Source organism: Netta rufina (assembly GCF_964035555.1).
Source record: "Netta rufina genome assembly, chromosome: 9".
NCBI lineage: Eukaryota > Metazoa > Chordata > Aves > Anseriformes > Anatidae > Netta > Netta rufina.
This window is the reverse complement of record NC_140132.1, coordinates 19,944,282-20,016,370: the sequence shown is the minus strand read 5'-3', so window position 1 is coordinate 20,016,370 and position 72,089 is coordinate 19,944,282.

The following is a 72,089-nucleotide window of genomic DNA, read 5'->3' as shown; positions in this document are numbered from 1 at the left end:
GATATTATTTATACGAGGGCTATACTTTAATATCCGGAGGACAGCAATTGTTGAAAACCACCTTCTAATTAGGTTTTGCTAATGATAGTGTCAAAAAGGTTTAGAAAAAAATTATCAATAGGTACTTCCAGAAGTCCTTTATTTTTCTTATATTATTGGTATCAACTGCTTTCCTGTAGATAGCTGCCATATCTGCATCTAGAAGACATTCAACATTATTTTCTGGTAGATTACACCTAAAATGAATGAACTATGTGGCAGGGCCAAAGCACACCCTGCAGTTTATTAGACAACTTGCTACAGCGATGAAAGTCCTTGTGAAGTAAATAAAGGTTGTGTAGCTTTTTTTTTTTTTTTAAACCTCCTCCCCCTCACACCCTACTGAGATGTGACTTAATCCTAGATCTTCAGCCCCATCTTTCACTGATGTGCTTAACACTCAGTTAGTTAAAGCACACCCTGGCATGGTTCATGCTTTCTTTTATAGTCCCTTAGCTTTGAGGCAGGGTTTGCAGGTACTCAGCAGAGCCCAGGATCAACATAAGCCCGACCCGAAGGATGACTTCGCCTGGGCCTCCTGGCTGTCCCCTTTTTTTTTTTTGGCCAATTACCTGCATTTTCTGGAACAACCACAGCTTTCAGCTTTATTCTTGAGGACTTGTGATAACATATCAAACTCCACTGAGCCAGTCGTAATCTTCATTCACAACCTCCAGTGCGCACTGTGACAACATTAACTGTGAATTGCTGCAGTAGATTAAGCAGCATATTTCCACAAAACATTTCCAATACAAGACCAAATTTTATGAGCTGTGTGAGCATTCTGTGTAACATTCCTAGCAGGTACATAAAACACTCCAGGGTATATATAGAAAGAGACATTTGACTTTGTAGACCAGTGCTGTGTGTATTAGAAATAGCTCTCCATCTTTCACAGTGCTAGCTAGATGTGTGGCATAACATGAGACCAACAGACAGGAAAAAAAAAAAAAAAAAAGGACAGAAAAAACCTAAAGCACATGGTGGAAGAATGAACTGAGAATTATTTCCTCAGCTGAGCCAATATTTCCTACAACACGGCTTTCTGTGAGTCAGCCTTTTTGTGCCACTGAACTTAAAATAGCAAAAGTGAGATAACAGTAGGCTTGTTGGAAATAGAAATTTGCAAGGGATACAAAAAATAGAGAGTAACTTTGGGACCACAAGAGTGGCAAGGAGCATGGCAGTGATCTGCTGTTAATAAATGACTGTAGAAATATAACAAATAATCCTAAAAAGGGGATGTTTAGCTGAGATTTTAAGACATGGAAAATCCCAGGGATGTGGGAAATCCGCCGCTGGGAGGTTCAGCAGCTCCTCCATCCTCACTGCACCAAGGGCAGCAAGTTCAGCACCGTGACTCCTCTCTTCCTCCCTCTGACAAGCCAGGGTGGTTTCATCCCAGCCCCAGAACCTCCTTTAATTTTGCTTATGCTGCTGAGAAGCCCTGGGCCAGTGCTGGCGGAGAGGAACCTCAGGCAAATTCCTCTCTGATTTCACACAGTTCAGGACAGGGATTAATAAACGTATGTAGAGGAGGAGGGAGAATATTTCTAGAGGCAGAATGAAGCATGGGATGGGCCGGCAATTATGCAGATCCGTTGGCCGCATCCCAGCCCTTGGTGGTTCTTCAAGGGCTGCGCCTGCTATTTGAGGCCAGAAATTAGTTTAAAGCCTGGATGAGAAGCGTCTCCCACCAAACCCCTCAGCTTCCCCATTTGCTTACCTAATGGGCCGCGCACCCTGATGAAAGCGTTCCCACCGGGAGCAAAGATCACGCGCCCGCCTGCACCGCCAGGGATGAGCCGCGGGCACGCCAACGGGGGCCCTGCACCATGGCCTGTCCAAAAGTGAAGATCACTGTAAAAACAACAGCAACACCAGCACGATCCCTGCCCCAGCAGTGGGCTTTACAGAGGGATGAGAGCAGAGTCAGCCGGGGCCTCGGCTGTCACCCACAGGGACCTCGTGCCACGCACCCCGGCGTTCCCATGCGCGAGGGCTGCCTCCTGTTACCTGCTTAAAGTCTCCTCTGCCTGTGTCCCACTTGCTCCCAGTCTTTATGGCCAATTCCTTCCCTTCCCCTCCTGATCATTTGCTAGCCAAATTGATCAAGGGGCGCTTGCAAAGCAGCAGCGTCCCTGTGCAGGTCCGTGGCATTTGTCTTTTATTTTCCATTTCTTCCTATCAAACACGGGTGTGGGGCAGAGGCAGCTGCAGCGGCCGTGTACTGTAAGCAGAGCCGAGGCGTGGATGCTGCCCAGGTTTACACTGCAGGTTATTTTTAAAGCCAAGAGCAAAAGCTCTGTCTCTGGAGCTGCAGCTCAGCGCGCAGGCAGGCTCTGTGCGTGTCCTTCCCCTCCATTGTTCAGGAATTTTTATTTTAAAGCCTACGAGGACATAAACTTCATTTCCCACATCCTGTCATTAAGCAGCTGTATTCCGAACAATGAACGATGACAAACCAAAGCAACAGTTTTAACCGAGGCAGGATTACACTTGGCATTGCTATTTGTTACGTGGCTCGCCGGACAGCAAGACAAATGCGTTCTGCTGCTGCCCTGCCCTGCTGCCAGCTCCAGCCCTTCCCAATACATGAGCACAGCAGTGGAGGGAGCGCCGCAGCCAGCACAGCTTCCCTCACAGGGACAAAACCCAGAAATCAGCAAGGTCTGGACAAGGGAGGGCTGAGGGTCTGCAGCTTTGGGCTGGATGTTTGGTGTCTCTGGGCTGGCACCGACCTCTCCCTACCTGGTGCTGCAGCACAGAGCCAGAGCTTGCGGCTGTCCCGGCCCCGGAGGGGACAGCTCGCTGAAGAAGTGTAACCAAAATCCAAGTGATGAACCTGTGCCTGGTTAATTATCACACCGCACTTCCAGAGGTTGAAGCAATATCACGCTTTGCTCACGCGTCCTCTAAGTCCCGCTGCTAATGGTGATGCATTGCTGCTAACAGCGATGCCATTTAGAAGCCAGAGGGACAAAAATATTCACCGAGGATGCTGCCAACTTTACACAAATTGATGCGAACCTGTAATCGCATCGCTCTGCCCGCACGAACGTGGTACTTGTAAACCAAGAGGCTCAAATTGCTCGACCAGCCGGGGCAGGATGCTGCTGGGGACCGCAGCACCTGCACGAAGCAGGAGCCCGCAAAGCACTGGCAGCTCCCACCACCAGGGCAGCCCTCCTGCCTTCCCTCTCCTGCAGACCCACACCAATTCCAGCCCCCGCCGCCCTCCTGAGCAGCCAGCTCCTTCTGGATCATCTTTCCCCACAAACACAACGCACATTCAGCTCCGGTCGCATCCGTAGCCAATGTGAAGTCAATGGGATCATTCATGCTTACAGCCAGGCACACACCCGGGTTGTTTCTCTGAACACAGCCTGGGCTGGCGCTGCTGCACGCCTCTGGGCCCCGACCATTTTAACATTTGCACGTACTCCACCTCCCCAAGCTCCGCAGGACTGCTGTAAACACAAATAATGGCAACATTAAGGCCCTGTTCCAAGCCCAAGATTGCAAACGGTATTTCAGCTTGCTAGTGAGCACCTATTTATTCATCAAATGCACTAGAAAATCAATTAAAGGGGAAATTAAGGACCTAGCGACCTGCACCAGCATCCAAACCTGGTGTTACAGCCACAAGCATCAAATATAGTTCAGTGCTGGCATTTCATCTTGTCCTGGGAGCCACTGGAGATGGGAAGAGCTACGATGGGACAGCAAGGGGGGGGTCTCCCAAGGCTGGTATATGCATGGATACGCAGATTTAGGAAGCAGGAGCGAACTGCAGCAGACCTGGCTCATAGCCCTGCCCATCCTGCAGGTATAGCAGGGGACAGGGATTTTCCCTCCGATGTTACGGGAAGTTGTGACTCAGGGCAAGACAACAATTAGTGCCGAGCACAGCAAAGGTCAGGCAGCCTGGGATGGAGCCAGGAGGCTCACGCACCCCTCTCTGATGCAGAAAGCAGGCGGTGAGCCCGAGATAGCACCAGGAGGCTCGATCAGGCCAGCAGCACTGCAGGCAGACCCCAGGAGCTGGCGGGCCAGGCACCTTGCTGATGTGCACCAGACCCACGGGCTACACAGCATGCCCAGCGCTCCTTTCCATTCTGCTGGTGCTGCACTACAGCAAGGGCAGGTTTCTGATGGGATTTTTTTATCCCAAATCTCTTCTGAACAGCTGACGGCAGCCAGGCTTCCCCATTTGGGGATCTGCAGCCAGCTCTGTGCAATGTTTGAGAGCCGCTGGTGTTGTATTCACATCCATACATCTGTATGTGAACTGTGTCTGCGCGCTGCTCCATTTCATTAAACAAGCTGAACAATTCAGTAGCTGTTTTTATGCCTCCAGGCACTTGGGTCATCTTTGATTTTTACTCATCTCAGAGTTCACGCTTGCAGTTAATGGCTTTCCTCACGGGCAGGACCAGGAGAGCAAGCAAAAAGCAATCTGCTCTGCACCTTGCCACCGGCCACCTCGGCCCCAAAACCCCAACATCCACCCCAACATTTAGCTTGGTGTGACGACAGAGGCCAGGCCAGATGCTTCCTTCCCCTGCCCGAGGCGTTATGCTGCTCATCCTCTCCTTCCTACCAGCAGCAGTGCTCGCTCCCTCCACGCCCCAGCAAGGCCACCGACGTTCCAGCTCTTCGTGGAGCTGAGAAGATCCCAACCTTTGGTTTAGTTCGGCAGCCAAAACCTTGTCACACGCCAAATCCCCACCTGTTCCAACGAGGCCTGCGAGAGTTCTGCAAGCAAATAACGTATAGCTGAAAAAAAAAAAAATCTAATAAACGCTGTGCCCCCCCTCCACTTCACACAGGCACACAACGCATTATTCTAATTCTCCGCTAAGCTTTCTAACTCCTTGTTACATCACACAATACAATCAGCCATTTGGCCCTGAGTCAGTGTTTCCGTGAAGCAGAGTCAGTAGAAAAAGCTTTCAAGGCACTGGAATTGTTTTTGCTTCTGTAATGCTTTAAAAATGCTATATCTTGGGACCGAAGAATATTCAGTGAAAAGGCAGCGTTTCTGGACGCCTTTCAGTTCTCACATCAGAAATGCTGGCACTGAGAATAAAATTGTTCCCATATTTGAGCTTGGTACCAAAACATCAACACAAAGTTTTTGTTTGTGAGCGTTACAAAAACAGATGACTATAGGCTTGGCTACGTTAACCGTGGGTAAATGGAAACAGGCGGGCGGACCGTCCAGCTCCCCTTCCACGCTGTAGGAACAAGACACGTTGCTGTTTTACCAGCGGTCACATTTTGGGCCCATACCAAACAAGAGCAACTCAAACGGTTGCATGCAGAATGGTCAAAGTCCCGTTACATGTCAGCTGTTCTGCCTAAAGAACATTTACCCCAAACAGGTCCCAGAGCTACAAATGGAAGAAACCTCGAGCAGGGCTTAAAGCGGAGGCTGCCTCTCCTCAGAGCCAAATGGGATGCAAGAAAATCAAGCTTGCTCTCTGCTGTTTGCAGCAGTGGTGCATCCTGCTGGACCCTCAGTGCCCCTTCCCCAGCTGATGGGATCACTGAGCGGGCACCCAGCTCCCGGAGCCTCGCTGCTGCCTGTTCTGGGCTCAGCCCCCATGGTGCTGAGCAGCACAACCCGAGCCTCCCCGCGCAGTGAAAGCATTCGGATTCACGAATCACACTTTGTCCAAAGTCCAAGGACCAAAAGTTGCCTAACCCTGATGTTTTCCCTGATTTTAATGACCTACAAATCTGGGAAATCAGGAGGGGTCAGTGGAAAAGCGGAGCAAAGCACGTGGCCCCGGGCACTACCAGCGGCTGTGGGGGCTCTGCCAGCACTTTGGCTCGTGTCCCTCCGGGGCCACCTCTGCAGGGTGGCTGTGATGCTCTCAGGACTTACAGTGAAGAAAACCCCTCCCATGCAGGGGAGCTGTTGCTGTGCCAGTTAAAGCATCCAGGGATGCACTGGAGAACCACAAGGTACTTGCTTGAGAGCTGGTGCGCCTCGTGGCACACCAGGCATCGCTGCTCCATCACCCCTCAGCCACCACAAAGCGCTGTTTTGGTGCATTTTATCTGCTCTGTATTAAATTACACTACTCCTAATTTGACTGCAGAGGTGTTGCCCAAACCCCACTGATTTCAGAGGAGATCCTTCAGCTGGTCTAGGGATGCAGCGCAACTTCTCAGCAGGCACGTCCAGGGAAGGAGCAGTGGAGAAGATTTCAGACCAGTAGCAGGGAAAACAGCACGCAGGCATTTCAGAATATTTACGTCCATGCTTAGCCATCCTCTTTCCCTCATTTTTTTTTTTCTGTTTTTAGAGGCCATAATGAAGCAAGAGAGCAATTTTTGCATTGGTTACAAAGACTACATGACACCAGTTGTAACTGCTGGCAGGTTTAAATGTCATCTGAGAACAGGAGCGGGGAGAAAGGCTGCGGCGTGAATGTTAATGGGGAGCAGCCGGCAGGAGATTGCTGGTTTGGGGCACTCGCAGAGGGGGCACGGAGGCTCTCTGTGTTCTGCAGTGATGCACTCAGCCAGTGGGAACAATGTTTTCTGACAAAATGTGTTGTGGTTTTTTTTTTTTTTCTTCCAGCTAAAAATCTTATGAGACAGGCTTGCTTTCCTATGGAAACTTAGTGTTTTTGTCTAACAAAACCAGCTCCCAGGCCCTACCTCATCCCCAAAGTGGTTTGGTGACTGGAACATTTTGTTCCTCTTTGGGAGGACATCACAGGGTAGCAAGGGACAAAAGGACAGGCCAGCAAAGCCCTCCAGAGATCCCCTTGGGTAAATTTTCAAATCAAATCTATGAACTTCAAATTGAAAGCTTTTTTTTTTTTTTTCCCAAAAATCTTTACATTTCGACTTTTCAGACAAAACTCTACATCCCCCCGTCTAAGTCTGGTAGAAAGGAATGCTGAACATTTCTTTCTTCTGGGGGTAGAGGTGATCCATGTGGCATCTCAAAAAAAAAAAAAAAAAAAAGAATAAACCCCCATTTACATCTTAAAAAAAAAATCCCTAAGCTTTTTGGTTTTGTCTGGTTACTAGTAAGTTATATCTGCTGCTTACCTTCTTAGTACTAAGCAGGAAGTTGAACAGTTTTCTAAGAACTTGTTAAACCACCACTGAAAACTAGCATTAGAGGCCAACTACGGCATTCGAAAATCCGAAGAGCTTCTTTCCAGCTGTTTTATCAAGTAGCAGCATAGAGCTGTAAAATGCAATTATTGCACAGCTACTGAAGGAAAAGTCTATGGAAGACATAGAAAAGTCTGAAGCATGTTTTGGGCACCCAGAGGTGTGCAGAGCCTCCCTGTGAGAAAGGAAAAAGAAAAGCTGAAGTTTGCCCTGAGCTACATCAGAATTTCCCCGGATTGCCAGAAATGAAAACTGGAAGAGGCTGAAAAGTTACATTCCCCATGTTGGGTGGAAATGACTCCCATGGTGGGTCACACCGTGGCCATTGAGTGGAGTGCAGCAGCCTGCATCGCCTCTGCCTGCCCCAGAGCCTCCCTGCGGAGGCCGAGCCCACTCCTCGCCGCCGACCTCGCACCACAGCCCTCGCGGCTCCGATGGCTTCCAGCTGCCATGGCTGCTCTCCAGCCTGCAGAGGTTTTCTCAACCTCAGCTTGGCTGCTGGCCCGCTGCTTCCCCAGCGCCGCCTTCCATGCTCGCGGCCCCCTTAATCTCCTCGTGCAGCTCTCCCTCAGTTGCTGTGGCTCTCCCCAGGCTTAGCCCTTCTCTCCGAGCCTCTCCACCTCATCATTGACCCCAAACTCAACACCTAATCCCCCAGATAACAGTCGAGATCCCAGAACAGGCCGCTTAGCTCTGGGATGAACACGTATGGTGGGACTGATGATCTTGGGGGTCTTTTCCAACCTTAATGGTTCCATGATTCCATACGACCACCCCATTTCTGGCATTGGGCTCCCAGCTCATGGCTGTTGGCCAGTCTTGCCCTATGCCTTGTGTTGCTTTTCCTAGCTGTGCCTCAGCACCGTGGCCATCCCTATCTGCAACACCAGTTCAGCACCAGGGTGGGTGGTGTAGCCCAGGAGCAGAACAAGGGCTTTGTGAAAAACCTCATTGAGAGAGGAGCTGTATTTGCTTTGGTGGAGTTGTTTTGGAGCTACAGTAGAATAAATGAGACTAAGACCTAGTTTAGCTGTTAAAGCAAATGTATCCGACATTGTCTTCAATAGACTAATTCCAGATTTATATTACACTGAACGTAGAGCCAGTGAATAGACAGTGTGATGATAATTATAGAGAGCAATATATAAAAACAAATCACCGTATTAGAAGAAACAAATAGATCCTGGAGGAGTGCCATGTTTTTAAACTGGGCCACAGTGACTTTGGCTTGTCTCTGCCCATTACATCATCCTTATGTCCAGTCATTTGTTTTCCATATCTTAATCATATTGAGAAGCTCAGGCAGAAGAAAGAAAAAGCAATTACCTTTCTCTTTTTTAATGGAATGGTGGGTTTAAATAACAATAAAAATAATGCTGGGCCAAAGAAAAGCCACAGCAATATCAGGGGAAACACAGATTCAATCTGACAACCTCCACAGGCTTTCGGAGAGCTTTTTCTCCTGCACTGCAGACCTCTGTCCCTTACCTCCTCTCTCCCCTGGTTTCCCAAGTCCACACAAAGTGAGAAGTTAAAGGTAAACATCTGTGCCTGCTTGTTAATATTTCTTCTTTCCCCCCATACGCGGCTCTTACTGCTGACAGGGGCACTGTGCATATTTCACTCCCGGAGAGCAAGCAAGGATAAAGGGAGCGGTTTCCTGCTCCAACAAGCAGCCCCTGCCAGCACTGTAATGCTGGTTAAGCACAGCTCTCCATCAGCTCCAGCATGAATGAGAAGCCAGAACAGCCCTGGGACGCAGCAAGATCTTTTATGAACCAAGACAGCAAGCTGACCTCGGCCTCAAGTCATTCTCTCGGCACCCACACAGCCCAGATCCTACTGCAGAGTGTAGCCACAAGGACCCCGGTGTTTCTCCACCTTGCCCACACCTCAGTACACCCCGTGCCTCCTCTCCATCCTCCTGCTGGCCCCAGGCACCCCCTGGCACCTCGCTGCGCTGGGAAGTGAGGTCAGCCACATCAGCCTGCAGGACAAACACCCTGACAGATCTCACTGACGTTTTCCACCACTTCCTTGTGCTCCATTAGCTCTGTTAGACCGTATCACAAAGCGCTCGCTGTAATTAATGCATTGTGTACTTTCACACGCACAGTTTCTTATAATCCCTCTGCTCCTCTGTAAACACAGTCAAAATCGCAAGCCCAAGGCAGTGAATGGGCTCGGTGAAAACACACACTTGGCAATCAGAGCGTTTTGGTTTGTGTTTTCCTCTGTTCCTCCCACCTCTCTGAAGACAACAAAACGTGGTGGTCTCCCTTGTAAGGAGTGAGGCATGAGCAGAAGGGCACAAACCCAGGTCTTAACCCAGCTGAAACCCCTGACCTCAAAAATTCACCCATGAGGACTGGGGACTGAGGAAACCAGCCCCATGAGGAGAGAGGAGCTGCCCTACATAGATAGGGGGAAAAAAGAGGAAAGCTCTGAGAGCGAGGAAGGCCTTCCTGGCAGGAGAAGCTCCTTGCCATGAGGTCTGATGGAGAACAAGTCTCCAAGGGGAGCAGAAGCCCTGTCCCACCAGCGACTCCAGCATGAGGAGCAGTGCAGCCTGTGGCCTACCTCAGGCGGCTTCTTCAGCTTGGGCCTCCATGTGAGGAGAGCTCACAAAGCCTCACTCCATTCAGAGTCACAAGGAGCTTCCTCACACACAAAGCCATGGGTCTGCCAGACCCCATGCTCACAGGACACTTCCAGCTTGGAGGGGCACCTGGGTGCCCTCCGGCCTTGTGCCCCTCATGGTAACAAAGCGCTGCTCCCTGAGGGACATGATGGTTGTTATTCCTGGTGCTGCAGTTCAGACAGGCACCGCCGGTGTTTACCATGGGCTACGGCAGTGGTTTTAAGCAGTACTGGGACTTCGGAGCCATTACATTATTTTGAAATATGCACACTGTTGGCGGATGCTTAAAGCCCTGCTCGGCTACGCGGTGGCATAAAGTTAGTATTAATTTCAGCTCCGTGGAGGAAATTGAAAATGGTGCTCTCAAAATCATTATGCTGAGTGAAATTCAGCAATAGGGGAAAAGACAGCCTGGAGGGAAATAAGAGGAAATTTACTTCAGGTGGCTGAGAGACCCCACGGGACTTGTTCAGCCTGGGCCCGGGGACACTGAGGACAGCGGGAGCAGCACCGTGGGGTGCAGCAGGCTCGGGCAGAGGGGCCCCAAACTGCAGCACCTTTGTCCTCTGTAGCTGTGTGTACACGCATACACACACAGCACACAATACATATAGTATTTATATACATACAACACATTTATTTATATATAAATAAAATGTCCCACTTCAGCTGCCACCCCAAAACATTTCCCTTGCTGACTGTGCATGTCCCAGTCTCTTCAGAAGAGCAGTGCTGAACCCAGATGACCAGCTCCCTTCTGCAGATGCAACGGATTCAAAGTCTAGGCAAGCGAGCATCAGAAATAAGTGGGGCTTATTGAACCGAGATAAGTTCTTGGATCTCATCCACACAGAAAGGAAATACTCTGAATTCAGCAGAGAGTTGACTCAGACCTGCCCTTTCAACCTCACATCCTGACATTACAACCTACCTATATAAAAATCATCATAATAATAAAAAATCTCAAATCTCTGCAGGCTTCTTCGGGGCTTCAGCAAGCAGCTGAACCGAGCCCAGAGAAAGAGGAAAAGAAACAAAACCCGTGCATGAAGTGATGACAGAGGAAGCAGCTGTCCTGCTCCCCAAACCCCAAGCCCCCCAGCTGCACCCTAACAGCTGCAGGGAAGAGCCGGGGGCTTGGGGCTCCTTGCAGCTGGCCAGATGTGGGGCCAGCCCAAAGAGGGGTGCAGCAAGGGGTCTGCCACCACCGCCAGCCATGGGAAGAGCCTGCCATGCAAGCTCCCGGAGGAGAGCAGCAAGCAATCGGTGGATTTTCTTGCTCTCACCAAGGATTTGCAGGAAAGGATGGCTGGCTTGGTGTGGCTGGGATTAGTTTTCAGATGTATAAAACTGTGCTGGCAACACAGCTGCCCTTTATTTAATACAGACTGCGCGTACTCCCTGCTCCGGTCTGAGAGGAGAAAGCATTACCTCACCGACTGTATATAATTTCTCAGCTCTGACTTCAATAAAAAATCCTAACACCTGCAAACTTTTTAAACAAATCATGTATATTAGGGTAGAAACCCCCACACACGTCCTTGCGAACTAGCAGCCATGCATCTTGAAACAAAATCCTGCAGAAGACATCTGGTAGATGTTGGTGTCATTATTACACCACTCCCCTGCTGTGCGAATGGCAGCGAGCCCACGGACCTGCTCCACAAAGGCAACCCTGTAGCTGGGGCTTTCTTTGCCATGCTGAACTCCCTGGGAATCTGACGGATTGCTTTCACGAGCGCCTTAAAAATAATAATAAAGCTTCTGTTTGTAAACTTAGAACAGAACAATGGGAGCCAAACCGTGAGTCCTCTGTTCGCTTGCTGCTGCGGGTGCTGATACAGCTCACGTTCCTGGGGACGGGCTCTGGGAAGCTGCTTGTCCTGCCCACCTCAGCAATAAAACAGTTTGTACCTGAGCTCTGGAGCTGAACACTGGCTGGGCTGCGGGCAGTGTGTTTTCACCGCTTATCACCAGACCTGAGGCCCAGAATCACACATGGTGCTTAATTCAGATGTATGTAAACTGAGCTGCTGTAGCAGGTTGTAAGAAAAGGCTTGCTCATCTCAGAAAAAGTGGGTTTTCTCTCCCCCCAGAACTTCAGGACACAATTCCCTTCCCGACAGCGATGTGAAAGAATGAGGAGAAATGGTGCAAAACCCCTCCTCTGCAACGAGCCCTGCCGAGCAGAGGCACACGTGCAAACCTCATGAGCAACCTTTGTTCTGGTGACATTTCCAGCCCAATCACCAGGTCAAAGCGGGCACGGACAAGTTTAATTAAACATCCAGACTGTCTGGTATTGCCTTATTATCACCTGAACCTTCCCACTGCTTCTCGAGTGAGACCTGAGGCGCATAATCCTGACAGCGACTTAACAAGTTTATCTTGGTTGATTGACCCAGACTTTGGAGCCACGGGAAGAAGAACAAGGGCTTGAAGTTCAGCAGAGCTCGGTGCCAAGTATCGCTCCTAAATGACACCCCAGAGTGCAGCAGCAGCACTTTGACTTTTCTTACTCAACGTCCTGTCACAAGCAGCCTGTGCAAGCCATGCAAATGCTGCAATTAGTATCACAGATAAACCAAATCCATTAGTAGATGGAAGGGGAACTCAATCTGTTTTACAAATGGAAATGAAGTAGCAGCCTCAATTATAGGATTTTTAAAAACATGCAATTTAGCAAAATGTTGATTTCCTTTTCGTTTACTTCGTTCTTTGTCTTCTAGATACTTCAGCTCAAGTAGCAGCCAGTATATTAACCGACCAGATTTTGGCAATGTGTTTAATAATCAAGCTCAAATAAGTGCTCTTAGGAAATAATTTTATTTACAGTTCAGCTGGGGAAGAATATTAAAACTCCAGCATTTGGGGAAAATTATTATCACACAGTAATATATTTTGAAGGCATTTGGGCTGTAGAAGACCAGTACAAGTGAGTCAGAGCACAGCATCTGACCTTTCAGGGAATTCATCATCTCCTTGGGATGCAGACAGGGACTCAACATCCAGCTTTACCCAGCCAGGGTGGGCAGCCTCTGCCAGCACTAGTTTTAGTTCCTTCCTCCCCTCTCTCGCCTCCTGAGCTCCAGCAGGAAGGTTTGGGGGTTCCTGGCAAACAGCAGAGCTGCTCCGAAGCCACCAGACCCCCATCTCAGTACAGTTGCTAAACATGTGGACATGTTTTACCATTCTGCTGCAGGATTAGAGTTTAGGAGCGCTGCATGCAGTTATTTCAGCGTGTACATGCCTGCATTACAACTTTTTTTTTTTTTTTAAATTGGTCCAGCCCACGTTTCTGCTTAAATAATTGAAGGTGCTCAGCATTAAACATATTTTGTCACGCTTTCCCCGTGGCACCTTTCCCACTCCAAACTGTTTGGAATCTGAACAGAGACTATGCATTAACTAATTAGATTTCTCAAAACAAAGGTTAATTAGTGTGTTTATTTTGGATTATGTGTATATTGAATTATTAAACACTATATGGTAGTATTAAAAAAAAAGGGATAAAAGGAGGATGCATTCTTAAGTCTAAGGACCAGCTTCTCCAGCTGCACAGGCTGCTACTTTCTCCCTTTCTCCATGGATTAAATGTGATGCTTCTCTGATGACCTCTGCTCAGGGATTGCAGACTAGAAGCTGCCAATCTGAGAGGAAGGCCCAGCAACCCTACACAGCAGGTTGGGGCCATTTTATGACAGCGCACAGGGGAGCTACAGAGAACCTGTGTCTGGCCTAGGATAACGTTGAACCAAAGGCACTGAAAGAAGCAAGGTGGTAAAGATCACCCCGTGGCAGTGCCACGACACTGCCCCCATTCTGGTAATATGGAGCCACACAGAATACACTGAGAGACTTCTTGCAACACATCTGAGGTCAGAAAATGCAAGCTAACACCAGCAGGTAAATGCCCAAATTTGCCCAGAAAGGAGGGCACACAGGGCACTATCTTAAAACAAAGGAGTCCAAAATTCTTCCTAACAGCTTGTGCTTATTGTGTAGGGCAATAGTCCTTATAAGCTCGGACTAGAGCAATGGGAACAGCACCAGACTTAGCTACTTCAGACATTTCCAGCAGGCTTATCGTGGCAGTGTATAACATCCATTTTATCTGAGGAGCCTCAGGACTGCCGACATGAGACCTTTCCTTCACCACCAGGACATCTCTGTATTCAGCTTTATACTAATTTCCTATACAAATAACGTTGCAAAACACATCTCTCCTTTCAGAGCACTCTCTGTTGCTTCAGTGACCGATAACCAGCTTGACAGCCCAAACAGGAAAAGAAAACAAAACTCATGGGCAGCCGTCAGGTGAGGGGTTATCCCCAGGTTGCAAGGGGGCTGAAGAAGATGTTGCTCTGAGGATGGGCATCGGAGGCAAAAATGGTCTATGGCCTCCCTTCCTGCTTTATCACCTTGTGCTTACTGCACTTATGATTATGAGAAACCCGAGCTACACCTGACACCTTCGCAGGAGGCACAACTGCCCCCAGATGCTCGTTCTTACCCTGATGCCCTGCTCTGACCCCTGAGGTCAGGATTTGTCTCAGGTCTTGAGTTTCTGCCTTGACTGCCCCGTTATTTGCCATCAGATTTTTTTTTTCTGACCAGGCGGTCAAAATGAATAAACTCGTTTTACAGCCATTGTTTATGAAGGAATAAAAATAAAATTGTCTCTCTGGTTATGTTTTTTTCCTCAATTTAACATTTCTTCATATGCATTCTGTTATGGAAATATTCTTTCTGCAAATCTAATTAAATTACTTTATTGATGGGCCTTATACCAACACTGGTTTTAAAGAAGCAAGGCCAGAACTCCTTTTTTTTTAAACTCCAGTATTTTTTTCCTGCTGTAGAAGAGAAAATGTATCTTAGAATAATGGGTATCTCAGAAATCTGATCTTATTCCCTTTTCTTCCCTCCTGATGGTCTTATGCTTCACATTCATACCCTTTGGGAAAATTGCCTGGGAAACTTTTCTGATGATATGTTGAAGGTCATCTACAGTAAATGTGATACAAAGTGAACCCAGCTCTCAGGCTTTGCAAATCTTCATTATGTAAATTGCCGGAGCTGTGAAGATGGAAATGAAGCATACAGATGCTGTTATGCACGAGAAAGCGAAGGGGAAACTTCAGATTTCCCTTCACTGTATGGGTAGTTGGGTCTCTCCAGGCACTCTCCTCCCTGCTACACTGCTGGCACGAAAAGGTCTGGGATTCTCTCTGGGTGCTGTTTCAGAAATGACTGGCTCCGTGGTCCTCAACACAGGTCAAGGATTAGGGGCACATTTTTACATTCTTCACACATCAGGGGAGAATCCAAGGCCAGCTGCAGCCTGGATGGGAGGAGCAGCGGAGGGTGTCTGTGTCTGTGTCTGTGCAGGGACATCGCTCACCATGGGGAAATTTGGGGAGGCATATGTCTGGGGGCCACATCTTCCCCCCGCCCCGTGATGCCTGGCCAGTACCCTTATTTCTGGGATTAGTCGTGTTGATCACTGAGCCAAGACTGGGCGAGGAACAGATCTGTGTTGTGAATCGCAGTGCAGAGAAGCACACGTGGAGGAGATAAAGGTTTAATGCTCGATTTCATGCATCCCTGGGTATAGCACTTGGAGGCCAGATTTTGAAAGATGCTCGAGATCAAAGGATGGAGAGAACGAGCTTTATTTCTAGATATATTCCTGGGCATGTATTTCAACAGGAGATGGGCATCTTTGTGCTTTTTTTTTTTTTTTAATTTATTTTTTTAACATCAGACCTTAAATTGCACTGCAGTTCAGTTCCCCACCTGGAAAGAAAGGAGTGTGAATCTTCCTCTTTCCAGTTCTTCCTATGTCTTGCTAAGGTTTCAAGCACAATTCCGAGTAATAAATACCAGTAAGAGATACTCTGGGCCTGCCTTTGAGAAGTGATGAGTACTCAGCAGCTAATGGGAGCTACTGGTATTTGGCAGTGTTGAAACTCAGCTGCGGGGTCTCGAATTCAGTTCCTCAAAATTGAAGGAATGAAAAACTTGAGACTTCTTTTGGTATTTTTGGCTCGAAGGCTCTGCAGGGAAGCTCGGATGCAGATGATGGGTGGAAGGACAGGGCAGGGACAGATGCTCTGCAGTCAGGGGACTGGAACAACTTAGGGCTGATCAAATGGGAGAGAAGGGCTGAGCCTTCCCCTGTATCTCATCATAGATCTGCTCTGACCTGTAGCAAAAAGGGAAGGAAAAATAGGGGATGAGCAGTGAGACAACACTGAAAGGAAAATTCCAACACCCTGACCCTACGACAGCCTCACCGTTCAGGGTAACAGAGCAAAAAACAGAGGAAAATGATGAAACTGCCTTGAAATGGAAAAAAAAAAAAAAAGAAACAAACACGAAGATTTGTTGAGTCACACAACAGCGTTCACATCAAGACATTCTGCTAGCGACTGTGCTAAAAGCGGAGATGTAACACGTTCTGGCTCGGCTCTTTCTTTAACAGCAAGATTGATTTGCATTCACACATGGAAATCTGGTTTACAGTAAGGCTCCCCTGCCCCTCTCTTCCTTTCATTGTTTCTCTCATGTATCTTGGCTGGAAGATCTGCTGGAAAAAAAAAAAAAAAAAAAAAAAAACACCACGCAGACCCAAGGCCCGCCGTTCCCCTCCATGCACACGTTGGATCTGCTTTCTTCAAGGCTGGCTGGAGAAGCACGAAGGTTTTGTCCGTGGCCCCTGAGCTGCTGCTGGGCCAGGGCAGCATTGCCGTGCTCGGTGGGGAGTGTGCCCGTGTCCGTGTCCTCCGCCCAGCATGGGTTTCGCAACGCCTGTAGGAAACATCTTGCGCCGGCCTTGATTTATGCAGAAATGTTAGCTAATCTCTTTTATGTAATCCCTGATAGCTGTTCCTGAAGGCGAAGTCCCCAAAATGGAAGGAATGAATTAAAAGAGACAGATGTGGTTTGGCTGACTCCTTGTTCTGATTACAGCCTCAGAAATAACCTACTTCGCGTGTGCTGATTTATGCAGGGGCTCTAACTCACTGCACGCCCACCCGGGCAGGCACACACGGGTTATTTTCTCTTCAGCTCGCTTTCACAATCTGAGCTCACTCATGCCAAAGCCTCTGTAATTGTTCCAGGTTGATTCTGCTGAAATGACATCAAAGTCTGGTCAAAAGTCACTTAGGTCTGGGTTTTCGTTTACCCCGGGTCCCCTTGCTTGGCACCACTGCGGGCTTTGGGAGCTGAGGGCACGCCAGAGCGGGCTGCCTCTGGTCACCCAGAAGGGCTCAGAGAAAGCAAAACGCCTGAAGTATTTCTGCAGCCCCTTCAGATTTATACCCCACAGAGGGTGGGTTAAAAGCCAACCTGGAACTCAGCGACCCCTTGGGCTGCTGGCACCAGGAGCAGCGATGCCACCAGCTTGCTCGGGTGGCTCTGAGGCAGCGGCCAGGTCCCTTCCTCCAGCACAGAGCCAGGGCTCCCCTGCCCTTACCGACAGCAGGGGTGGCCGCAGCAGTCCCGGGGGCCTCGTGGAGTATTAGCCCACGTTACACAAACCGAGCGCTGGCTCTGTAGAAAGGGGAGGATTTATAGTTGGCAAACATTTCCAAGGCGCCGATATTTTCCCTGTTACTTACCCATGGCTTGTGAACACAAACCTCACACAGCTGGTACCGCCGCTAATGATCCCATTACAATATGTATCGAGCTGATAGCCGGTGATATCTCACTGCGGTACTCATCCATGTCGGAAAGGATTTGTCCATGAAAACATCTCCTCTCGCACCGTCGTAGGACGCGGCATTCATTCCCACTTTCCCTATCATCTGATGCTGCCTAATCCTACTCGGTGACATCAATCACAGGGGGAAAATAAGACAATTAACTGGCAATTAATTAAATTATAAACTGTACGGAAGAGCAGAATATTTGTAAACCTTAATAGCCTTATTAACATGCCCATTACAAGCTAGCTGTGCGCTCTTAGGGCCACGGATGACTTTGTACGCACATGGCATCGCCCGGGCTTTAATCCCAGGCTAAGAGTTGCCCACCTGGAAGGAGCCTGCCCAGCCTGTCCCTGCTCTGCTCAGGCTGGAAAGGCAGGGAGGTGACCTAAAAAAAATAGTATTTTCTGCATAAAACCGGCTCCTGCAACGCAAGGGCAGAGGGACTGGGCTCAAAGCTCCCGCAGAGGCCCAGCAGATAAGCAGGCACGCGCGTGTTTGCAGGCAGTGTTTGCTTTCTTCAGGAAGGCTCCTGAGTCACTCCGTGTCCTGCTGGTGACAGGCTCCTGAAAGGAGGAAGCTGCGTGCTGAGCGCTGCCAGCCCGCCTGGGCCGGTGTTTTAATGCCTCCAGTAACAACGCCTGGCCTCTGCTCACAGGTCAGAGAATCATGACAGGATGAAAAACAAAACAACAAAGCAACCCGGGGGTGAGAGCATAAAGCTGTAGCCAGCCCTAATTGAGGTCCTGAGACCGATGGCATTGCCGTGGTCATTTTGCCACAGCATCAGGGTGCAGGGCTTGAGTCCCCTGTGAGCTACCTTCACAGCCGAATATTTGCTTTCCATCACACTATTGCTGTAATATTTTTGTCTTGGAAAGGTGACTGAATCTAACATTCAGTTAACCCTTGACTTTTTCCAAGCCTCTTTGTTCCAAAGGAAGTATCTTGTGAAGCGAAGTGGGAGAACAACCTACTAAAGCAGGGAGATCCGAGAGCAGAAATGGATTGAGCTATAAATCAGGTTTGCCTCCGAAGGCAGGCCTCACCTAACGAGGCTCTGCCATCCCCCCTTCTAAAAATCTGCTGCATCCCAGACCTCAGCTGTGTTAACTCTGGTTCCAGTCCAGCGTTATTTCTGTACCATGTGAACTGGGATGACACGCACCCAGCCCGCCCGTTTATTTGCGGAGCGTGGACTGCTGCCCGATGGCCAAGAGCTAATAAAAGCCGCGCTCTGCCTCCTGTGCCAGCCGCTGCCGTGTACCGCAGGCAGGACGGACCTCTGGGCACACCGTGCTCGCTGCGAGCAGCCCGGGGTCACAAACCAAGCAGCAGCTGAAGATTTCCATTCTTAATTTTGATGGAGCCGCATCGCCACGCTGTTTTCTCTCCCAGCTCGGCTCTATATTTAGCCGGGGATCCTGTCCTCGGCGTATTCTGTCGGGAAGGCTGCTTGCTAACGCTGCCTGCGCGCTGCCTTCCCTTCTCACTGCCAGGCTGCTCCTGGGAGGCAGGAGGCAGGCAGATGGGACAGAAGCTGAGAGGTTTCTTTCACAGCTACAGGGGAGGAGGAGGAAGCCGAGCACTTCCATGCCCACCCCAGGAGCTGCGGTCCCAGGGGACGGCTGGCACTCGATGCAGCGGTCGGTGTTTGGTGCCGTGCGTGGCGGGGATGTTACAGTGCCAAGAATCCCACCCAGACGGGACATCGGGCGCTTCAAAAATAGCCCACGGTGAAGCTCCAGGAAACCGTGACGATCAGGGGCCAGACCCAGCCTTGCTCACCCCAGCTTACGTCTGGGGTAACGCTGACCTCGGTGGCGTCGTGCGGGGCTGGCAGTGAGAGCAGAATCTGGCCCGAGCCACTTGGCCTCCTGCTGCACCCCATGTTGTAACCATCCCTGATGTTGACACATTCAGCTTGCCACTCGTTTGTGGGACTAATTACGCATTCACATTTGTCTGCGCTCGCTCGGCTCCTAGCAACTGCAGTCACAGTCCTAATTAAAATAATAGACTGAGATTGGTAACATTACTGATTTAACAGGAAATTAGAAGAGTTACGTTCGCAGAGCTTAGGTAATTGACACCAACAGCACTTTTCTTGTAATGTGCATTCTGTGATTGATTTCATTCCCCAGTCAGACCTAAAAGCAGCTTGGGAGCACATCCTACCATCAGATTACAGTGCCGAGGAATTAAATGACTATTACACCACTGCCTGCTCCAGAGCTGGCAGCTGTGGGCTTGAGCATGGCTTTGAGCTTCCAAACCAAACATTAGACCTAAAATTGTAAGCCTAATGTAAAACAAAACATGTTCAGCACAACGTGTTCGGTTCCCCTTTTAAGAGCTTCCCTGCAACTGCTCAGCTGGCAGCGCTCCTTCCTGGGAGAGGGCGGCCATCGGCACAGGGGCAGCTCGTGTGGTTTTGGTTGTATTAAGCACCGAGTCCCTCAAAGCAGGACGTGGCCTCGAGTTCTGCGAGTTCCCCAAGGCAGATGAAAGGCTCCCTGAGCGCCGCTGGCTGTGGCAATGGTCCTGGTCTGGTCCTGCAGCGGTGGAGCTGAGGGCAGGAGCTGATCAGGAATGCCCAAGGTGTGTAGAATTTCATCGTTGTTCTGAAGAGAGGAGACCCTGCTGTGCTCAGCCCAACCTGCAGCTCGCTCCGCACGAAAAAGTTATGTGCATGGACAACACTGCAAGGCAGCAAAACGCTTACAGAAAGGAAAGAAAAGGAAAGGAAAGCAGAAACGTTGTTGTTTCAAAAATGGGGTGGACTGGTTCAGTATCAGCAGTTGTAACAGAGGCCGATATCTTGATGTAACATCTCTTCCTGGAGGTTGGGGCCACCGGGGCAGAAGGGTTTCTGGTCTGACCTCCAGTGTCACATATCCTTAATTCCTTCCAGTTACAGCGCTGTGCTGCCCAGTGAGTTCCCTATATTGTGTTGTGTTGGGTAGTCAGTTCCTTTCAGAAAGCCCTTATTTGAAGACACCAAAGTGGAGACCCACCTCTGCCTTGCTAGCTTCATCCAACTGCCAGGTGTTTCCAAAAGAGGTTCTGGTCAGCTCCATCGTTCTCTGCTACCTCCAGGAGCTCTGAGTGTGCTCTGGTCATGCTGTTACTGTGGCCGTATGGTCACTACTAAGCAGCATTTACAAACTGACATTCAACACGTCCAACGCTGCCTTATAGCTTATATACACCAAGATGTATCACCCATGTCTGCGTACCTGTAGATACAGACACTGCTTTTCAAAGGGTGCACAACTGCTGACTGCATCTGAAAAATGCATTGTCTGTAAATTATTGTGAAAACTGTGTATGAAATGCCAAAATTGCATCAACTTGGAAGTATATTAGTTACTTAATAGTCGTATCCTCCCATGGGCTCCTTTCTATTTGTGGACTCAGAAATGTGCTGGGAAGAACAAAGTACACGTAGTCTGAACTTTCTTATCTGATATTAATCCCAGCACAACAGGGCTATAAAATGTTTTCATGAACATATATGTCTTCCACAGAGAGCCTTGTGGAATAATACTGCTGAGAGAGTTGCAGTGTAGGAAATACCCATCCACAGTTTATAAATCCTATCCATCTCAGCACGTCTCAGGGAGTACTACCAGGGCCCTGGAGAGCTAGTGCAAATGCTACTTTTGCAGCTTGCGTGGCTAATTGTTTATAAAAGTCTTTCTTTCCTTCTGCTGCACCTGTGAGCGATTATATCCAGGAGACATTTGTGGTGTCCATCTCGCTTGGCTCCAGCAGCTCCCAGAGGCATGGCACCTGGGATGCTCCAGGAAAGCCCCTAAATCCCTGTCGGACACGGACAAGAGGACTAGGCCACACTGCAGATATTTCTCCCCGTGCTTTATCCCGTGAGAGCCAGCTTTCAGGTGGTAAATGACAGTCTGGGCTTTAATCACTCCGTGTGTGCACTGAAATGAATACTAGGGCATTTGCTTCTGGAGTGTGTCAGTATCCCACAATTTAAACCTCCCTGCTATTAGCAGCTATTTGATCCCATAAATATTGGCCAAATGCTCAGAATGGATACCTGCTGTTCACAATGATAGCATCGAGCTAGCCTTAAAATTAAGTGCCATCATCTCTCATAGTCCTCCGTCGAACCACGTTGCCTCTGCTACACCCCACCGACAGGATAAATTGCTCTCGGCACAGGTGATTCCCACCACCGTCATGGCAGGCACCCTGCGTGCAAGCCTGCCTCACATGAAACCTGCTGTCTGAGTGACAAGATGGGGTTTGTATCCCTCAGGTCTGGGTAGGAGAAGCCTCAGCTCCAGACTCCACAGCTCCTGGCACTCAGCAGCCCCTCTGGGATGTCCCCAGTTCACTTGGTGATAGTGACGGACTGCTACAGGCACCGGCTGCTTCTTGCCCAGTCCTTTGCTATGGGCCAAGCTGAGCAGGGGGAATAGGGCCCAGGACACCATTTCTGTGCCTCTCTCCCAAATGAGACACACAACTGCCCATCCTAGGGAGCTCCCAACCTAGCTACGAGCTGGCGATGCACAGGACGATGCAGATGGGAAATCGCAACGCTGCTGAGTAAAGCATGTGGCACCCCACAGCCTCACCACTGCAACACATCGTCAGCCTCATGGCAAAGCAGGGCTGTAAACACGTGAAAAGGCTTAAAATGGCTTGTCTGAGCATGGAAGAAGTAGGTGACAGATTCTGTTTGATCCTTAATGAGAGCCAGCACTGGGCAGAGCGCGGCGGGTCAGGGAACTGAAAACAAGGCACCATGTTTGCCATGACGAAGCATGTGAACTGGTGGAAGTATGCCAGGGACGGTGTGGGCAACAAAATGGGCAATGAAGACGATCTTTGTGCGTGTCCCTCGTGGAGAGGGGCAGAGGGGGCCCATACGGGGCATGGTGAGAGGAAAGGGGCACTGCTGCAAGGGGGGAGCTGTGTGGGAATACAAAAAGTACCCAGTGGCAGGGATGCTCCCCAGAAAAAATGTGCATTTTAGACAAAGTGTGAAGGTTTGTGGCAGTGTAAGGACGTTTATAATTTGTACAGCTGGCTGCCAGGCAGAATTCCTTTATTTATGCTTTATCAGCACCAGACAAGGAAAGCAGGGCACAAGGAGCCGAGGCGTGAGGTGCGCCCCTCACGCCCTACAGGGGAACATGGCAGGGCGGCAGGCACCAGGATGCCACTGGGGCCGCGTACAAGCCCCTAGAGGCTTCCCCACACGGCAGCGCTCCCCTTGCCCTGCCTCCAGCCCCCGCCGGGCTGTACGGACCCCCAGGGCCGCCCTCAGCGTGCAGCATCCCCGGCACCCCTCAGCCGGGCCGGGCCCCTCTGAAAATGGCCGCCCCCTCCCCGCCGGGCGGCCGCGCGCAGGCGGCTCCCGGCCGCCATTTCGCGACGCCTCCCGCGGGCGGCCGGGAGGGCGGGGCCGCACCCCAAGCCACGCCCCCCCCTCCTCCTCCTCCTCCTCAAGCCACGCCCCTTTCCCTCCCCCTCCCTCCGCTTCCATTTGCGCCTGGCCGGGCGCCGCGCGCGCCCCCCCCCCCCTCCCGCCGGGTGCTCAGTCATTGAGAGGCAATAACACGGTGACGTCACCGCGGCGCGCGGGCAGCGCCCGGCTGCTGCCGGCGGCTCCGTGAGGGGAGGGGGCGGGGAGGGGGGGGGGGGGGAGGCCGTGAGGGGGAGGCCGCGGCCCTAGGGCTGGGCCTCCCCCAGGGCCTCCCCCAGCCCTTTGGGCCTCCACCCCACTGCCTCCACCCCACTGCCTCCACCCCATCCCTAAAATCCCCTCACAAGGCGTGGAGGCTCGCCTGGTGCTTCCCTCCTTCGCCTCTGGTCACCCTAAGTTATCCTCAAGCATCCCCAAAATAAGGAGCTCCAGGGTTGTCGCTGCTCTGAAATAAATAATTTTCCCTAAATACATCAAATCTGTGTTGGTGTTGGTGTTGTGTGCGCTGCCCGAGCCCGTGAGAGGGACGCATGAAGGCATCACCCGGCCGTGCCTTCGTTCCCGCTCCGAAGATAGAGAATATTATAAATTTAATGGGTCTGCTTCATAATTCATAGCTTGCTTGTGGAAAAAAAAAAAAATCATAATAGGTTGGTGTAATATGTCAGGCATCTATAATTCATGGCGCTGAGATCACACGGCCGCCATGCAGCGGGAGCCCGCCCGGCAGAGCGCGGTGTTTGTAATTAATCTGGGGAAAGAGAAACAAAGGCAGTAAGCGGGAGGGGACAACAAGAAGGCCAGATCCCCCTGATGGAATAACGCTCAGCCAGAAATCGTGCATATTTTTTGGCTAAAATCAACAAAGTCGGCCAAGGGATGGGATAAGCTGTACATCTATCAGCGGGCGGTTCGTGTGTCTTCAGGCAGCCGGGCGGCCTCGGGCCCTGTTGCCCTTTTTTTGGGCTACGAGGTGCCGAAAAGAGCCGGGGGCCTGCGTTTAGGGCATTGTTGGCCAACGTGTCTGAGACTTTTTGGCTTAACCAAAAAAAAACAAAATAAAAATTAACAATGGTGCCAGGCTCCTCACACAAACTGATGTGCCGCAATTCAGTCACTTTAATCGGATACAAACGAGGCACAGGGTGCGGAGGCATCACGGAGAGGCAGGGGTGACCCCAGGAGGAAGCCCCGGCCTTGCTCCCAGTGGGCTGTGACGGAGGCCTTGCAGGGCTGCTGGAGGCCGGGGCCATTCGTGGTTTTGTTTGCTCATTTGCGACTCCCTCCAAAATAATTGGTTTTCCTTTGCTGCTCGCTTGTTTGTTTGTTTGGCTGCTTGCATTCTTTGGATTCAATTTCCCCTGCAATATGGCCTTAATTTGCATTGCGAAGATCCGCTTTTATTTATGCGTTTATGTTGTTCATTCGTTTTAAAAAAAAAAAAAAGATTTTAGTTGCCCCTGGGCTGCTGGCCCTGCAGAAGGACGAGGGCCCGGTGGGGATGCGGAGGGGTTTGGGGGCACAGCACTGCAGCTCAGCTCCCCAAGGCCTGCACAACCCCCGGGTTCTTGCAGTGAAATGCACGGAATTGGGGAGCCCTGGGGTGCCCCTAATTGTAGGATTTCTGATCTAACCCAAGGCGGGTTTGGGCTCTGGAGTCTCAGTGATGCCCTCTGGTGACCTGTGCCATGGGCAGCACGCAAGTCCTCCTCCTCCGGGGCTGCGCCTGCTGGAGGAGTTGCATCAGAGAGCAGCTCATCCTGCTCTAGGGGTCCTTAGGGGAAAATAAGCAGAAACTGGGATTTTTATCAGCTTCTGCAGCTTCTCAGACTCACGGCCTGCTAACCACCCTCTGCGGTGCCCCCAGCTGAACCCTGGCATTTTTCCTCATTTGGGAAATTGTTAGGGGAACGTCTGAGCATCACTGCCTCATGCCAGCATGGGAGGAGGAGGAGGGCCCTGGGACCCTCAGCTAAGATACCCTGATGGATCGGTCCGGTTATTGCCCAGCACAACACACTGGAATTAATTTTGACTTTCACTGGCTCTAATAGTCATCCAAAAAGCGTGTGATGGTGTTAATCCGCCCCAAAGGAGCATCGCGGGGCCCGACACATTGTTGTGGGTGCAACGCTGAGAGCTGCTGGCACAAAAGGCTTTGTGCAAGTGCAGATTTTTTCCCCTACGTTTTATTGGTTTTGCCTAGGAGCCTCATGTGGCAGAGAAGAAGAGAAGCAGTACCTAACCCGTGTCTAACAGCCGCACTGGGGCAGCGTTAAACTTTGCTCTTATTTTTCTGCAGTATTTGCATGTTGATATTCTGCAAGGAAAATAACCCAGAAGTCCCTGTTAGAAGCCTAGGGATGGGCAGACAGGTAGAAGAAGAGGACTGTGTCGTGACATTTTTTTTGTCTAGGGTCCATAACACAACACGAACATGGACAGAATTACCCAAAGGGTCACTTGCAAGCTTGTCCTGGACTTAATGACTGCATAGATCAGACCTAACTTGGTGCATGGCAAGCAGCAGATGTGCTGGTCCAATCCAAACCCAACTACATTTGCATCTATCCTCCAGCCTTGCCTCATAAACCCTTGAGAAAAACCCAAACCCTCTGCTGCTCCCCTCTGGCTGGGCTGCCTGGCACTGCTGCTCCCATGGGCCTCCCATTTATCCCAGTTCTTCCCATCCCGGTGGTGGGAATGCTGCATCACAACAGCTCGGCATGGCGATGTGACGTGGAGGTTGTGGTGGGAACAGTGATAGCTGTGGGCACTACAGCAGAAAATTCCCTTGGCAGCATCCAGGAGAGGGGAGAGACAACAGAATTGCAAAAAGACTTTTAAATTTTCACAATCCCTTTGAGAAAAAAAAAAAAAAGAAATAGGCAGGCAAAGAAAGCCAATGCTGGTGTATAAATAACCAGCAAATGGCAGGGTGTTCACCCTTCCCACACTGTGGGTTACCTAACGCGTTTCATTGCTCGCTGCAGCTCGTGGTGAACAGTGTGTGCCTGAGCCGCCTGCCAGCCCAGGGACTCGTGAGCTTGTGTCCATGCTCCAAAATGCAACCGGAGCAGAGCCTCCTCCTTGTCCTGCATCCCAAGGGGCTGCAGCAGCCCGCTGCGTGAGGCTATCCCAGCCCCATCCAAGAGAACTGGATGTGTGCCTGAGGGATGTTACGGAAACACACACAAAAATGGCACGAGCATCCAACCTTGCCAGAAATGAGTGCTTGCCTCCCGTCTCCCCAGTGAGGCCGTGTTACACTCTTCATGGTGGGTGAGCAAGGCCCAAGACGGGCACCCCACCCGCGTGGGGACACAGTGGCAGACAGCAAGCGGCAGTGACCAGAGCGTGAGCCATGTCCGCTCATACCCACTGCTCATTTCGGGTTGGCCTCTGCGCTCCCACCAGCTGCCAGACTTTCAATATCAAGTCTTTCAATAGGAATGGGATGAAGGCAGGCACTTGTTTTTGTACCTGTCCCTTTCCTGCTCTGGATTCATACCCAAACGTCTTGGTTTAACCTTGTCTTCATGGTGTGCTGAAATCAGAAGGCTGATGCGAACAGCCTGAAACACCCGGGATTTTCAGCTCCGATCTGAACTGGAAGCTGCTCTCCCAGGCTTTGCAGCGCTCGCTATTTTTAGCTGCATGTCAGAGAGTTGAAGCAGCACGTGGGGAGATGTTATGACTCTTAAAATTACTGTAGGAATATTCCAGGGAATGGTACCAATTCATCAAAAGTGAGTTTGTCGCACGAGATAACTCTGCGACCTTTGGTGTTGTGTTGCGTTTATGGGTCACTGGCTATGAACGTTGCTGCAATTTCTTTAGCAATAACCCGGTGATTACGGAAAGGGAAGTAGCTATTAATATGGTAAAAGGCACACCTACGCGAGGATGTTTACTTGTGGAGGCTGAGGGGGAGGGGAGGCACCCTTCAAGATGTTTTCTGTAGCTCTTCGGTGTCATCCTAAAAATAAAGACCCGTTCTCCCTTCCCCCAAGAGCAGACAGAGCATTGCAGTGGGGAAGCAGTGCCCTGGCATTTGAAGAGAAGGACGAGGTGACAGGCAGCAGGTGAAAGGAGGCCTTGAGGTGGCTGTGAAGCCAAGACCAACACTCACGGAGGCTGCAGGATGACCTCTTGTTAACACCCAGATACAACATGTCTGAGCCGTGCCGCAGCATCCTGTGAGAAGCGGTGGATGGTTTTGTGACCGGCAGCATCTTCTGCAGCACCAACAGGGCTGCCTGTCTCTGCAGCAAGGCTCTCATCATCCCATACCTATGGGCAGCGAGGGAAGGCCGTGGGTATCCAGCCACAGCCAGTTCAGCTGTCAACGCTTTGCCAAGCTTCATTTCTGCAGGGAAGTCTCCTGCTCTGTATTTTCTCCCCCTGTGAAAAGCTGCTGTATCTAACAAGAACCCTGGGGGTCTGCAGGACCTACAGTCTGCCCAGAGGAGCACTGCCAAACGCAGGCACAGACACAGATCTGGGCTTTAGGGATGAAGGCAGAGGGGTTTTAGTGGCCTGGCCACAGCAGTGAAGGGAAGGGAAGAGCTGCGGCCTGTCCTGGTGGGTGCAGGAGGAGCTACCTGCACTCCGTGCTCAGCAGGGTGGGCTGATTTATAGCCCAGCATGCAGTTATGGCTTCATAATAACAACAAAGGTGGTTCTCAGGCATTCCAGCCCGGTACCTCCACGTCACCTTCTTGCCTTTGCTAACTGTGCTTCTGATTTACGGTCACATAAGCAAGATGAAAATCAGTCGCCTCAGTTTCCAGACAGTCTGGAGCTAACCAAAGGGGAAAAAAGAAGAGGCCAGCTTCCAAAAATGGCCTGGGTTTATCTCTGCCTGCTTTCAGAAGCATCTGTTTTGGAGCTCTCGTGTTAGGCTAGCTCTAAGTACAACTGTCCCCACGGCTTTGTTGATAAATACTGAACTCCTGACGTCCTGCCTGGCAAGGGTTGTGAAGTTTCGTTGATGCAAAGCTCCTCAGTTTGTTCTGTGCTGTGTAATCATCCAGGTTGCTGGGACTGTTCCCTGCAGGGTCTCCCTTCTGCTCTTACTCCAGTCTCGCTCACCATACGGCTTCGTTTCTTCAGTCCTCCACTCGTCACCACTCTTTTTCCAACCTCAGCTGTACTCTTCACGTGTTTAGCTCACAGAAGAGTTAAATCCTCACAGACTGCTAATGGTCCTGCAGCTAATCAGCTGCCCTCTGCTGTATTTGTCACCTGGTTTGGCTCCTGAGAAGCCCACGGGGTCTGAGAGCCCTCAGTCCTACACAGCGTCATGGCGAGGATCTGCGCCTGCTTCTCCCACCCGCCTCGCAGGGCTTCATTCACCTGCTGCGACTGATGTGGGGAAAGCAATTAAACATTTATAGCCCTGTAGCCTCCTGGCACGTGGGTGGGCCGGCCTGCTGCCTGACCTACATAGGCTGTGACTTGGCTGCGATTTCGCCGCCACCTTGGCGCAGGCCCCAGCCTGCTCGCCCGCAGGCCCGTCCATGTCCCGCGCCGCTCAGACGAGTCCCTCGGTGACACAGGAGGCAGAGCCCTGCCCCTGCTGGGGCTCCATCTCTGACCTATATCCCTGGGGTGGCAGAGGTGTGTGTGGGCCTGGGCCTGGGCCATGTCCTGGCTGACCACCACGGCTCCTCCTGCTCGCAGTGGCGGTGTTTTTCTTTAGCTTTCTGAGCAGATTCACCTGCATCCCCTCCTGCACTACAGTGAGCCATGTGGGCAAGAGTTAAGTGAATAAAGTGTGCTCCATCCACTTCATCTTCAGCCTTAGTTACCCCCGGTAACTAATAGGAACGGGATGGTGGCCTGCTTTTGGGTCGCCTTTGGGTTGCCGATCTTTGTGATGCTCTCCCCTGCTGGATGTGCCCCGGGCAGCTCTTGGCCCTCACCCAGCAGCACGGCTGGAGCAGGAGATCTGGACGTGCTGGTAAACATTTTATAGATGGAAAATAAATCCATCCATCTCTGTAAGAAATGCTGCCCCCAAGAGAAATTTCTGATCATAGGCAAGGCTAAGTGCACAGGCACCAGTGAATTCACCACCAGCATTGATTATTTCATTATAAATTGCTCACTTGCTTTTTTACATTTGCTTCTGTGCAGAAACGAAACACCAGCTCCTGAAAATAACAACTGATACACAACCAAAAACCTGACTCGCACATGAAAACGCTGGATCTTCCACAGGGGCTTTCCTGCTGTTTAAGCTCCTTTGAACTTTAAAGTACGAGCTCCACCAAGATTACAGAAACGTGCTGCCTTAGCTGCTGGATTTTTCACCATGCCGAATGGGAGCCAAGTGCTCAGAGGCTGATGGAGAAGACCAATCTCCATATTAACAAACAGCCCTGCAACGGCATTGCTGATTAATGTCAGAGACAAGGATGTAGATGGAGAAAAAAGGGGCTTTCCAAATTGTAAAATGGGGAAAAGAAACCAGTTTGCTACCTCAGTCTGCTCTGATATATGCACAGCAGACACGTCAGGATACTCAGCAGTGGCCCCTCAGTGACACCGAACTCACTGGTGGCCTCCTCCTTGTTCTGGAGTGGTTGTTTAGTGGAAAATAAAAAGGATTGTTTACCGAGAGGCTTTTGCACAAAGCTCATGGCCTCGTACCTACATGGAAATAACCGGTGCTAGGACACCACTAGAGAGGATTTTCCTTCGCAGGGCTGGAAAGGGACTAAGGAAAGGTGGACACTGAGTGTAGAACATGAGAAGGGCAAAGAAGAGAAGGCATGTTGGTCCTTGACCCTGAGTTAAGGAGGTCTGGGCAGCTCTGCTCCCCTTGTATCTCCTACCTGATGGCTTCAGCAGTGGCTGGGGGCCAGCAGAAGATGTCCAGGGCCATGATGTGAGGCCCAGGAGCAGGGCACAGGGCTGACCCTAGAAGAGCTGCTGAGCTCTGCGGCTTTCCACAAGGATGGGATGACCTTCTTCACCCTTGAGGGGTGATTGGAGAGAAAGAATATATCTCACTTTTTCTCACTATCAGAAGAGACAAGCTGGTTTCTTGGGGTCTTCTTTGGGAAGGAGGAGATTTCTCCAGGAAGCCAACATTTGGCCCATTAGCATTTTTTCTTTTCATAAATCCTGAGCTGAAGGTAACTGGAAAAAAAGAAAAAAAAAAAAAAAAAAAAAAAAAAAGATTGTGTAGTGGTGTGTGACTAACTGCAATCTTGCACTGAAGCCAAACCAGGCAACTCTAATGGCACAGACGAGAAGCTGCCACCTAGGTAGGAAATTTTTCTATTTGCTTCCCATGGCCTCCTGCCCGTGCTGAGCCCTGTGCAATTGCTGACAGCACATCTGCTACGGGGCTGGATTTACACCGCCTCATTCTCTGTTTATAGGGGTGATTCATCTTTGGAAACATTGGCTACTGGATGCCGTTAGAGGGATATTGCCCGCGATGGTGTGCTCCATCGTTCATTCTAACCTTTGATTTCCTGGGTGACATCAAATGATGGGAGTGTTTTTTATGATCACCTGCATTTGTACAGGCGAGTGCAAGAACGTGCAGGTAGGTGGGAAGGCCGCTGTGTCTCGCTCTGTAGAGAGGAGGAGAACAACTCCTTGGAAAAAGAAAATAAGAGGGAAAAAAAGGTAAATATCTCCCCTCTCCCTAAGGCACAGCTGAGAAAAGCCATCACCATTTAGCACAGACACTGGTATAACCTCATGCTCCCCACAAAACACATTTCCCTCAGTTCGGTTTCCACGTATCAGGTTTTGCCTATGAATACTCATGAGGCACAAATCAGCCCCTTTAATCCATGATTAGCATGTCACCCCACGCTCAGCAGTTGCATCATGATTTGCTGTTATTGTTGAATGGATGCTGTGCTATTTAATTGTTTTTTGCTTAGTGATCTGTTTGCTCTGTTAATATTTAATTCTCTTTTTCCATCCTTCTTTCTACCCCCAAAAGGCCTACAGAATAGGAAAGCATCTTTCATTTTCTCAGGCTTCATGTGCTATCGTAAGAAAATACCTATTCATAATCTGCTGTACGTGATAATGATGACATACAGTCATAAAGCTGGAATTTTTAAGTGCTTGCCACTGCTGCTTTATAGCTGAGAGAAAAAAAAAAAAAAATGACCTGATTTGAAGTAAAGCAGGTTAGTATGCTTTATTTGCCTTTTCCAATGGTTCGGATAATGAACAAATTGTCATCTTTACAGATCCTCTGCCAGGCTCAGAGCTGAGTGCTGCATGCAAGCCTGAATGACAGTAAACAACGCGCTGCCTGGTGCTTTGCATGCCACGCAGAGGTGAATTCATGAGAACAAATTAGACCTTTGATTGATCCTTTAAACAAAAAGAAAGGAAAACAGTAACAGTAATTTATACGAGCTCTAGCTGCATTGCATTTTTTATAGTGATCAATATTCTGGGCATTGTAAACAGCAGCTTTACATAATAAATAGCTGCATTATGCAATGCTAGTTAAATTTAGAAATGGTTATTTTATTACCTTCAGCAGACATAAAAGAGAGAGTGATAGAGCCGGGGCCCAGGGCTGCTGGTGTCTGAGGACGCGGGGACCAGCTGGGGCTGGCGGGAGGCGAGCGCAGCCCCGGGGGCCTGGGGGCTCTCGCACCGCCTGCAGGGTGGCCCCCGCGCCGAAACGCAGCGCGCTCCATAGCCAAGCATCTCCGCACAATAAAGGGGAAGATTTATGATGAAGGAACGAAATGTGCTACTTTTGTTCTCCCTGGTGTCCCCATAAAGCTTTTGTTTGACAGGCTGGTTGGGCTCTGGTTCGCTCCAGGCTCTGCTGTGCTGCTACCGGCTGCTCTGAGACCGGTTGTGTGCGGGCTGGAGATCAATTATCTTCCTGCTAGGGATAAACAGGGTTTTCCTCTTCCCTCTCTAGTAGCGTTTGCTATTATCCTGGAGAAGAGGAGCCCTTTCTTTTCCTTCCCAGCCACACACGCAGATGGGTTGCTGAAGGGTGGGGACGGAAGAATTCAGATTTGTTGCATTCATCTTAATAGCCCGCTCCCCTTGCAGCCTGCTGCTGCTAACTTAGCGTTCAGTGCGCTGCCCATTTACAATAGGCTGGAAGGATGAGCTCCTTTGTTATAAATAATTATGAGACATCTCAATCCAATAAACGCATTGAAATGAGAGCCTCTGAAAATGCGAGACTGGAAAAATACAGCTGGAGAAGGAAAGTCGCATTGTGAAATCCTCAGCTGAGCACCACACTGTTGGTTGGCTGTTTCATAACACAGGGAGCTCCGATGTGGGAAACGACGGGACTCTAATGAGGACATCAGGGCTGTGATGTTGCTCTGCTCACAGTGGTTGGCACCCACTTACCTGGAGGCTGAGACACTCTCAGGAAGGCTAGAGGCAACCCGCTGGTGGAATTTGTGGGTAGGAGTTCATATGGCACTGCGGCTGTAGGGCTCCAAGTTAAAGGTTAACACAAAGCAGCATCAAACTGAAGTTAAATGTAGATCTAGGTCATCATTTTACAAGGACAACTGGTGGGTTTTTAATGGACTGCACCAAAATCCTGATTCAGAAGAGTGTTCAGCTTTTCAAGAATATTGATTGGGATCAATATTGGAAATATCTCTAATATTTACACGGATTTGCTTTTTCTCAACTACAGTTCACACTTAGTACAAACAAGATTCTTGCCCAGCATCTGTTATGCCCATGAATTTTCAAACTATTGAGCAGCACGTAGTGGCTCCAGAGAAATCATTAAAGATTATTTAGCTGAGCTGCTCTGAGAGGTGAAGAGTTAAAGCTAAATCCCATTTGAAAGTAAACTTTGGAAAAGCAGTGAATTTTCTCAAAGGCTGACTGCTCTTGATTTACAAGGAGTCCTGATCCCAGTCCTGATTTCAATTAAAGAGAAATCCTCAGGCATTTCTGCAGTTTGGCGTCGTTCTTTATTCCACATTGTTATATATTGAGCAATAAACAAAACAAACAAAGACTGTATTCTGCAATGAACTACATACGTCCTGTGCAATCTTGGCAAAATCAATAGGTCAGAGTCTGGCCTTGGATCGTCTCAGATCCGCTGTCAATAATCCCTCCTGCTGCAGTGGAATTTACATCTGTGTAAGTAAAAGTGGAATATGGAGACACAAACCTATCGGTGTATTCACCTAAATAAGAGCGAGGGAACAAAACACTGTCGACTCCACTCCTCTCTACAGAAGAAGAAGAAAAAAATAAATAGGTAGCTGGCGTTGTAAACTGATTTAACTGTCAGGACTCCAAAAACCATGACAGTATGTCTCGAAGGAAGCACATTAAACCAAGCTATGGGATCGCTGCTTTCTGCCTGTTGTGCCTCTAGGTCCTGGTTCCCCGCCTGGGTCTGCAGCTCCTGGGCCATGTGCTGGAGGCTGAGCTCGCAGGGCAGCAAGCACCAAGTCTTTAAACAGCAGGGATGTGGTGCTGCCTCGGGAGGGAAAGGAGGCAGAGGCTGGGGTAAAAGCAGCTCAGACACGGCTCCGATTACCCCATGGGAACTTGGTGACACAGCAAGGGGACGGGTGGGCTCGGTGTCCCCACTGCCAGCCTGTCCTTCTGCCCGAGGATGGCATCTGAGCCTCTAGCCCCTGCTTAGCACTTTCCTGGAGTGATGAAATATTCAGATGGCAGACATTTTAATGCCTCCCTCTATTTCTGTTATAGCCGAGTCTTGTTTTTAAATAGATCAGATTCTCATCCCCATTCAAGGCAGCATAAATCAGGAGGTAATCCAGGCAAAGTCACCTGGCTCTGCTGAAGCCCATACAAAAGCATTTGTAGGAGATTGCAATCACAGAAAACGCTCATGGCACCGGGTGAGTGAAACCGTGCTTCAGAGCCATAAATATCATAACCTGCCTTTGACGTGGACCCTTCAGATCTCCCCCCTTCGTTGCAGCCTGGCCGGAGCTTGCCCAGCGAGTGCATGAGGCTCCGCGTGCCCTTTCATCCTCCCCACACGCTTCTTCCTAAGTCTTCATTTGTATGCACACGCTTTGTAATCACTCATCCTGGCCATAAAACCTACAGGATTTTAAATTGAACTGAAGTCCCAAATGCTTTAAAAGAATTTATGTTGCATAATTGTACTGGTTTGCCTGAAAACAAACAATGATGTATGGCTAGAATACTCTCTCGGGGAGATGACTCAGATCTTTCCTTGTGGCTCAGACCTTGCTTGGCTGCTGATGGTGCAACTTGTAATCTCTCCTCTAGATGCACGCAGAGGGAAGACAAACAAAAGAGTAATGTGCAGAGCAGAGGGCATAGATGAGAAAACACGAGTTATTTGGAGCTTTTGGAGACACTCAATGCTTTCATTCGTTCTGAATCGAGGCTACTTCGGAGATTATGGAGAAGAAAACCAGACTCCATCGGCATTATGCAGCAGCCTACCCTAGCAGATGTGTGCCCGGTGAAATCCCTCATGCCTGGGCATCCATCTGCCCCAAGGGTGTGCGATGTTTGTGCCACATCACCAGCTGGTGTGGGGTTTGCTGTCAATGTTGTCACTTCAAACATCTTCTCATACTTTGTTTTCTGTAATCGTGGTTTACACCACACCTAACAAAACACTTTAGCCACTGTATAAAAGGTTTAACATGTTGTTAAAGAGAGACTGCCACCTCCTCCCCTTCCTCCAGTTTGACAATGGCAGAGAGAGCGCCCTCACAAGCCCCAGGATCATCATCTGACTCTTGTTAATTAAGTTAATTTTTCAACCAAGGTTCAAAAAGATCTATGCAAGCTTTACTCTGTGGATACGACATTCAGCCACTGTCAAAATGTCAGGAATGGAAGCCTGAAACAGGAGTGAGAAGGATCAGAGCCACCTCACTGGGTACAATTCTAAAGACCTATGTTTGCTTGGTACATATGTACAGCCCCGGTTTGCAGAGGTGGCTTTGCAGATTTGGGGATTTTGCCGTGTCTCTGCAGTTTGCAGATTTGGGGATTTCCATTCTGAGCATGCACTAAAACCGCAGCTGCTGCTGCGTGTGAGCAGGCATTTGCAGGATGGTGGCCCCAGGTGGATCTGGATGTTTCGTTCAGGCATTACCAGCAGGGCAGAGGACATCCAAGGGGCTGTTGCTCCCCGCTAGTCCTGGAAATGCAATGTGTGCTGTGGTGTAACCCGATGCACTTAGAGCTGTGCACCCCGCAAGCTCCCTCCACCCTTCCTTTTTCTAAAACAAAAATAACAGCTCTGAAGTTACCATTACGGAGTGTCCTCGAGTAGCAAGTCTGCCTTCCATTCCAATCAAAGCAAAGCCGAGCAGTCTGATGCCATCAGATTGCAAAGAAAGCATTAAAATAGTAAAAATAGAAAAAAAAAAAAAAAAAAAAAAAGTTAACTTCATAGCAAAGAATAAAATAAGAAAGTTTTCTTTTTTCTGAAGGCAGTGCCAAGCATCATCAGGGAACATATCAATCCGTAACAGCTGTGGATAGCTATTTCTGTCCCAGACTTCAGCAGATTAATTGGGGGAGCATGGTAAAAGCTAACAGATCTGTGTCCAGCAAGGTTAATTCTGAGGTTACCAGAACATGACGCAAAGCAAATCAGCCGGTGTTTTTCTCCCTCGCTCTGAGCAGCGTCATTGCATTACTGCCACCGGAAGGGTAGTCAGCTCTTCTTGATCTGTGGTCTGCCACTGTGGAAGGGGCAACCTGTGAAAAACAGGTTTTCTTTACAAACATACCCTCCTGCCTTTCTCATTCAATGCCTACGTAACCACCGTGTCGAAGGGGTGGTTGCTAATATCACAACTGCCTCTGGTCCTGTTTTGTGACTGTCATTCCTTTCTGTAAGTTTGGTGACTAATTTTTGTGCAGTTCCTTTTTTTTTTTTTTTTTTTTTTTTTTTTAAGATGTCAAAACCCAAAAGTGTTCTTAAAATCTTTTCAAGCAGCAGTTCTGCTTATGTTTTTTTGCTTCCACCTTGCATCATCTCCTGTTCCAAAATGATTTGCGTGGCTCACCCGCTCCGTAGCGCTGCCACCGATGGCCGAGGGATGCCGCAGTGCTTTTTCCAGAGGATTTCCAGTCTCAATGCAGCCGGCAGCCTAAAAAGGGACAAAAAAAAAAAAGATGCGCAATGCAGAGACTTCCAAATGGCCCTGTGGGAACGTGGTGGCAGAGAAGAATCTCCTGATTCCTGGTGCAGTGGACTGTCCTGTCTTGGGGGCCCGTAGCCAGTTTGTGCTGGCTAATTTTGACGTGCATCATGAGAAATTGTTTCATTTCCTGACTGTACCAGTGTAGCTCACAGAGACATATTGGCAGTGGTGATTTAGAAGTCAAATTAAAAACATTCCGGCTCAGCTTTAGACAGATCGATCTAGAATAGGGCTAATGATATACTTTCATAACGCGCTTTGAGAAACCCTGGTTAAGATACCCGAGTAAGTGCTAAGTGCTATTAATAGAGCTGATGGGATAAGTTCAAAACTCTTCCCCAATGAAATACATGTACATGCTTCCATCAAACTGCTTTCAAAATTGTACACGTTCCCCTAATGGGTAAGCAGAATTAAAAAAAAAAAAAAAAAAAAAAGAAACAGCAAACAGTGAAATATATACATACACATATATATATATTTCATTCTGGAATGTCTTGCATTTTATAATAATAGAAAATAAAGGAGCCTCAATAAAAATTATATGTTTTGACCTATCCAGAGCCTTCTTCCCTTTGGCTCTGAGGAGAATTTCGGGAATTTTATTCTGACTCGAGATGAAGCCAGATGTGAGGGCCTCAGGCTCTGCAGTGCAAGGTATGTGTGCTGCAGGGGCTCCCTCGGGGACCTGCACCCTGCTCCAGCACAGAAGAGAGAAGATGCTCCCAGCCTTGTATTCACAAGTCTGACTCAACCTGCCTTGCGGTTGCTGCAAGGAATATGAAGACTAGTTCGTGAACTTAGAATAATGTTGTTCACTTCTCTCCAGCTATTTATAAACTGCCTGGAGGATTCATGTTGCAGCCTGCTCCAGCAGGATCTTGCTCTCCTAAGTGTCCCAGGAAGAGAAGGAAGATTTTCCCCCAAGCCTGCATGCTGTTGCCTTTCTGCCATCTCGGATGGCAAAATTGGGGTGCAACAAGACTGTACACCCACATGCTTGGGTGCTTTGCCACATCCTGTGGTCGCAAGACAACCCAGGAATTCAGCGCTGAGCTGAACGCATGCAGGGAAGAGGAAGGAGGGGACACCCCTGGATCTCCTGCCCTCATGTAACGCAAAGGCAGGGAGCAAGAAAAAGCCTTCCTAGAGTCCTTCTCTCACAGAAACACAGCCTCAGTTCTCCAGCTGTCCCCAGTTAATCATCATCTTTGTCAGGAGGGAAATGAGGATCCGAGCCGTGACTCAGCCACATCCCCACGTCTGTCCTCCTCCAAGGGAGGCAGATGATGCGCTGCCCCTTCCTCAGGGCTGCCAAATCTAGAGGCACAGACGTAGCAGGGTTTGGGAGATGCTGGCCTTAAGACAGACCTTCAAAAATAGTTTCCTCAGATGTTACCTTGAGCAGTTTCTGTGTGTATTGCTGCCAATGAGCTGTTGTTAGAATATTTGTGGAAAATAAACTTTGGAGAGCCATGAGCAGAGCCAAGCAGATTAATTTAAGACAAGCAAATATTTGTGGGAAAGTTTGTGTTTGTTTGCACTATCCACCCAACTCCATCACACAGCATTTTCCATGAGTACGTAACTTTGCTGAGGCACCTTTTGATCAGCAAGATAAATCAATTGCCATGTATTCATCTCTGTTTTTCAGCTATGAGGCACTAGCAGAAATGTTGGTATTTCCTCCAAGAAGAACTGGTTTTGGCTCCAAACTTCACTGGAAGAGTTAACATTTCTCAAGCCATGACCTCAAAACCACAAATAGAAAAATAACATAAGATAGATGAGCACAACGTTCTGGAAGCTCTAAAGGGTAAAAAACAAATTTCAGTATGTTTTGTAACCATCCTCTTAGCTAAGGGAAAAGGACGTTTTCATAAAACTGTACCCTCAAGCCCAGAGACGTGCTGGGCTCCCTGTGGGCCTGCAGTCCTCCAGCTCTGAGGAGAAATGCACCTACCTGAGCCATCTGAGCACGAGAGCTGGTGTTGGATGCCAGCAAAGCCTCCGGGACCTGTCGCTGGACTCTACCATTTCTCCCTCCCATGTGCGATTCAACGGGCCTAGAAGCTCATTGATATATGTACACATACATATTTTGGTAAAAATCACCTGATGAAAAGAAATATTTCCACCATGATCCCAGTGACCCAGTATCAATGGGGATACAAAGACCGTGCAGAAGTCAGTCTTTGATACAGCAAAGCATGCTGCCTTCCTTGCCTTTCCTCTTCCACACCTGCAACTCCCGACTGTCATCTCCTCCTCACGTCAAGCCTGTCCATCTGTCTGTCACTTTCCAGGCTCGTTCCTCTCCTGACCATCATCTCCCCGCTCACTAGGCTGCCTTTATTTGTCGTCTCCCACAAAGTCCTGTGGTGAAAGGCCATCATTCAGCTGTGCCTAAACAAAAGGGTGGCAGAAACCAAAATGAGATCAGTGATTACTCATGAGGAAAACGCCACAGCAACACTTCTGCTGCTGTTTTTCCAAGTCAGAAAAGAAAATGGGAAAAATAAAGCAGCCACGAAAACCAGGCCCGACCCACCAGCTCTGGTAAAGTTACCCCATCATGGGAATTCCTAAGCTGGCCTGAAGGGCTTTGAGTTTTTGATTTAATTATCCCAGGAGAAGAGCTCAGCATTACAGAGCAAGATGCTGCCTCTGGGCGTGTCTCTGTGGTGGAAGAAAGGAGAAATTTTCCAGATTTCTGCTTCAGGAAATCCAGAACCCCAGAGGCCGACAGTCAACCCCGCTGAGGCAGGGCCCTTTGGTGGCCCTGCAAACCAGCTCCAATGACACATGCTATCTAGAGGGGTCTATACGTCTCGAATGAAGGTGGCCAAAGTTAAATAAAGCAGATGGAGGGTGAGGGGTGCCCCCTCTGCAGCACCAAACAAGATGAGGAAGGAATGGAGGGCACCACTGCGCTTTATGCCTGGCGTCCCTGTGACCCAGTGCTGCTTGCTGCACACCTTGGGTGCTTGCTAACTCATCCGTAGAGCAGCCACTGTATTTGGTGGGGATATTTTGAGGTAAATACCCGTTTCCATAGCTGAAATGATTTCACCATGGATCATCGTTGTATGACTGGAAATGGGACGTGAAGCACCGCATCAGACTGGAAGGAGCTGAGCATCTCAGGGAGCTGCCTTAAATCCAGTTTCAAGATAACACCTCAGCTAATGAGGAGCGACACTGCGAATGATCTCTGCAGATGTCCCGGAATTACAAGGAGCTCTGAGCAACACAACGAATTTGCAAGTACAGCTTTAAACATTTTCTTAAGAAGAATATATATATATATAAAAAAGAAAAAAAAAGCTGGCCTGGCGGCGTGAAATCCTGTCTTCTTGCCCGAAAGCATATGGTGTGTTACATGAGCAATGCAGCGCGCTCCGCTTGGGGCTGCTGGGGCTTGCGGTATCCGGTTGCAATCAGGTGAAAGCGAGGGGAGACACAAAAATAGCTCGGCAGCCCACAGTCCCACCCACGGGAAAGCACAAGGCACCCAGCAGAGGTTGCACGCCGAAGCTCGCTGCATCAGCAGCTCCTGGAGCGGCGCTGGCTGCAGCTGCAGCTTGTGAGCTCCCCGGGATGGGGACCGAGGGACAGCAGCTGGGGGCAGGCTGGTGCACAAACCTCCTGCAGCAGGTTGGTTTGCTGCTAACTTTGCTGCTGGTTTACCTGAATCCAGACACATTTGCTCTGGCAGTGCAGGAGCTGGGTGCCGGTGCCACCATGTAGTCATCTCTCGAGTGAGAGCAGAGCATGGGGGGGTTTCCACCTTGTGCCTCGTTGCTGGTGCTTTGGGAGTCATCACCATCAGGTTGGATCCTCACAGGACATTCCTGAGAACAGAAATACAGCACCGAGACTCACAGAGCATTGAAGCTCCCCCATCCTGTAGATAAAACCTCATCAAAGGCTCAGATCAGTCAAATATATGGCGAGCTGCCCCTCCCGAAGCCCAGACTTCAAAGGTGACACTTCACTGACCTCAACCCATTTTCCAGAGATGGGTTAATGGGCAAGGCCTGTGGTTAGGACAGGGATGGTGTAACACCCATCTGACATCTGGGGGCAAATTCAGTGCCCTGGGAGGATGTGCTGGACCTGTCTGTCTTTGGGATGGAGCCCCGTGCCCAGCCTCAGGAGCTGTGGTGCCCTCTCTCCTGGGGTCCTTCCCACCCAAGTGAGTTGTGGTCCCATCACCTGCCTCCTCCCCTCTTGCCCAGAGGATGGTTTGAGTTACCCCTTTTGTAAGCACAATGGATATTTTTGACTGTACTTTTCAATTCCAGCTGAAGTCGGTGCCACAGGCAGCTCTCTTAGTAGATTGCTTTTGTGATTTATGCAGGTCCAGAAGAGTCCAAGGATCATTTATCTTCAAACCAGGAGAGAGATGAAAGAGTCGTGGTAGTAAAATTTCCTGCGGAGCTAGATCTGAGCATCAAAGAGGGGAAAATGTCATTGTTTTACTGAGACGAGACAACGTGAGAAAGGTTTTAATGCTGGAGGATTATTTATTTATTTTTAACTGAATAATCCTCCTTAAGGAAAAAAAAAAAAAAAAAAAAAAAAAAGGAAGGAGATTTTGGAAGCGAGAGGAGGGCAAACAAGCACGGGTGGGCACCACTAGGATGCAACCCAGGGAACACAACCACCCAGGTGCTCCTGGGGAGGGAGACACCACCAGGCAGGGACCTGCCGTAGCTGCCCAGTGTCCCCAAGGGTGCCCCACGTCTGCTGGTGGCCCAGCGTGGCCGGGTGAGGGTCCCCCAACAGCCCAAAACCCTGGGGCTCACCAACCAAGCCAAAAATTGGTGAAACTCAATCACATCAGCCGGGTGGCTGGGAGGGAGCCAAAGGAAGGAGAGGGCTGGGAAAGGGTCCGTTTACATTTGCAGCAGATGCTATCTGGAGGAGGAAAATACTTTTATTTCCCCTGTGGACTGCCAGTTGATTTTGTTGCGGCAGGTACTAATGGAAAATAATAAAACCCGTTTTAGTCAGGCTGTATCCCGAACACTTACAGGTCAAGCCAGTACTCAAAACAGATGGTTATGGAACATAGCACATTAGTTTGTCACCAGCATCTGAGGTGGCCAGGGGATTTTTACCATTTGAAATTGAATTTTATAGGTCAAGGCCTTACGCGGGTCTTGAAAAACAGTGCATCCCTGTGAAGTTAGCGTGGCCGGGGAGGCAATTACTGGGTGTAAAGACACGCAACCTCCGCGTTTGTTAGCGCTGCAGAAAAGCAACAGGGACCCACGGTGGGATCCACAGCACAGCTATAAACCCCTGAATATGGTCATTAATTGTTACGGACTCAAATATTTCAGTATGGTCTTCCTGCTGCTAAATCAAATCCCTGGACAAAACTCACAGTTGGCATCTTTCACTGAAAATGGTGCCCTCTCGCTTTATGATTCAAAACGCACTGATGGCTGTAAAAGAAGCTTGGTTGTAGGAGCCCAAGCTTCTTAGAAGTGAATCAGAAGTGGATCATTTGTTTAGGAGAGGTTAATTTACGTCAACATCCAGATAACCTCAAGTATCTTCCAGCTGGTTTTATACTTACAGAATAAATAAAGCAGGGGCAGGAGGTGGTGCTGGAGGCATCATGCACACCCCCCCACACACACACTGGTGCCTCTCCTTCCTTCTCCATCCCATCCCCTGCAAACAGCCCTGTCACCACCACAGTCCCACCCCCGTCATTTGGGAGGGTTGTACAAGGGTGCCCAGCATCCAAGTCACCCAAGTTAGAGACAAGGACCATCAAAATACTGGCTTTGAGCACAGCGAAGGTTGAGGGTGGTTCATGTGTCACGTGCCCACGTGGTTCTCCCCATCCCTGGTGGCCTCCCAAGACCAGGGACCCCCACAGCCCCACACCGTGCCCCCAAACCAGGCATACTCCAACACTGCTGGCTTTACCACGACACCAAGCACACATGCCAGGCAGCTCTGATGTCAGGGCTCTTGTAGGGTTGGTGAGACATAGAACAACCCCCCGGCATGCAGAGGGACCCACTTGGCTTCAGCACTTACAGGGCACTGCTTTTCCTGCCTCTGCCAAGCAGGTTCCTGCTGACTCACGGATGGTATTGATCATGAGTGTAATTAATAATAGCAAAACACTCGGCCCAGGCTGCAAACCTGCCCTCTCTACGCTGTGCTCTGCCTGCTTCAGCCATTCAGCTCAAACACATCACTGTCCCCATCTGCTAGGGAAGGCATTTACCATGAGACCCTGGAAGCAAGGTGCAGAAGCACTGTGCACCAGAATTGGTGCTTATCAGTCCTCATCTGAGCTGTGCTCTGCTTCCCTGTCCTCCCCAGCTGGATTTTCTCCTGTACCTCCCTCAGCAGCATCTTCCAGGAGGAAGGGGCTGGTCCTGCTGCCCTGCCTTCTTTATATAGTGGAGCCCTGGCTAATTATTTGCTAATTTTTTGCTAATTATCACCAAGCACAGGCCAGACTAATCAGCACCTCCTGCACCCCTTGGCCTGGGGGATGGCCAGCATTAGGGAGATAAGCCCCATGCTTGGTGGAGTAAATGTGCCAATCTGCTACACCTGAGCCCTTGCGGTGCCTTACTTCCCTTCCTTTACCCTTTTTTCACCCAAAGCCAAGTGCAGGTCTCAGGAGGGGTATGCTGTGCTGCTAGCACACAGAGCCACTTTGTTTCCCAGTAATATTGGAAGAAGTTTGGGACTGCTATCGTTTCTGCAGGTTTTTCCTGCAATTCAGCTTGGGTAAAACCCCTTCTCAGGGAGGAATTAATAGCATGCTGTGTTTGTGCTAAATATTGATCAGCGTTTTTGTCTTTATATGGAAAGCTGCACAGGCTGCTGGACAAAAATCTGTGAACAACAAGCGCTAAATCCACTGATGGTTAGATAATGAGAAAGATCCCCAGATCCTCACACTGATCCCAAAATTGCCTCATTTGTGCTCTGTGCAGCACTTGGGCAGGCAGCGCCCCTGCGCAGGGGTTGGCAGCTGCAGCCCCTAGGGGAGCAGACCTAGAGGAAGAAGGGAGCCAGGGGACAGAGCTAGAAACAGCACTTGGGGCTCCAGATCTGCCATAGTGCAATGCTACCTGAAATCCCAATGCTTTTCTCTTCCCCGGGGCTCTTATTTTCCAGCCTTGCTGGGTGCCGAGCTCCTGCTCCCCTTCCCAGGGCAGGTATTTTGCACCACTCCCATTCCCCCCATCATTAACTTCTTTTAAAGACTGCACTATTGCTGACTCCCCACAGATCTGTGCCATGTAACGAGAGGACTTCTCTAATGTCTCAGAGATTTCTAAATTAAAGGTAAAATACTTGTTTCAGAGATGCCCAGCCATACATTATGCATCACCGCTCCAACACAATAACATAATACTGGTAGAAATTATCCACGTAGAGCTGCAATCAGCTTCAGCTACTGCTCTTCCCGTGCTTCACAACCTGGGCATTGGGCTGTGGAAAAGGGTTTGGGCTTGATTTCTCCTGGCCAGGAGCTGTCCATGCTCCTGGTGCAGACTGCAGGGTAAATCTGGTGTTTGCTGAGACCGCTGTGACTGACACCGGCAGTTCTTAAATCACCTCAGCTGTCCACGTATGGCCACAGGCCACACCTGGCCCTGGGGGTCGGGTCTCTTCTCAGCTGGTGTAAATCAGCTGGGATGGAGGTGTGGGGGCAGCCTGAGCGCCAGGCTGGATTTTACTGAAGTGTCTGTGTGGTAATTCCAGCTCCGAGGGACACCTGAGGGCTGTGGCTTTCTGTGGCTGGAGCTGTCAGGCCTCGCCACAGTCGAAACACCTTTCATGCTGAAAGCTTTGAGTAAAAAAAAGCCTTGTGGGTGCCATACGGATGCCAGCAAGGCCCAGGACCAGGCCTAGCACTGCTCAGCATCGACTCCAATTATTAATACACTCCTAATCTTTTTCCAATGACTTTGACACTGTGGACAGGCTGTGGGCTGGTCCAAGCTGGGCCCAGCTCCCCGAAACTGCCACCATTTTGCTGTGGGGATAGCCTGGTCTCGCCTAGAGGGGCTCCCTGCCTTTGGAGGGGCTCGTTTTTCTCCTTACAAGCATGCACCCTGAGCAGGATCAGGCACTTGGGGTGTGTGGGGTGCTCGCCTGCCCCATACACTGAGCTGAGCCTTGGCCCAGTGCCGCGGGCTGGATGTGGTGTGAGCATGGGTGTGTGTGCATCCTCCAACGCCGTCATACCCAGACCATAAGGTCATTTCTAGTCGGGTTTTATCTGGACAAATTACTCTGTGAGTAGAACAATCTCAGCAAAACACAGCACGTCATAAAAACAACTTCTTGAAATTAATTCTGCTTGGCTTTTCATCGCTTTTTGCATGGTCTGGGACACAGCAGACTGGCGGCAGCGCTCCATGGCGTGGGCTGAGAGTGGAAGAAGCAAAACACCAGCTCCTTCCTCTGCCCCTGCCAGCCTCACCACGCGTGAGGCCGGATCCATGCCCACCTGTACCTTTCTCACAGGTGCCACTGCTGGGCTTTGTGGTGACCAAGGCTCCTTGCAGATGTCTCTTCATGTAACTTAGTAGCTAGATGGCACTGAAGGTATTTTGTGTCATCTACTTTCTCAGGTATGGCAAGGAGATGACTAATTTGCCTGTGAGTGGTAAATAATTGCAGAAATTAGTATTATTCATTTTTATTGCTGTTGGACCAAATTCTGGGCACCGCTGTTGCTGTCTCACATAGAAGTTGGGGCTGCAGTAACATCAGGATCGCCTCCTGGCTCCACTGCTGGGGAGGGGAAATAGGAAGCTGGATTGCTTGGGAATCTAATTCCCAATTTGTTTCAATTACGCTTCTTTTTCAGTGGGAGTCAGTGGGTGTTTTGGTGTCCCTGGTTTGAGGCATGTGAAACACGCTGGGGTCAAATTCCTCCTGCTTTGGAGACTCTTTCAGAGCTACCTTGGTGGATCCAGCTGCCTGACAGGAGGTGCTCCTGACCTACTTGGCTGCCCTGAGGAACAGCAGGAAGAAGGAAGAGGGTTACATTGCTGCATGGAGGGAGCAGTGCATCCGAATGACCTAATTTTGGTCTTTCTTGAGCTCTTTTATCTCCGTGGGCTTCAGCAAAGGAATGCTGGCTTCCACCAGCAGAAGCTGACCCAATTTCGGTGGTGGCATCACCACCGCTTGCTGCCTTTTCTCCCCAGGGCACAGGGTTCTGCAGGAGCACAGGGCAGTGGCAGCACTCCAGGGAAGGTTCAGGGCTGCTGTGCTGGTAGCTGTGCTGTCACCACACTGAAAACACAGGAGGTGAATGATGCTTAGCAGCTGCTAATTATTTGGGGCCATTTCCTATTATTTTCAGAACACAGCATCCCGAGATAATGCAGGATGGGGTTTCCCATGCTTGGTGCTGATGCTGGCAGCGGGGAGCATCCCTGCAGCCCCCCAGGGGCACGGAGCTGGCCCCAGCCGTGGGACTGCACCACCCACAGCTCCTGGTCTCGGCTCTGCTTTGTGAAAACTGCCCGGGTCGGTTGGTTCAGGCTGTGTTCAGTGAGTGGATATGAATGAAAACATCCATGAGAAATATTGGAAAGAAGGAAACATTTTTCATTTCTGAGTGTTAAAAATGAATTTCCTTTTTTTTTCCTCCTCCAGTTTGAAACAATCAAAGGCAATTACAATAAAGCCGAGAGGAAAACAAAATCCTTGAAAGAAGATATTTCAAGTGACTGGAAAAAATAAACGAGGAGCACTAAGAGCCATTAGTTTCTCACTGCTTTGTGTTGGCTCTACAAAATTTGGGGCAGAGCTGGGTGCCCGTCCAGCAAATGCCCAGTCTAGCCATACAGTGTTGCTCTGTGTGTTTGTGCGGGTACCACGAGTGTCTGGGGGCAGCCGTCTGTCTGTCTGCAGGAAAATAAGCCCTGGGTTTAGGTGGTGGATCTTGGGAGAAGCCCACTCCCCACGGCTCCAGTCCCAGCCTGCAATCACCCTGATATTATGGAGATGTGAAGCACAGAACTACTGCCTGTTCTACCTGCTGCTGTCAAAATTCTGGTAAATGCTAAAATTCAGGGAAAATCCAGGGGAAACATGACAGCAGCGAGACCTCACACCAGTCACCCAAGTGATAAAATCAAGATTGAACAACTACAGTGAACTACTATCTCTGCAGATCCTGCCATTTGGAGCATAACAGAGGGAATTTGTGCACTACACACTGCACCCAAATAAAACAAACTGCTCTGGAGGCAGCTGGGATGGAGTCACACAGGTTTATTACTGCTGGAAACACCCTCATCAGCCCTGGTACCTGCTAGTGCCTTAAAATATCTCCTTGGGGTTCCTGGAGCTGCTATACATCCTTGTGGGGTTGTCAGATGAATTTTATGGCTAGAATCACACACCTCCATTATTAATTTCTGCTCTTTCTACCCAAAATGTCTGATGAGCTTGTCTGCTTAAGGCAACCTGCAAAAACTGGGGCCTGATCTGGCAGCTCTCCTGACAGTCACCTTGTTACTGCCTGGCCATTAATGAGGGCAGGGAGGTGCCAGCCAGGCAGGGCTGAGCACGGAAGGAGCACGGCCGTGATGAACCCCTCAGTTTAAAGCAATGTTCTGGGTGCTGCCTGCTGCTTGGGCTCTGATAGCCTCTGCTGCCGTGAGAGAGACACTGGGAGGAAAATCCAGAACTCTTTCCTCCTTTCTGATAATCAGATGTCTGGTTCGTCCCATCTATTTTTAATACTGATGTGACACGGCTTAATGTTCTGTCAATTAAATTAAGCTGTCGGGAGCTGGAGCTGGAGCTGAATCCCCAGGTGAAAAGTGGCTGCCGATCACTGCAGCTTTCCTGGCAGCCACCCTGCAGTGCCGGACAGGGGTTTGGGTAAGATGGGGGAGCCTTACCCCGAGGAAAAGCAGCATATGGCCCTTTTCTATCCAAGCAGTGCCATCCTCATGCATGGGGAAAGCTCAGCCACCACCATGGTGTGGATGCTGCAGCCATCTCCTGGCTCTTGTGTCATGTACAGTGGCATGGAGGGCTTGAAGTAGGAAATTGTTGAAGTTGAAAATGTATTGTATTGTTTGAATTGATCCAGAAGGATTCCCTTCTCCCCACATGTGATTTCCCATGAAAATTTTCAGGAATTCCTCAGGAAATTAAGGAACGGAAAATTTCATTACTAGGAAAAAAAAAAAAAAAAAGGTTTGGTTCCTACACAGGCTGAACTTTAATGTCTCTCTAAAAATGCAGCACCTGGCTCCCCAATGTTCAGAGGAGGGGCATTTGGGAACCTCAAAGGAGGCTGTGGATGGGGAGGCCGAGCACTGGGTTCCCACAGGGTATCTCCCAGCCCCTCCGTGCACCATCAGCGCTGTGGGGCTGAGCCTGCCCTGGTCCCGGCACACCAGGGTGCATGGAGGTGTTGGGCACGAGCAGCGAGGGCCATATCTGTGTCTCCACTGATTAAGAAAAAGCTGCTCTGCAGGGAGGCCAGATAAGCCTATTTCATAAGCACTAAATCAACACGCATGAAGCTCTGGCAGGATTGCCTCCATGGGAAGACATAAAACCATTGCACAAGTAATTTTACTAATAGAATAAAAATAAAAAAAAACAACAAACACTTTGAACAAAAAAAATGACAGATGATCTACAAATAAATAACTTCTCAACATAAACACAGCAAGAAAAATTCATTAAGTGTCTTTTAAAAGTATTGGATTTGACTTAGCAGATCTTTTTCAGATGTTCCTCTCAAGCAAACCTAAACATCAAATAATAATTGTGTAAAGGCAAGTACCATAATAACTCTGAAAATGCATTATGCATCTCTCCCTTTGATAAAGGTCTCTGTGCTTTTATAAATGTTCATTATCAGCACTTCCCCCTATATCTGAAGAGAAAGCAGCGCTTTAGTGGTAGAGAACAGAGCCGACGGGGCATTATTTTTGATAGGCTGATGCTATAAAGCTATCCTTCATGTTCCCGGGAAAATTATTTCTGTTATTTATATGAAATTAAAACCAACTTGGAAAAGATTTCCTGTTTTTAAAACAGGCTCAGCTAATGTTCTGTTTTCTTGTAATTTATATTAATAATGATTGCTCTAATATTTTAATATATTTCAACAGTTTCAGCAGCTTTATGAGGTAAGATTGCTATTATTTGCTTCAGTGACTGGTTTTATGGAATAACTGCAGCTTTCAGTGGAGGTAGATCAAATGCTGAAATGAAGGAAAATAAAACATGGCACAGGTTCTCACCGCTCATGTAAGAGGCAAAAATATCCAAAGAGGACAAAAAGGACAGGCTATATATTTAAAACGTCAGCACTACAGGCTACTCCATTTGGACTGACTGCTTTTTGATGTCATTTTTAATGGGTTTTGACAAAACATGGAGGAGGCCAATTTGGGGAGCGATCTAACATTGGTGCCCAGGAGATAGACCCCATCCTCTGTCCTACTTCCCTACACCGTGATTTTGAGGACAGTTTGGGGTTTTTAGCCCTCACACCACTGAACACAAACGCACCTCCCGGCCGGGGCTGGTAGCAGCCTCCGCTCTGACCCGCTAGGGCGCTGGAGCTCCAGGAACGCGCAGGGATCCCATCCAAAGTCCCATGAAGTCAAGGGGCTCCTCTTAGCTTCAAAGCCAGGAAATACATTCTTAAAAGCTGAAACCAGTTTTATAAACACTTAGGCCTAAATCTGGAAACCTCAAAAAAAATTATTATTTTTTTCTTTCTTTCCTTTTTTTTTTTTCTTTTTTCTTACGTTAATTGGAAACACATGTGCCCAGCTCCCTCTGCGTTTTGGGAGCATCTGCCCTAAGATGAGCAAGCGGAGCCGGCAGCTCTGTGAGAGCTCGCAGGGCTGGAAACTCCCCAAATCCCCACAAACATGCAGAAGCGAAGCCCACGAGCCGGCAGGGCGCGGAGCGAGGGTTTCAGGCGAGGCGGGCCCCCGCTTTACGACTTTAGAGATGACAATTGCAAGGGCTTTCAGATACCAAAGGATTTGGCAATGGGATTATCGTAGCAATTAATGACACACAGAGAAACTATCAGAGGAATGTGAGCTCTTCTTTCCCTGCTTGAAGGTTTTCTGTGGGCAAAATGTGATAGCTTTATTTATTTTCTGTAACGGAAGAATGCCATTTTTTTTTTTATTGCAATAAAAAAAGGTCTGCAATGATTTTTCAGATTATTTCAGATATGTGAGATGAACCATGATGGGTCCAATACAATCACATAACATTTTTTCTTCCTGAACTGTGCAGTAGACAAGCACTGGAATGCCACAAGTAAACATTTTTGATCTTCCAAATATCATGGGGATTTTATACTTAAAATATCGTATTGGAAAATGAACTAGGCAATTTTCCTTCCCAAAAGATGACCCTCATTAAGCCAACCTCAGAGCTTGTTGAAATTATTCAACGTATCAGTTCTGAATAAAAAAATCAATGCTTCATTTGCACCTACCAGAAATATCCATCTCAGTGCACCAAAATGAAGAAGTAAAAATGGAAATCAAACACACAAAGAGTTCAGACTTGCCTGAGATGAATTCATTGAAAAAACAAGCTACGTACTTACTCAACACAGTTGCAATCATTTCCTGTGTTATCCTTGCAAAATTAAGAAATACTCAGAGCTAACCCTTTTGAGGGATTGCTACAAACACCACAAAGGAAATTTAGCAGTAACTTGGAAGTTTTTTGTTTTATGATGTTATTCCTTAGACACTTAAAGAAAAAGAATTGTTTTTCTTTTGCAGAAGCGCTCAGACAACGAGGGGATGCAAACAATTTTCTATTCAGATGACTGTCGTTTTTTCCCTTCACACAGCTGTAAGATTTGTGCCTTTGGCACCTATTATTCTTGATAACCATATATTTCTGGCACTGTTTTTCAGCAGCGAGCTTACAAAGTCTTTGAAATTAGTCATTGCAGAAAAATCTATGTACCGACGGAGATGAAAAAATAAAACCATGATTAGAGAGGATGAAAAGCCTAACCGCCTGAATCCAGGTCAAGAGCAGCACTGATTATTTTGGAAAAAAAAAAAAAAAAGTCCTGTATTTCTAAATTGTTGGCAGTGCCATCAACGCATTCTGTATCAGGATTTTCAGGATTTTAATCAGAATTTAGGATTTTCTCCCCCAGCAACCACCGCTGCCCAAGCACCATCCTGCTTCCCCCCCACGTTTCCCTCTCCCAGCCCTTGCAGCCCCCCACCGTGGCTGAGCCCCCTGCCCGAGCGCTGCGTCATTTGTCTGGCACTTCCCTAAATCTACCCGGTTTGTCAGCACTTCTGAGTGCTGGGTGATATTTCCAAAGCTGTCGAGGGTGGTATTTTCAAAGCTGTTGAGGCTGATATTTTCAGAGCTGTTGAAGCTGATATTTTCAGAGCTATCGACGGAAATCTGAGGCATCACTTCCCTTTTTCTTTTCTCTCTCTTTATTTATTTATTTATTTAAATGCTAGCTCTAAAGTCTCTGAGATATCTTTGAAAGCCTCAGCCTGTGGATTTAGGGGCAGGGACATGGGGGAAGTAGATGGCCAGCCCAGGGTTAAGGTATGACATTTTTTGCAGGTATTTGCTAGTAGTAAGGGGGGACAAAGAACACAGAAAAATCTTAAATCTAAGACTCAGTTTTGCTTAAAAAAATGGTCACAAATCACATTTTTCCATACAAATTGTGCAGAGCCAGAATCTTCCTGTGTAATTTCTCACTTCAATAGGCTTATGCAAGGGTTGGTTGTGACCCGTAATTAGAGCTGGCCAGCGAACAACGGGTTTGTTTCATGGCAGCTTCTGAGATTTCAAAATCTGTTTGTGTTCTGCAGAGGAAACGAAATCAAAACATTTCTAATGTGAGATGGAAGCCTGTCAAAATGCCCACTTTCTGAGCAGAGGGCTCCTCGTTTCCCTCCGGGTTTTTCCCTGCCCTCTGCAGTGGCCAGGGTGTGCGTGCAGCCGGGAGCAAGGACAGGGTGGGCATGACTGGATGCTGAATGCATCGGTGAGCAGTGTGATCCAGGTATTTTGATAAAAAGTACGGGACGTCATAAACACCATGACCTGTCTGAGATGTTCTGCTTCTTGGGATCACACTGACCCAGCAAGGAGCCCTGCCAGCACCCCGGAGGGGCAGAGGCCGACCAAAATGGACACACCGTCTGCTCAGTACATCTGTCTAGCAAGAGCTTAAGAATCTGCCTTTTTTTTTCCTAAGGTCTAGCAAAGACTTTAAAAATATCTGCTCTGCAGGGACATTTGAGGCACGATGGCATACTTGGTAGGAGCGGGCATCTGTCCGGGAATCGCTGGCATCTCCCCTCCTGCCCCACGTGTTGCTGACCATCAGCATTGCTGCTGCTCTCTGTCCCAAAGGGACACACTGCAGCTACATACAGAGCCTGTAGGTCACACCAAGGAAGCTGCTGAGCGGTTTAGTCCTGACATCATAACATGGAAGAAATGCTCTTTTCACTGATAAAATGAAGTTTCCAGGTATGGGCAGTCTGTGACCGTGCAGCAGTTTGAGGAACAACACCTCCTCATTGCTGCAGGTGCAGAGGGGCTTATCGAAGCCCTGTAGGTGGAAGGACTGCATCTCTTGTGCTGGGTCTGTGCACAAGGGGAATAATGCCAACCTTTTTTTTTTTTTTTTTTTTTTTTTTTTTTTTTTTTCCTGGTTGAGTAATATAACTTTACAAAACCTGCAAGTCTGAGAAAACTTTGGGAAAATTTGCAGTCCTCCAGACAAACTAAACCTCTGAGACAGTCACTGATTTACGTAAGAGGAGACCATCAACAGGAATCACCCGGCTGGATGCCAGCAATTCCCTCCCCAGCCTCTAACACCCTAAGAAATTGCCTCTCTGTTCTGTGATGGCATGAAGCATTGCTTTTGGCAGAGAAGAAGATAGTTTAAATGAAGTCCCCCTCTCATGTACCAGCCCCTCGCTTGTGCTGCTAGGTGGCAAAGCCCATTGCAGTGATGCTGACTGCTCTTTGGTCACCCAGATCTTGAGAACTGCAGAGAGTCATCTGAAGGATTTTACTGGCATTGATATCTGACATCTGGGCCTTACACGACTGCTATTCCAGGAGAAGTGGAGCTGCTGTTTCAGGGCAGGACACAACACTTCTGCAATGCAGTATGTGCCCTGAATGCTCAGCTTCTCTCTAAGCAGCAAAGCCCCTTGCTGTGCTATGCAGGAAGTTTACAGGGAAGAATTGAAACAGTTTTTCTCTGCCAGATTCACCATGACCACATGCTTCACCCCGCCGGCATGTGAAGGAAACCCAAGGGCCGCCTTTCCCATGCGAGGATACTTGGGTTCATTACCAGACTCCAAAATACACAGGAAACGGGGAAATCACCGCGCGGGGAGATTGCACTCCTGCTTCCAGCCCTGCCTGCTGCGGCCTGCTTCAGCATGCGAACCGCAGCTTCCTCCTGAGCCGGGGCTGATTTTGGTTGAGGGAAAGGCAAAATACCCAGCCGTCAGCTCAGGGACCCGATGACAGCTTGTCCTTCATGCCCTGTGCTCAAAAACCTGTGTGAGGACAGCACCTTACAGCAAAGTGCCATGTCCCTGGGAGCACTGCTGCAGGGTGCTCCCCCAAAGCCAGAGCTCCCCTTCCTTGTTGGCGATAGCCCAGCCCAGATGGGGAAGCTCAGGCAAACTTCCACAAGAAGTCATTTGTCTCCTTATCACGCCAGTCATAGCTTTCCCCGAGGATGAGCACAAATTAATTCCCTTCACCCACAATTAGCAGTTTTTTATGACTGAGGCTCTTTTTAGAACATTTTGTGACTGAAAGCTCTGTGTAATTAATTTGCACGGGGTGGTGGGTCTGACACCACAGCCGAGGAGGACAGACCTAAACGTGTGCCAACCCAGTGCTGACCAGAGCTGTGGAGCTCCCCAGCAGCCTCACACCCCAGCACAATTTGGCAAAAGCCTGGCTCTGGAGCAGTCAATGCTGCAGCTTTTTAGCATATCAAGAGAAATTAATGTTGTAACTTTAACTCGTAATAGCCTGAGAGCCCACTTCAGTACACTTCAGACTTAAAACCCTTTCCTTCAGTGCCTGCAAGTTTCTCAAAATTTCTCATTTTTTCAGGTAGTGCTTCACCTATGCTGGCCCATCAAAACCTCGCATTAAGCTCACACAGCCTAACACGACATGGATGGACACCTCTGCCACCACAGACAGATGGGTCTCGGCCTTGTTTCTGCTCAAGCCCAGCTGGAACTGGGGCCCCCACCAATATCAGCTCCTTCCAGAGACATGCTGATGATCCAGTGAGGCCGCGAAAGTTGTGTAAAGGGTTTATGAAAGAAAAGCCAAAGTGTTTGCAGTAAGAAATGGGCCAGAAGACATGTGGTGACCTCTGAGTGACGGGACCTGTTGGAGCCATGGGTAAATCGACCATAAACGCTGTGCTCATTGCATCTGGTAGCATTTGGCCTTCTTCCTTTAATTGGGAATAAATGCAAAGCAGGAAGAGCGGGTTGCAGTTATTGTTGGAGCCGGTAAAACATTCTGCACGAGGAGGGATGGTCTCCAGCCATCCAAGTAAAACCCATTGCCTAAACAATAAAGCTTAAAAGATGAGCCCATAAACATCGCTGTTTATAGGCTGTTCCAGTTCCGTACCATTCAGATGGAGCTGAGTACACGAGCAAATTCCCTGCCTAACTTATTGGAAAAAAATGAGCCTTGTGCAGGATTTGAGCCATTTTAAATCGCTTGCTCAGGGCAAAGAGGAAAGCTCAGAGCAGCAGCAGCCCGAGCAGTGCCAGTGGGAACATTATCAGTGCAGATCTGCGAGCGCTGGTGCAGGCACCACATGCATGAGGGACAAGGCACGAATGCACGCGGCTTGCGGCAGCCTGAAGGAATAACCCAGGCAGGGCAATCTGTCAAGCTGCCCGCCTCGGGTCGGGGACCAGGGGAGGCTTCCCGTGCACCGTTTGATTCCCAGCCCCATGTGCTGGAAGGGGTTTGCTCGTCACCCCCCTGCACGCTGAGCAGCTGGACCAGATTTCACAAACCCAGGCTGGTTTGGGGAATGCAATGCCTTGCTGGCATGCGGCTATTCAAGCTGGTGCCTATTATGTTGCTCATATTAAAATGCTATGAAAACAGGCATTGTGCACCGAGAGGCTGAGCAAACCTTGTTATACAGTAATTATGTAATCAGGATATAATCTAATTTAGGTGGCTGGGGTGTGGAAGGGAAGTTTTGGTTCCTAGATGTTCATAGGGGTCTCTGCAATGAAATATGCATATAGACGTATTTACCACCAGTGGCAATACAAATTCTGAGCAAGGCTAACTAAATCGAGCTTCTGTGACGTTGGGAGCAACTTACAAAAGCCCCGCACAGCTGGCTAGGCTCAAAAAGCCTCTGCTGCTCAATAGTCAGGCTCTCTGCAATTGAGATGCTCTACAATTAACAGCCCCTTCTGGAGCAGGGCAGGAAAGGGCTTTCAAAACCCATGGAGTTTTTGTTCTGAGATTTTTTACCACGTCCTGGTCACTGCTGTGGGGCATGGGTTCTGCTGGGGCGGCGCTTTGTGGCTTGAGATGAAGAAACGTTTCTGAAGAAAGCTCTAGCAGGATGGGCGCTGTCCTGTGACAAGTTTGACTTTTAGCATGTCATTTCTTTAGCATGTCTCTTCTAGGAAGCATGGAAGCAGAGCCCAGGACCTCTTCTCCTTCTGGGGCCACGTCCTTCACCAGCATAAACAGGCTGAACTCTGCCTGGCCGGACTGCTGCCTTGTGTGCCAACACAGCCTGTGCCCCGCACTCACAGCCCGTTTCCTTTTTTGAGCCACACAACACCAGATATGAGCCTCAGCCCCCAGCTGCCATCACCTGGGGGCACACAAGGCCATTTCAGCAACTCCTGACCCTACAAAACAAGCAAACAAAACAACCAGAACCTCCCCAAAAGAATTCAACCAGTCATGAAACTGCAGCATCCACCAGCACGGCCATGAGGGCAGACATCCCCAGTCTCCTTTTTTTCTCGTGTGTGACATTTTTACTTCCTCCAGAGTTGTGTGTGCCCTCCGGACAAACGATTAAATTAGAAGATCAACAATACATGACGAAGGAGTGGGATCAATTTGCGGAGAAACGGCTGGAAGTGGTTTATTATGTCTTTTATCTTTTTTGCTGGGAGATCACTTGCCATATCACTAAAAGAGAAATCAAGTGACTGGGATGACCAGTGACTAAAAATTGCCTTTTTCTTCATGAGTCGATGTGATGACAATATTATTTTGAATAAAATTAAATATACAGATCAGCTAAAATTGCTTGCTTGGGGTCAGGTTCTGATCCCAGTTACCCCAGCAGCACATGGCTCTGTTGCAGCAATTCAAACCCTTGTGTTCATGTTTACCACAAAATAAGGACACAGATCCCGTGGCAGCTCACCTGATGCCAGGCCACGTGTGTGCACCCAGTGCCTACTTCCCAAAATACAGCCCCTGACCCCTTTCCTGCTGCAATAAAGCCCTTTTCACTCACTGACCAAGACCCTCAAAGGACACACCATCACACACCAGCACATGGGCAGTGCTGTGCTGCCTCGTGTACCTCATGGTCACACCACTTCCAGCTCCTTTGGCACCAGCAGAGTGGTGGATAGGAGACCAGAAAGCAAGAAGGGAAAAAGCCCTGCTCCCCAAAACCTTCCAAAATGAGCAAAGTTGCCAGTTTTTATCACTTAATAATTTCCAGGTGCAGCGAGCTGTCAAAGCACAAGATGTGCTGCACCAGGCTGGGAGTAAAGTGCTGAGATCACCAAAAAATACTGCAACTCCCAGGGAAAGGGAGAAACCCTTAGAGATGCAGCGGGGGACATCGTTGTTGTATTATCCTGATCTTCTCTTTCTCTTTTTAACCTTATTTGAGCTGTTAGTGGCTGGCAAGATCGTCTTTCGCTCAAGCCTCTCTGAATTTGGGAAATTCAAGTCAGAGAAAGAGCCCAACCCCGTCAATTATGAACAGACAGAACACGATAACACACTTGAAACAGGTCCAGCATTTAAAAACCCTTGCTATAAAAAGGCAGAAGTTAATTTGATCACAGAAAACAACACTGCAGGACCTATTAACGCCGGGTCCCCGTGTTTTCATCGAGAGCTCTGTCTTGTGCTTTTCCCCCATCATCTGCTATTCACATGACTCCACTTAGCAACCGCGTCTGATTAAGCTTGTTTGTGCGCTGGGTGCTATTATTTCTGCTTCGAATTAGTGCCTCCTTGTTCTCCTATTTCCCCAAATATAGCTGAATTATCTCCTTTCACCCAGAGCTTGGGTGCACGGTTGTTCCACTCGGGCGGGGTGAAGCAGCGCATCCTCACCGCTGCCATCCTATGCGGGATGGGAGAAAACAACGCTCGTTTTCATGCAAATCCCCTCTGTCTGTCAGGCATCACAGTTGTCAAGCAGGTCATTAGAAGCCTACTGTGTAAAATGAGGATTACTAATTAGAGCTGGAGAAATAATTTGCAACAAATAATTTATCCAATGAAGTTGGATTTTTTTTTTCCCTCTGTGTGTGCAAGTTGTGACTTTGCCAGAGCCGGCCATCGTTGATGCTTTTAACTCATTCTGCTCATTGTGATGGATTCTGGTTTTTCATTATTACTTTCCTAAGATGGGTGCCAACTTGATGTTGACGTGGGGTTTATTTCCTGGCTCGGATATCAAAATATGGCTGAAATGAGTAAACGCCGGTATAGACTTAAAAAGTGCATTCCCCCAATATTGATTTGTGTTTCTGCAAACATCACAGCACAAAAGCAGCTTGGAAAATTTCTGTTAAAATGCATTTATCCAGAAAAAAATAAAAATATAATTGCAAAATCTAAAATTTTACTCAGAGCAAATCTTGCATAAGACAAGAAGAGCCTCCAGCCTGCGGTGTGTTATACAAGCCTTATGAATGAGTAGCACCAAAAATAGGAAAAACAAATTTATCCTGTAGGGAAAAGGGGAACAAATGTCTCTGGTTGCCAACATCCCTGAAGGCCCTGTGGGACCCTATGCACATCTATTAAATAGTAGAAGGAACTGAAAATGAAAACTTCTGTGCTGTGACTCAGTGTTATAGGAAACAGGCTTTAGCAGTCTGACCACTTCATTACAATGAAAAGCACCAAAACACGGGGTTGGGATAATTTTGATTGACCGTTTCTCTTCGACCTATGAAAAATTCTGTTACTTTGGCTCAGAATGCTCATCTGATTCAGCCTGAATAGAGAAAGTGAAATTTTGTATTGATTTCCATCCCGTTACAGAAGTCAATGTGCTGCAAACATCAATTCTGGCTCGATGCACTCTGCGAGCATTCAGAGAAAGGTGGAGCACTAAGAAAGGAGAAAACTCACCCAGTGAATTAACGCCAGCACCAAAGTATGCACTCACAGGAAACCGTTTGCAACATTCACCATTTTTCATTAACAACACGGAGCCAAGTCACACCTAGGGCTGGCACAACGAGGGCCTGGATGGCAAAGGAACCATTTCGATTTCAGCCCTGCTCCTGAAGAACATGGAGAGATGTCTTGGGGGCGGGGGGGTTAGAGAGTCTCAACGAAGTAAAAAGGACAATTTGTACCAGACTCCTCGATCCCATCTGCTTCGCATTTGGAGCACTCGGTGTTCCCTGCGGGGCTGACTCACTCCCCTTTGTGCTCGCAGGCGGCAGAGGCAGCACAGCCGCCGAGGAGGGATGGGAGACGAGTGATACTCAGCGAGGAGCAGGGGGAAAAAAAGCAGAGAACACTCCAAGCTCGCTTGTCTAGTCTAAACAGCACTCAGGGCAAAGGAGGAGAGGCTGATAAAGCTGCTGAGAGGGGAAAGGCGGTTTGGGAGAAGCAGTAAGGGGTTTTGTAGAGCTTTGTGTTCCCTCCATGCACCTTCTGGCTCCATGCTAGGGAAAAATGAATGGCAGACTGGGGGGAGGCAGAGAAAGATTGGGGGAACCAGGACTTCCCCCAAAAGTCCTGTGGGACATTGGGTGCTGGCCCCTCTGCGGCTCCATCACCTACAGTCTTGGCTCACAGCAGGCAGATCTTGGCTCGCTGTCACCAAAAGCCAAGATCCCTTCAGGAAGCCACAATGGTGATGTGGAAGGTGAGCTGGTGGGGGGCAGCAGGGGCCTGAGGCTCAGCACCACGTACACCGACTGAACAGCACCAGTAACCAGGGGACACGGTGCCCTGGGATGGAGAAGCAAGCAGCAGTGAGGGAAACGGGCTGCATTGTCACCACGGCTGTGTGCCAGCCCAGGTGAATCTCATTTCCATCTACAGGTGAGGAATAATCACCCTTCTAAACCAGGTGCTTGCAGATCCTGGGATTTATTTAAGAACTAACTTATTATTTTGGTATGCAACTGACAAACAGACATAGAAGGGTGCCCAAACGGAGCCCCAGACCAAGGCAGATACTCTGTGTGCCAGCCCACCTCTTGCTCCGACTCCCCCTTCCAAGCCCCCTCTGCTTGTCCTGTCCTCATGCATGTCAGCACGGCTGGACCCACGATTCCTGCCTGGGCACCCCGTGGTCCCAGTGGTCCCGAAGCCCTCTCTGGAGCCACATCGCCGCTGGGGAGGTGACAGCAGCACAGCTGCCAGCACAGCACTTCTGTCTTTAAATACATTTTCCCCCAGAGCAAGCACAGGTTTTTAAAAAAAAGCACACACAGGAGAGAAAAACGACCTTATTCAGAGCTGGCTGAACTCAATGGGAAGACTCCTCTGGAATTTCAATGAGCTCTGGCGGGGCCCGTGGGGCTGGATTAACATAGGAGCTGGGAGGAAGGTGTCCAGGTGCTCCCCGTGCCCAGGGCCAGCCTCTCCGAGAAGGCTCAGCCCCTGCGGGGTTTGCCCTGCAGCTCTGCGGTGTGCTTACTGCCATGGAAAGGAGAGTTTATGCGCTGCGTAGAGACCCCTGGCCACCCCGGATGGACAAGGAGAATTGTTTTGCTTTCCATCCGCAGAAGAAAATGAGAAAAACGAGAGTGAATCCCACCAAAAATCTCATAAAAAGATCACCAGCTCTATCAGCATGGCCATTTGGAGGTGGTTTGATACAGCCAGGAGATATTTAACCCTTTCTCCCAATAAGCTATTAAACAAACGCGTATCTGGGAGAGCAGCAAACACACCAGGCTTCATTGCACTGATGACCAAAAGCGCAATAGCTCAGGTAAGGTCTCCGAAGGAAGAGGCTGCGTCCCGCTCCCACAGCCATGCCCATGCATCTGCAGCAGCCCTTGTTTTTTGATGGGAACCAAATCTGAGTCCTGTTTTGGTTCTCCACACTGCCTGGGACAGATTGCAGCCGATACCCTGTGGCAGCTGCTGCCCTGGGAGTCTTGCTCAGAGCAGGATCCATCCCGCTTGGGCTCCGCACATCCCATCTCACCCGGAGCTGGCCTCAAAATGCACACCCTGGCTCGGGCTCAATTCAGACCTAAGTGCTGCCTTTCCAGCCTCTCTCTGTGCTTTTATCCTTCAGATGAAATTTGTAATGAATCCCTGCAATTCACCCATCCAAATAATTTATTTATGGGATTATTGTGATGGCCTGGTAAGGCTGGAGATGGCGGCAGGGGTACCAGTGTAACACAGGGCTCAGCCAGCCTGGACCCTGGCGCTGGGTCTCAAAACCTAAAGACATTCCCGTGGGCATTATCTCTGCATTATTTTTTTTTTTTTAATGCTGAACTCTACATTTTAGAATACACAGCTGTCTTTGTTCAGAATAAACCAAAAATAGCAGATTTTCCTCTGCTTGGCTGGGTGTTAAATTATTTACATTTCAAAACCCCTAAGCAGAAACAATGACTGCATTTCCAGAGCCTGCTCCTGCTGTCAAATACCCTTTTCTCTTCCGCAACCTAATTTAGACTTCCGTTTGAGCTGCAGCTTAACTCCATTTCCAATCACATTAAGGGACGTGAGACCTCAGGCCTTTATCTCACCAGTTAGCAGTAGCACGAGGGATGCTCCCCCAGAGGCGAGGGCTGTGCCCATGCAGGGGGGAAGGTGAGGAGGGTTCAGCCCTTGTGTTCCCCTTGGGCTGCTTTGCTGTGAAAGCCCCTGCAAGGATGCCCTTGTGCTCTCTGGTGGCACTGGGGAGCCTGTCTGGGAGGTGGCTTGTCTCCCTGTGCCCCCTCCTGCAGCCACCAAGCTGGGTGGCACACCCCGGGGAGCAGTGGGGATGCTGAGTCTGGCTGGGAGGATGTGGCCACCCCGTCAGGCCCAGGAGAAAGAAGAGAAAGAGTGCTGCCATGGAGGGTGCGGAAAGCCCAGGGGAAACCCCAAGGCACGGCAGGACACTGAGCCCTGAGGCGCTTCTTGTGGTCAGGGCCTGGAGCCCAGCCCACGTCACCAACGCTGCTGTGATACGAGGGCAAGCCGGGACCTGCACAAGAAACAGTCTCAGATATCACATAACTTCACCGGGCTGCTTCTCGGGCAGGCTGGCCAAGCCTCGGTGTTTCTCCTGCGGGGCTCTGTTAACCACCACCTCCCCGCTTCCCTTTGCCAGGTGCTCTGTGCCATGGCTGCCGAAAACCTTGCGCAAATGCCAGCCACCTTTGCCCCTCTCCTGGTTAAATTCCTGCATACATTTCTGCTGACGCAGTTACTGCCTCACCCCGCGGCTGTGTGAGCTGAGCCCCAGCCCAGGAACAGCGATTTTAGGTCTTTTTCAGCCTCGGCTCACCAAAACTCGTTATATTTCTTACTCCCGTGGCAGAGCAGCGTCCCAGGGGCGCGTGCTTTACTTGGATGATTATAAAAGGAATATTCTGCATCGAGCTGGAGTCTCAGCATTGCCAGCCCCTGTGATTTTATTACCCATCTTCTGATACTTGGAATTTTTCATAAAGCTTCTCTCCTGGATGCAAGTAATTAAGTGAGACTCTCAGCTTTCACTGAGCAATGAAAGGAGGCTTCTAGGCCGCGTGTTCCAGAAAAGCTGGAAAACGTGCCTAAAAGCACAGGCTCCGAAAGGCAAATTAAAAGAACTGATGTGTTTTCTTTCTTTTTAAAACAATTGACAGGTAGGGACAGGGATGGTGGGGGGAGGTTATAGGTTCATGATTTGTAGGTTCTGCCTTTGGCAGCTCTCCAGGGGTTTGGGGCTGCAGTAGAGCTGTTTGGGGGTTTTCACCTGGTTCGGCACAACTCTTTCCAACAAACCCCTCAGATAATCTGTGCAAGGTGGATTCTGCAGTCAGCATGATTTAAAACATACACGCCATCTGATAGCCTGGTTAGATATGGAAGAGCTTGTACTCACATCTGGGTGGGAGACGCTGCCCCCTCTACATGCACTTTGAACGGCCTTTAATTGGGCTGCTGGTGCTGGAATTTGGGAGAAGTCAGGTTTTTACGTGTGTTTTGGAGGGCTTGGAGTCGAGACTGGCCCCTTTTGAAGCCTGGCTCGCTGGCAGCTAGCAAACCCCTGCAGGAAGGCATTCCCCTGGCAGAGGCATCCCAACCACAGCTCCCCTGCCTTAGCACTGCACCAGGCCTTAGCCCTGCACCACTTCCCTCTCACCTCACAGGCCAGTCCTTTTTATTTTTTAGTGAAAACCTAACAAAGGTGACAACAAGCAAAACAAATCCCCACTGAGGCTCATCTGCCAGCGAGAATCCACAAACCAGGGCCCTGGCTAAGTGGTGCAGACCCCGGACATCCCTGCCAGGAGGATGAAGGTGAGGAGGACATTGCTCGTGGGTCCTGCTGCAAGGCAGAGCAGGGTGCTGCAGGGGAAGGCACCGCACACAGCTCCACCTTAAGCTGCAGCGAGCACCTTAAGCTTTCTTCTGGCCTCCTGCCACTGAAACCGCTCCAGGCTGAGCTTTAATCAGAAGGAAGCGTGCGCCTTGCGTGGTGGGGGAAGGGGCAGCCTGGAGGACGTTTCTTCATCGGATTTTTCATTTTAAAAGTTTATTTCTTGGGTGGTTTTGTTTATTTTCCCCTTGACATGATCGATTTCAAATTGATTTTGCAATCCAGTCTCTCCCACCCTCATAGTGCCCCTCACAAAGGTAACAGTGCCCAAGGCTTTGTTTTCCCCAGTGGCGCTCTCTGGAGGGGTTTCCCCACCCCAGCACAGACCCTGGGCAACCTGGAGCTCCCTGGGTGCCCCCTGCCCAGCACCCACAGCTCCTGAGCTCCTCGGCCCCTCACCCAGCCCAGCCCTGTTTTCCATCACATTTCCTGCTAATCACACCATTACTGCTTGTGCTGATTAATCGGCTAGTTCTCAATTTAATTAGAACATTCGCCTCTTTGGAAGAGCCAGGGGTTTCGATCATATTTTACTCTTATCATTCCAGATCTGATTGGCATTAGCTACAAATATCAGGGGGAACCAAAGCAGTTAAACCTTCCTCTTGCCGAGAGGGGCATCATACACATCACCGTGAATTTTTACAGCCCTGCTTTGCACCAGTGCCTGAGGATCTCAAGACATCCAACCACATTTTCAGTTACCCTGCTTCATTAAAATACAATGCAAAAACTATGCCAGCAGCGAAGGCTGGCACAAAACCAGTATCTTTGTGCAGAGAAAGCAATGCAGGGGCAGCTCCTCATCTGGCCATGAAGCCAATTGCGTGGATCAGGTCTGATTTCTCGGCCCAAGCAGGGTCTTCTTGGACCCACAAGCAAGTCCCTGACCCCACTGGTGCAGCCCTACAAAGCCTCTCCAGGTCCCTCCTTGTAGGGCATGGGGAAGCAGGAGGCTCTGGCAGCCACGGAGGAATTTAGGGTGTGGAGAGACATGATCGCCTGCAATTAACGCTGAGTGACAGGCATAAAACAGAAAGTCTCACGTCCGTTTTACTGTGAAAAAGTGAGAATTGTGCCTGACCATGCTCTTGGGAAATAAAAGGATGTCAGGGCACCCACCCCAGCCCCAAGCAGGGCTCTGCTGTGCCCATCGGACCCGCACGTGGCCAGGGAATTTGGGACAGGGCCCTTTTTTCTTCAGTAATGCTCCGGTATCTCATTACCAACCTCAAAAATATTTGGCTATAGCTTACTTTTGAGGTTTGGGCGAAGGCCAAGGAATCCAGCAGGAGAAAAGTCAAACCTAAATAAATGAGTTCAAGTTCAAACCTCTCCAGCCCAGCCACGGGGCGTTCCCCATGCCTGCCGGGACAGCCCGGGGTGCAGGGAGAGCCCTTCACAGGCAAGGCTGCACAGAAGGGTTGGGAAGGATTTTCCAGCAGCAGCTAATGGCCCATATTTCATCTTGGCAAAAAAAAAAAAAAAAAAAAAAAAAAGCCACCAAGCTAATGATTTGCTCCTCTGTGTTTCCCTGAGATAGCAAACTTCACCTCTCAGGATTTATTTTCTTTCCTCGCCACCTGATTGCCTTTCCCACGGCCCAGGGGAGCACAGACAGCTCCTCTCTGCATACTTCATGCCCCGCTGGGCTGGAGATGCATTGTAAAGCACCCTTTGCTTTACCAGCCCCAAGGCAGAGATGTGTGCAAGGCCCTCATCACCCCACAGCCCCCTGCCAGCTCCTGGACAAAGCTGTAAGAGAGGAGAGCACCAAGGGTTTTGCTCCCCATTTTGCAGCAGGGTTCCCAGCAGAGCAGCTGCTTTGCCCAGCATCATGCAGGAGGTGGCTGTGAGTTTAGGGAATCACAGAGCCCATTGCTTTGTGTTTCAGACAGTGCTTTCACTGGAAATGGCTTCCTATCCATCTTCCCAAACACATGGCTGGCAGTAAATAAACCAACACAGATTCATGTGCTGGAAAAAATCTGCCTGAAACCTCCTGGATGGGATCACATTCAGTCCCAGCAGGAACATCCACACAGCAGGGCAGGACAGAACCTCTGCACGGGGTTCTCAAACCCACAGCCTTATTTTGGTCAGCCCTGTGAGCCCCGTAACCCCACCATCCATGGTCAGAAGTGGTCATCTACAAGGGAGACACAGGCTCTGTGCTGGTAGCATTTTTTTTTTTCTGCTCAAATTGCTGCAGCATCAGCCAAATGGGGAGGGACTGCAAACCATCACAACAGCGAGGGAACTCCTAGGGCTCAGCATGCCGGGAATGTCAAGCTACTGTCTGGAAAAATACAAAGAAAATGCTGTTGATCCATTTCTGCAGCCCCTGACATATAAATTAGGGAACTAACCTGACCTGTGACTGTTTCTCCGAGAGCCCAGTCGGGACATGACAAGTATGTCTCAGCACACCAGGGCTGCTCAACTGTGGGCTGTGGGAATAGCTCAGGGCCCCATGGTGATGTTATGGAAACGAGCTGGGTGCCGGCATTATTCAGTCATCCCTAGGGAAAATGGGTTTACCCTTTAGGGTCTGTGCTGGCCATCACGGGCTGCTCTGGCTGACAGCAAGTTCCCTCCCGCTAGAGCCAGGAGCTGCTGTCCACGGGCAGCAAAACTCCCACGCCATGCCTGAAGTCATGCTGCCGGTGTCCCCAGCAGTGACAGCAGCTTCCCAGGCACATGAAACCCTTAATTCCTTGCCATCACGCTGGGTCCACCACGTGCACAGCATCTCCCACCCTGCTGAGGGTCTGCTCGAGGTGGTGTCCCCATGCCCGGGTGTTTCCAGGATGAATTTTTTCCCCAGCAGAACCAGCCAGGCTCGCCTCGGGTCTTACTGCACAGCTCCTATTCCTCTCCCATCTGCCAGGGCCATTCCAAACCTTGAGTTTCAACATGTGATTTCACAGCACGTGGCTCGGGGAGGGTGACCGAACTGCAAATCAGCCCCTTCAAATCCCCAGTCAGGCGCTTTACATTAAGCAATTAAACTGAGCAATAAATATCACTTTGTTGTGAACGAGCCTCCATTTCCTCTTCTATTTTAATAACAATAATGGTCAAACTTCTGTTTAAGAAGCAGTTTCTGGTTCTATTAGGAAATGTGCCAACCTATTCAAAGAGACACAAGATTTGTATGGAGAGGTAATAGCTTTTATTAAGCCAAATTATATAATTAGGGGAAAAAAAGCAGCCGAGCTTCCAGGCACAGAAGCCCTTCTCCAGGCCTGGGGAGACACGATGCTGCTTGCGGCTGCCACACACAGATATTTCGGGGATTGCTTGAGACCCACTCCCCAAAACCTGTCTCCAACCCAGGCACAAATCCTGCCAGCTCCCCAGGCAGGGGAAGCTCTGGTTCAGGGGTTGCTCAGACTCCTGTGGCTACCCAGAGGACCCCGTCCTACTACAGCCACATGAACAGAAATCTGTTAAATACCTGCCTGGGTCTCCTGCTGTGTACAAAGAGCTCACAGCTCAGAAAAGTACATTTTTTAAGCATCCAATCTGAGCTCTTGGGATTCCCACTTCTTCTGGCACAGTGTTTGCTTCATCTTGCAGACTGGAGGCCTCTTGGGGGCAGGGACCGTGGTTTTAATTATGCACAGCTCCCAGCTGAGCAAAGCCATCAGTCCCCATTAAAGGAATAATTACTTCAGTGAAGCACAGCTCATGCCTGACTCCGACCATCGCTGAAGTGTTCGTAGGTCAGGGCACATTCGTGAGCACAACTTCAACAAGACGTGCATCGGGCAAGCCGTCAGCAGAGATGTCAAACTAACCTCCAAGTCCCGCAAAGTGTTTGGGCAGCAGATGCTTCAGGTTACTGGGGACACAGGCATCACCAGCACTGCAGGCACCATGTGGGGACGTGGCAAGGCTTCCTCTGAGGGCTGGGGCAGAAGGGGTGGGTGAATTGCTCTGCAAAGAGGAAACTTGGAGCCATCCCCTCTGCACCACGGGATGAGATCCCACAGCACGATGCTGTGCTCCTGGGCCATACATTCCCTATGCCACAGCTTTGCAGGCTTATTTTACCAAATTATATTCCCCTTTGACCTGCACTGACCCATCAGTTTGGTGGTTTCTCCGGGAGCCTCGATTTCCTCTGTCCCAGTGAGATGTGGACATGGACGGGAGCTGGGTGACTTTTTAATTAGCTCCCTCGCCTCATGGGAGTGCCTTCTCCAGGCCAGGCATCTCCCTGGCGCTGAGCAGACTGCTACCAGGAGGTGACAGAGCACCCACATCATCCCTCTCATGCCACCCAATGCTACATGCTGTGCATTAGGCAGAGGATTACTCAAGATAAAAAGCCTAAAACCCACAGATGCCACAAATACACAGCAGGCAGACATCAGAGGAGGCTCAGGAACCACCAGCGACCTGGGACCCACACAAATCTTTTTGGGTAAAAAGGCACAGCTTATTGCAGGAAGCCCAAGAACAATGCCTGACTATTTAAGGACAGCAGTGTTTCCTTTCTGAACATCAGCATCATTAATTTGCTTTGGAGCCAGGCCAGATAGCATTTGATGCCTGCTTTCCTATTAAGGTGGAAAAGGAGAAGTATTTGCCAGAACTTGCTCAACGTTACCCAAGCACAGTCAGCCTCTCTCTCTACTCACGTGCACAAAAGCTTTGTAAGCTATCTGTGATTGCCACAAGATGTTATGGAAGTGCAAACAAGCTCAAAGCACTACACAATTCCTGGAAAAAAAAAAAAAAAGAAAAAAAAAAACAGTCCACTGAGGACTATTAAAATCAAACGCTGCAGATTACTGGCAGCTGGGACGATGCTGTCTGACCACCTTTGCCTCATCCTAACGCTTTCATTGCACACCAGCAGCACAGCATTTCCTAGGGCTCATCACCAACCTCCCTGGCACACAAAGCTTTCCACCACCCAGTCACAGAAACAGCAAAAAGCCAGAGGTGCAGGTGGCAAGTCACAGGCCAGTTGTTAGGAATAAATTACACAGGATTGAGTAATTCATGGGACAGGGTGAGAACCACTTGCACAAGGAGTTAAAGATTATTTCCAAATATTAACCACAGTAACAGAAGTCACAATGGCTTTGCCAGTCACAAGCAACACCAAGGCGCTCAAGCTTTTTTTGGTACAGCAAACAAAGGAACCCTTGCCATCAACCAGAGACAAGCCATAGCAATTAGGTTGCAAAAGGAAAAAAAAGGATGGAGCAAAAGCATAGCAACCTGTTGGGTTGGCACTGCAGGGACAACACACACTGGCTGGATTTCAGGGTCTGAGTACATTGCCACCCCTGTGCAGCTCTGTCTGAGCAAGCTCAACATGGAAACTGGACTCTGCCTGCCTGTCCCCTCTGCTCTCACTGCAGAGAGCTGCCTTGGCACTAGTTCCAAGGAAAGCAAGGTGTTTTTCTCTAGTTTTTAATTAAAATTAAAAAAACCCTGCCTTTACCCAAACACATCTCCTGCCAGTGTGCTAAATAGCTTAATTTCCCCTTCCCTTACACTGCCCTGAAACAGCTTGTGTTGGTTATGTCATCCCTGATGACAGAGTTTGCTCAAGATCCTCTGTAGTGAGGTGCAAAGGCATTAAAGCACAGACCACTTCTCCAGCTCAGCGAGGGTTCAGCTGAGTGCATGCGAGGGGAGGAAGGGAGCCTCTTCCTTCTCAGCCAGCCACAGCCCGCAGCAGCCCCAGCCCAGGGATCCTGTTGGCTTTGGCTGCCTTTCCAGCTGGCTTCATCTCAGAAAGGTACCCCGCAGCCTGCAGTGCTCTGTGCTTCATTTACAAGGGCCTGAGATCCCTGATTAGAGAACCAGGAGTCCTGAAGCAACACTGGCATTTCTTTGCAGCAGGCTTTCTTAGGCACCCATAAGGGCTTGCAAGCTATGAGCCTCCTGCTGTCTTTCCCTACTGCCTTGTGGTCAGAGTCCTTAAACTCAGATCAGGTTTGCAGCCTTGGGTTTCTTTCCCTATTTATCTCCATTTCTGGGCTTTTGAGGCAAGATTTTCCTCTTAAGACTAGTCCCAGTTTGATGTTAACCTCACCAAAGACACAATTGTGCTTAAAATGACATTGCTCATTGCTCATGCAAGTTCTTTGAACATTGCAGAAGAACTTAAAAGTTTACCTGGTTGAGTAAAGAGCACGTTGGATCTCTGAAGAGCATTAGTCCCCTGCTGCCACCTCCTCTCTTTCACGCCCACAGTGGGCAGCCCTTCCTCCGAGCACACAGGAGAGCAGCAAATTGCTTCATGGCACAGATGCTCCAGCTGCCTGAAGCTCCAGCTCACACAAGAACAAGGTCAATGCAGTGTCCCTAAGCAGGGCTGGTGTCCTTGCTGCTGGTGGATTGATGGAGGCCACTCAGGACATGGGGAGCCTAGAGGCCCAGGAGATCTGGCACCATGATCCGTGGTGGACTCACCCAACACCACCAGTTCAGCCCCTGCACTTCCTTGTCTTGCTGAGTGGAAGTGCAGGGCCCTAAAAAACCAGCCTAGCAGCATTTCCACAAACAAAAGCTAAAAGAGCCCTAATTTAGTTGGAAGATGAGAGGAAGAGGGGAAAACCTATTACCAGCCCCCCTCAGTATATATTATAGGAGAAGCCTGAGCTGCCCTAATTCCCTCCAGCTGAGCTGGAGGCCGCAGCCCTGCTGCACCTGAAGCCCTGCAGGAGGAGGCAGGGTTAAGGTGGTGGTGGAGGAGCTGGTGGGGAATCACCCTGCCTGGTGTCTGCAGCTCTGCGGAAGCAGTGCAGGAGGAAATTGCCTCGTTGTGCTCCCCGCTGTTTCAGCGAGCTGCTGCGGTGTTCCTGGGGCAGCCTGCTCCTCGGATCGGCTGGCCATACACGAGGCTTTCCATTGATTTATGGCTTGTTTTCCTACGGTGGTTAGCTAGGGAACGCAGAAAGAAAAAGGGCTGAGACAACATATATTATCTTGTTTTAAGACCTTTCCCAGAATTGTGGCTCGGGGGCTGAGGGAAGGTCCCTCTTCTGTGTCAGAAAGTCAGAGAGCAGAGACAGCGCGATTGTGCTCCTCGGGAGCTGGGCGCTGGGCTTGGTGGTATTTGGAACCAATTGTTTTGGAAGGACTTCAGATGTCATCATGCACTGAGTATCTCGATGGCTGCGTGCCTCACAACGGCCCTAAGAACTAAAGAAATATGGGTTGGAAATCGGAGAGCTGAGGTGCAGGAGAGGCGAGGGCTCGCCCCTGGGAAATGCCAGCCCCAACCCTCCCGTGGTGAGGTGTCCTGCAGGAGATAAACCTCATCTGTCACTGAACCATTAAACACACTGGATCTGTCCTGTAACGTGCACAAGGCCCTTGTTTTCCCCTCTTTTCCTGCAGGACAACCCTCTGGCTACAGGGATGTTATCCTCACAAGCACCTTTCAGCTTGATGCCCACCAGGCTCTGGGGTGACCCCGTACCTTGGGCTGTTGTCCTCCACGTATGTGGCAAACCAGCACCATGCCTTAACTTAAGGCCTGCCTTCAGCAGACCTCGCGTGCCCTCTGAGGAATGGGGTGACCACTACAAAACCCAACCCTACCCCTAGGCCATTATAGGATGCGATATAATTACAGCTGCCGAAGACCCGAAGACCCGGCGTGCTGAATGGCTCGGTGATAGATGAGATCCAACAGATGTTGGAGAGAATTAATGCGTTTAGCCGGTGAGTTAGAAAATGGAAGAATGGAGAAGGGAAAAAAATAAACAAAATCCTATCACGTGGCTCTTCTTAGCTTCTGCTCGGGCCCCTGAACGCTTCCCGAGCAGCAGGAGCACGCCTTGGCTGTAAGGCTGCATTATGTAAGAGCGATTTCTTTGTTCCCTCCCACTTCAAGATTTAGCACCGGGGAAGGAAAAAAAAACACACAATACAAAACCCACCTCCTATGTGCAAATGTAGAGGGGGGAGCAAACGTTAAGAAGATGCTGAATCCCTTTGAGCTATTAATGGAGAATTGCATAACAGCTGCCGCGGGGTTGCTAGGTTTTACCACGTCCCTGCGCGGTGTTTAATATTAACGGGGCTCGTGCTTGGGGTGGGATCGCTGCGAGCCTGGATACGGCCCTGCCGACGGCACAGCCGCTCGCAGGGTTTCCATGGAGCCGTGAGCCTTGGTCCTCAATGAAGTCCTCCCCGTGCCCTGGCAGATCCAGCTCCCCCGGCGAGGTGGGCACAAGCGCAGCCGAGTGGCGCTCCGCTCTCTGCTGCTCGCCTGATGGATGTGCGGGGGTGTGCCCGCTGCTTCGTCTCAAAAAAAAAAAAGCAGGGTTTTAGAAATTATGCCTATTTTCTCTTGCCTGGCAGCTCTGCAGAGCTGCGTGGTGATTTTAACCCTCGTGTCCCCAGCTCTGCGACAGGCACCCGTGTGGCTCTGCAACAACCCAATGAAACATCTCCCGAACTGGGGTCTGCCTCCATTTTCCCCAGTAACCCAGCAGATACATTTCAGCTTCAAATCTGGAGCATTTTGATGAAACTAGCAAAGCACATTTTCGACACATTGGTTCTACGAGACCAGTTTGCATCCAGGCTGGGTGCTGGGGTGCTCTGCTTGTCCTTGCCCCTTGCAGAAGGGCAGCACTGGATGCCAGAGATCCTGAGTATTCAGTATGCACGTGGGCTCAAATAGCGTTTTGTTATGCCTCTAATTAGGCTAAGTAGGATGTTGGATTCAAGTGCTAATTAGAAATGACCACTCTAAAACACATTAGGATATTTAGGGCTGTGTGCTGTTTGCATATTCATGTTCCAGCTCCTGCTGTTGTGTTTGTGTGAAATGACTCCATCCATCTAATTCCTTTTAACCTGTGGCATTACTTATTTTTATTTTATTTTCATTATTTTGTCAGATACACGACGTTGAAGGAAATGAGCTTCTAGCAACAGGAATCTGCACAAGAAGGAGGTGGAGGACAGGGACGGCCCAGCCTCGGAGGGTGACATTTGCAGTTGTGTGGAAGGGACCCGATGCCCTCCAGGCCCATACTCACCCTTCCCATCGCAAATATACCCTGTTGATGTACAGAGTGGCTCAAAAGTAGGCACAAGATGTCTATTTTTATTTGTTTGCTTGTTTTTTAATTGTTTTAATTTTTAACAGACCCTTGGGAAGAGCCCAGTGTGCTCATGTGGGTCTGGCCCGCACTCTGCCCAGTGCAAACCCATGTCCGCTGAGGGCACGAGGCTTTGGGGGTGGCTAAATAATTAACCACCCCTACTTTGGTCTAGATACCATGTTACAAAGTTGAACAAAGAGCTTTCACTAGAAATTCATAAACATTTGTGTGACCTGGAGTTTGGGCTCCATTTCATATTCACTCCTGAAGTCGGGCTGATGAGCTTCCAGCCCGCAGGTCCACTTACAGGGGATGAATGCAGCCATATCTACGGCCTAACAGAGCCGTAATTTCTGCCTGAATGCTTTATTATTTGAAAATCGTAAATAAGGCAAAGTGAAAAGGACAAGCCCCTTTAATCTACGAGTGGTGTGCTAAATGACGGTGGTAAATCTCTGCTGGCTCCGTGGCAGGTAGGGCTGATTGGCACACCCAAATAGCACTGATGGTATCGCAGCGACCAAACTGAGGGTGTGGAGATCAGATATTTGAGAAGAAAACGTACCCAGAAGGTTTTTCCCATTTTTTTCCAACCCTTTCTTGTATCTCCAGATACTGTTACTTTAGTGTTTGAGTGATGCTGAGTGAGTAAAAGAGAAATGTCACTGTTTTTAAAGTCACAGACTCTTGACAAGGCTGGGATGGGAACAGCTAACAAGGCGTTGCAAAAGACTGATCCTGCTCGCTCAGACACTTGAACTGAATATATTTTGCTAAGGCTTTATTCAGGATATTTTTTTTCTGAGCTAGCAGGAAACTGCCCTGAAATTTCTATTTGGCCAAGGCCTGGGCATCCTCGCTGCCCTAGAGCTGGGCGCTCAGAGATTTATTTCCAGGTCATTTCTGGCCAACAGGGCTAACAAGTGAGTGTCTGGAAGGGA